The sequence below is a fragment of the Rhinopithecus roxellana genome, chromosome 8 (genome assembly GCF_007565055.1).
Source record: "Rhinopithecus roxellana isolate Shanxi Qingling chromosome 8, ASM756505v1, whole genome shotgun sequence".
Lineage (NCBI taxonomy): Eukaryota > Metazoa > Chordata > Mammalia > Primates > Cercopithecidae > Rhinopithecus > Rhinopithecus roxellana.
This window is the reverse complement of record NC_044556.1, coordinates 7,587,925-7,657,322: the sequence shown is the minus strand read 5'-3', so window position 1 is coordinate 7,657,322 and position 69,398 is coordinate 7,587,925. Positions and strand designations below refer to the sequence as shown.

The window sequence follows — 69,398 nt, the reverse complement described above, 5'->3', positions numbered from 1 at the left end:
CCCTTTTTTTTTTTTTTTTAAATACAGGGTCTCACTCTGTTGCCCAGGCAAAAGTGCAGTGGCATGATATTGGCTCACTGCAACCTCCACTTCCTGGGTTCAAGCAATTCTCCAGCCTCAACTTCCTGAGTAGCTGGGATTTCAGGCACGTGCCACTACGCCCAGCTAATTTTTGTATTTTTAGTAAAGACGGGGTTTCACCATATTGGCCAGGCTGGTCTCGAACTCCTGACCTAGTGATCTGCCCACCTCAGGCTCCCAAAGTGGTAGGATTACAGATGTGAGCCACCGCGCCCGGCCCTGGCTAATTTTTTGTGTTTTTTGTAGAGACAGGGTTTCGCCATGTTGCCCAGGTTGATCTGGAACTCCTGGGCTCAAGCAATCCTCCCGTTTCAGCTTCCCAGAGTCCTGGGATTACAGGTGTGAGCCACTACGCCTGGCATCATTTTCTTTTTCTCTCTCATTTATTTATTTATTTATTTTTATTTTTTGAGATGGTGTTTTTCTCTTGTTGCCTAGGTTGGAGTGCAATGGCGCAATCTCGGCTCACTGCAACCTCTGCTTCCCGGGTTCAAGTGATTCTCCTGCCTCAGCCTCCCAAGTTGCTGGGATTACTGGCACCCACCACCACGCCTGGCTAATTTTTTTGATTTTTAGTAAAAACGGGGTTTCACCATGTTGGCCAGGTTGGTCTCGAACTCCTGACCTCATGTGATCCACCTGCCTCGGCCTCCCAAAGTGCTGGGATTACAGGCGTGAGACACCGCGGCCGGCTATTTTTTATTTTTTTATTTTTTTATTTTTATTTATTTATTTGAGACAGAGTCTCACTCTATCGCTGGGGCTGGAGTGCAGTGGCCGGATCTCAGCTCACTGCAAGCTCCGCCTCCTGGGTTCCCGCCATTCTCCTGCCTCAGCCTCCCGAGTAGCTGGGACTACAGGTGCCCGCCACCTCGCCCGGCTAGATTTTTGTATTTTTTTGGTAGAGACGGGGTTTCACTGTGTTAGCCAGGATGGTCTCGATCTCCTGACCTCGTGATCCACCCGTCTCGGCCTCCCAAAGTGCTGGGATTACAGGCTTGAGCCACCGCGCCCGGCCCATTTTTTATTTTTTATCAGAGTGTCACTCTGTCTCCCAAGCTGGAGTGCAGTGGTGTGATCATAGCTCACTGCAGGCTCAAACTGCTGGGCTCAAGCAATCCTCTCTCCTCAGTCTCCTGAGTAGCAGGGACTACAGGCACGTACAACCACTCATTTTCATTTAAAACATTTTAAAATTTTAAATACTTCTTGTTTTTATTATTTAATTTTTTGTGGAGACAGGGTCTTGCTATGTTGCCCAGGCTGCTCTCAGACTCCTGGGCTCAGGTGATTCTCCTGCCTCAGCCTCCCAGAGTGCTGGAATTACAGGTGTGAGACACCACACCCGGCCTTAAGTGCTTCTGAAAAGACTTCCAGCACTGGCCAACACGGCAAAACCCCGTCTCTACTAAAAATACAAAAATTACCTGGGCACGGTGGCGTGTACCTGTCATCTCAGCTACCTGGGAGACTGAGGCAGGAGAATTGCTTGAACCCGGGTGGTGGAGGTTGCAGTGAGCTGAGATAGTGCCATTGCACTCTGTCACACCTGGGAGACAGAGAATGAGACTCCATCTCAAAACAAAACAAAACAAAACAAAACAAAACAAAACAAAACAAAAGACTTCCTGTGGTTTCAGGGGGGTGCTGATGGGAATTATATCTATCCGTTTTTCCCAAAATGTATTTGTTAGAATGTAGATGAGAAACTCTGCCCTGCCCCTGCCTCTTACTAGTGTGTGGACGAACACACACACACACATCCATGCACACATACACACGGAGACACACACATGCATGCACACACAAACGCATGCCGATGAACACGTGTGCACCATGCACACCCTCATGCACACACACACTCACAGGAGGAACCCAAATTATGTTGCACTTGGTGCCCATGGCCACTAGAGGGCCTCAGTCAAACGTGTCTGGCTCTGGGAGTTTGAGGAGTTCCACAAATATTAAAAAAAAAAAAAAAAAAAAAAAATTAGGAGGATTCTCAAAGGATCGCCAACTTACTATTTTGCCACACAAGAGCATTTCTCCACAAATTACTGTTTATTATAATCATTTAAATGTTAAAACTAACTTTTTTTTTTTAAGCTAGAGTTGCTCTGCCACCCAGGCTGGAATGCAAGGGCACGATCTTGGCTCACTGCAACCTCTACCTTCTGGGTTCAAGCAATTCTCCTGCCTCAGCCTCCCAAGTAGCTGGGATTACAGGCATGTACCACCACGCCCAGCTATTTATTTTCCTCCCCCACCCCCGTCCCCTCTCTCTCTCTCTTTCTCTTTTTTTTTTTTTTTTTTTGTATTTTTAGCAGAGATGCAGTTTCACCATGTTGGTCAGGCTGGTCTCGAACTCCTGACCTCATGATCTGCTCATCTCGGCCTCCCAAAATGTTGAGATTACAGGTCTGAGCCACTGTGCCTGGCCTTATTTTTTATTATTATTTTTTGAGATAGGGTCTCACTCTGTCACCCAGGCTGGAGTGCAGTGGTGCGATCTCAGCTCACTGCAACCACTGCTTCCTGGGTTCAAGTGATTCTCCTGCCTCAGCCTCCTGAGCAGCTGGGACTACAGGCGCCACCATGCCTGGGTAATTTTTTGTATTTTCTGTAGAGGCAGGGCTTTATCATGTTGCCCAGACTGGTCTCAAACTCCTGGGCTCCGATGGTCCTTCCACCTCAGCCTCCCAAAGTGCTGGGATTACAGGCGGGAGCCACCACACCCAACCCAATTGCTTGGTTTTATAAAAATCCTTTTGGGTATTTTGCTGATTTGCCAAAATTTAAAACAAGATCACTTCCCTGTCTGTGTTTCTGTGTCATCCCAGCTGTGAAAACTTCCTTTGAGACCTTCTTTAGTTGGGAAAACTGACGCACGCAGGAACTCACCCACTCCACTCCGCGCCCACCCGCCTGACCTAGGGCAGCCTTCATTTCCACACCTAGACACTGCCTTTTAATTCTAAGATGGTCATGGAGACACCATCAAGTCACTTCCTTTGCACACATCCTCTTGTTTTGTGAACCCAGCCAATCCCATAGTCACTTACCCAAAAGGACTCCCAGGGTGAGGATGACAAGGCTGGTGGCCACCACACCAATGGTGGCCGCTCGACAGCACGCAGCGTCTGGAGTGGGGATTTCCTTGGTTGTCCTGGGCACGAGGTGTACGTCAGCCACGGTAGACTCCATGGCTCAGAGACACGCAGACAGCGAGCTGGATGCCACACAGCAAGACAGAAACATGGGGTCAAAGGCTGAAGGTACTTCTCTTCCCATAAGCAAGGGTTGCAACTATGCCCTTAAAAATGGCCGGGTGCGGTGGCTTACGCCTGTAATCCCAGCACTTTGGGAGGCTGAGGTGGGCGGATCATTTGAGGTCAGGAGTTCCAGACCAGCCCGGCCAACATGGTGAAACCCATCTCTACTAAAAATACAAAATTAGCCAGGCATGTTGGTGCACTCCAGTAATCTCAGTTACTTGGGAGGCTGAGGCAGGAGAATCACTTGAACCCGGGAGGAAGAGGCTGCAGTGAACCGAGATCGTGCTACTGCACTCCAGCCTGGGTGACAGAGCAAGACTCCGCTTCCAAAAAAAAAAAAAGAAGACCAGATGCGGCACTTTGGGAGGCCGAAGTGGGTGAATCACTTGAGGTCAAGAGTTTGAGACCAGCCTGGCCGACATAGTGAAACCCTGTCTCTACTAAAAATACAAAAAATTGGTCAGGCATTATGGTGCGTGCCTGTAATCCCAGTTACTCAGGAGGCTGAGGCAGGAGAATCGCTTGAACCCAGGAGGCAAAGGTTGCAGTGAGCTGAGATTGTGCCACTGCACTCCAGCCTGGTGACAGAGCGAGACTGTCTCAAAAAATGAAAAAAACAACAAGGTGGAAGTGACTGCTGGCTGGGCCGCTGTGTGAGGGTGAGGGGTTCCCGTGGGTCGCTGGGGTCCACTGCCATAAAGAATAAGTCTGAGGTTCCCATAGCTGCTGGAAAAAAGGACCCCACACTTGGGGGCTTAGAGGAACACTGAGTTATTGGCCAGGCATGGTGGCTCACACCTGTAATCCTAGCATTTTGGGAGGCTGAGACAGGAGGATTGCTTGAGCCCAGGAGTTTCAGACCAGCCTGGGCAATATAGTGAGACCCCATCTCCACAGAAAACAAACAAAAATTCGCCAGATGTGGTGGCTCACGCCTGTAATCCTAGCAACTCGGGAGGCTGAGATGGGAGGACAGCTTGAGCCCAAGAGGTGGAGGCTGCAGTGAGCTGTGATCGCACCACTGTACTCCAGCCTGGGTGACAGAGCCAGACCCTGTCTCGAAAAATTTAAAAATGGAATACTGATTTATTATCTCACAGTTCTGAAAGTCAGAAGCCTGAGATCCATCTTACAGGGCTCATCATCAAGCTGTGGGCAGGCCTGGGCCCTCCTGGGGGCTTGGGAGAATCCGTTTCCCACCTTTCCCAGCGTCTAGAGGCTCAGGCCCCCTTCCTCCCCCTTCATAGCCACAGTGCAGCCTCTTCCAGTCTCTCTCTCTCACCCTCCTGCCTTTTTTTTTTTTTTTTTTTTTTTTTGAGACAGGGTGTTTCTCTGTTGCCCAGGCTGGAGTGCAGTGGTGTGATCACAGCTCACTGCAGCCTCCACCTCCGGGGCTCAAGCGATCCTCCCACCTCAGCTTCCTAGTAGCTGGGACCACATGTGTGTGCCACTACGCCCGGCTAATCTATTATTTTGTAGAGAAGGAGTCTTCCTATGTTGCCCAAGCTGGTCTCAAACTCCTGACCTCATGCGATCCTCCCATCTCAGCCTCCCAAAGCGCTGGGATTACAGGCGTGAGCCACCGCGCCCAGCCTGAGTGCCATCTTTCGAAGGGAGGAGAATCAAAGAATTTGTAACCACAGACTCTTTTTCTGTCACACTCGTCAACAACTCCTGTTGGCTCAGTGTTCAAAACAGATTCCTAATCCAGTCATTCCTCACCATCTGTGCAGCTACGGCTCTGGACAGGCCACCAGCACAGGCCACCGGCATCCCCTCTGCAGGGACTGGCCTCTTTCCTCCCTCCCTTGCCCCTTTGTGAGCCGGTCACAGCAGTTAAGGTGCCTTTGAAATGTTCATCAGATTACATCACCCCTGGCCACACACACATCAAATCCCTCCAGCAGCCTAAAACCCAGAGTTCTCCTCCTGACCTTCACGCATCATCCCTGATTTTTTTTTTTTAGAGAGTCTCTGTTGCCCAGACTGGAGTGTTGTGGTGCGATCTTGGCTCACTGCAACTTCAAATGCCCAGGCTTAAGTGATCCTCCTACCTCAGCCTCCCATAGCTGGGACCACAGGTGTGCACCACCACACCAGCCTCATTTTTCTATCTTTCTATCTGTCTACCTACCTACCTACCTGCCTGCCTATCTATCTACCTACCTACCTACTTATCTATCTGTCTGTCTGTCTGTCTGTCTGTGTCTATCTACCTACCTACGTACCTGCCTGCCTGCCTATCTATCGATCGATCGATCGATCGAGATGGAGTTTCGCTCTTGTCGCCCAGGCTGCCGTGCAGTGGCACAATCTCGGCTCGCTGCAACCTTTGCCTCCCAGGTTCAAGCGATTCTCCTCCCTCAGCCTCCCCAATAACTGGGATTACAGGTGCCGAGTACCACGCTCGGCTACTTTTTATATTTTTAGTAGAGAGGGCGTTTCGCCATGTTGGCCAGGCTGGTCTTGAACTCCTGACCTCAGGTGATCCACCCATCTCAGCCTCCCAAAGTGCTGGGATTACAGGCGTGAGCCACCACGCCCGGTCCCACTTTTCTATTTTTTTGTGGAGAGGGGATCTTGCTATGTTGCCCGGGCTGGTTTTGAACTCCTGACCTCAGGCAACCTTCCTTCCTCGGCCTCCCAAAGTGCTGGGACCATAGCTGTGCTGTGCAGTGTCACAATCTCGGCTCACTACAACCTCCACCTCTCAAGTTCAAGTGATTCTCATGCCTCAGTCTCCCAAGTAGCTGGGACCACAGGTGCACGCCATTACACCTGGGTAATCTTTGTATTTTTAGTAGAGACAGGGTTTCACCATATTGGAAAGGCTGGTCTGAAACTCCTGGCCTCCTGCCTTGGCCTCCTCAAGTGCTGGGATGACAGGCGTGAGCCATGGCTCCCGGCCGGCAGTAAATATTTTCATACTCACAAGGCAGTCAGGACTATGTCCTTTAACTCTGCCATTATCACACTAAAGCAGCCAACCACATGTAAAGAATTAGACACAACTATGTTCCCATCACACTTTATGGACACTAAAATTCAAATCCTGGCTGGGCGCAGTGGCTCACGCCTATAATCCCATCTCTTTGGGAGGCTGCGGCAGGACAATCGCTTGAGTCCAGGAGTTTGAGACCAGCCTGGGCAACATAGCAAGACCCCATGTTGACAGAAAGTAAAAATTAAATTAGCCAGGTGTGGTGGGGTGCGTAGCTGGGATCCCAGCTACTCAGGAGGCTGAGGTGGGAGGACTGCTTGAGCCCAGGAGGTTGAGGCTGCAAGGACATGTGATCACACCACGGCACCCCAGGCTGGGTGACAGAGCGACACCCAGTCTCCAGTAATAATAATAAAATGCAAAAATAATTCTTAGATTGGTGGGCTGTATAAAAACAGGGGAAGGACTAGATCTGGCTCTGGCCCACAGGATGTCGCTTCCTGACCCCTGGAATAGATATGTAATCTTTTTTAATTTATTTATTTATTAATTTTTGAGACGGAGTCTCACTATGTCGCCCAGGCTAGAGTGCAGTGGCCGGATCTCAGCTCACTGCAAGCTCCGCCTCCCGGGTTTACGCCATTCTCCTGCCTCAGCCTCCCGAGTAGCTGGGACTACAGGCGCCCGTCACCTCGCCCGGCTAGTTTCTTTTTTATTTTTTAGACACAAGGTCTTGCTCTGTCACCCAGGCTGGAGTGCAGTGGTGCGATCATAGCTCACTGCAGCCTTGACCTCCCGGGCTCAAACGATCCTCCTGCCTTAGACTCCAGAGTAACTAGGCCCACAGGCGTGCCACCACATCCAGTTAATTTTTTTTATTCTTTGTCGAGATGGGGTCTCACTATGTTGTCCAGTCTGGCCTTGAACTCCTGGCCTCCAGTGATCCTCCTGCCTCAGCCTCTAGGTGTGAGCCGCTGATCCCGGCCACCTCTCTGGTCGTTTATAATCATTTGCCAATCCCCGTTCTGGGCGATCTCCCACTGACGGGTTATCACTAAGGCTGTGAAATGTAAGAGGATTTACAGACATGAGTCCCAGAACACGGCCAGGTGGCAGCCGTGTGCAACGGCGACACCATGACCTTCATCTGTGCTCCTGCCGCTTTCAGTCTCGTTGGAGCAGGGGATTCACCCAGGGTTTCCATGAGAAACTGCCTCTGTGTCGCATGGATCCCTAAGCAGAACTGGGCAGCTGTCGGCCCCTGAGGGATGTGTAACGGGACACCTGGGACAGGCAGATTCCACTGGGAACACCAGGATCCTACCTCCTGGGATTCACACCCTTTGTGACCCCTTCTCATCAAGGGATGGGCCAAGGTAGCCATGGTGGCCTCAGGTAATCCGCCCGCCTCGGCCTCCCAAAGTGCTGGGATTATAGGATTACAGGTGTGGGCCACCACACCTGGTCTTTTCTTTTCTTAGGCTGGAGTGCAAGTGACACGATCTCAGCTCACTACAACTTCTGCCTCCCGGGTTCAAGCAGTTCTCCTGCCTCAGCCTCCTGAGTAGCTGGGAATACAGGTGCACGCCACCACGCCCGGCTAATTTTTTTGTTTGTTTGTTTATGTTTTTGAGATGGAGTCTCCCTCTGTCACCCAGGCTGGAGTGCAGTGGTGTGATCTCAGCTCACTGCAAGCTCCGCCTCCCGGGTTCACACCATTCTCCTGCCTCAGCCTCCCGAGTAGCTGGGACTACAGGCGCCCACCACCGCGCCCAGATAATTTTTTGTATTTTTAGTAGAGACGAGGTTTCACCATGTTAGCCAGGATGGTCTCGATCTCCTGACCTCGTGATCCACCTGCCTCAGCCTCCCAAAGTGCTGGGATTACAGGCGTGAGTTATCGCGCCTGGCCACGCCCAGCTAATTTTTGTACTTTCAGTAGAGATGGGGTTTCGCCATGTTGGCCAGGGTGGTCTCGAGCTCCTGACCCCAGGTGATTTGCCCGCCTCGGCCTCCCAAAGTGCTGGGATTACAGGCGGGAGCCACCACACCTGGTTCCCTAGCTTCCATTCTTTTACACTCGTGAGACCCCAACAGACCTTAACCTCAAACTCTGCATGTTCTCAGCCTGCGGGGACGCATTTCTCTCCAGAGGGGTGAATCACCTCCACATTTTCTGCAAAGGTGGATCTCATTGCCTCCCCTCCGCCTCAGCTCCCCCAGGTGTCCGCTGTATGGGAGGAGAATGATCCTTGCCTGGCCTCCAACACACTTTTCCCCATGAGAAACCCACAGAAAAGGAAGCTGGGGGAACAATGCCATTCTGTTTCCCCAGGTGGGGTCCCCTGCACGTGCCCACGTGGTCAAGAGCTTCTCTGGAGGGAGTGGAGTTGCTCTGGACGCCTGTGGGGATGAAAACCAGGCCTGGGTGGGCAGATAAGATACAGAACACCCCATGCAGCTTGAGTTTCAGATAATCAAACATCCTTTTGTAGCCTAAGTGTGTCCCTGGGATGGTTAACTCTATGCGATACCTTGGCTGGGCTTTGGTTGTTTGGTCAAACATTATTCTAGCTATTGCTGCGAAGGTAAGTTTTAGATACAATTAACATCCATTTATTTATTTTTATTGTTTTGAGACGGGGGTCTTACTCTGTTACCCAGGCTGGAGTGCAGTGGTGTGACCATAGCTCACTGCAGCCTCCACCTCCTGGGCTCAAGAGATCCTCCCACCTCAGCCTCCGGAGTAGCTGGAATATGGATGTGTACCACTACAGCAGCTAAGTTAGAAAAGTTTCTTTGTAGAGTCAGGGTGCAGTGGCTCACGCCTGTAATCCCAGCACCTTGGGAGGCCGAGATGGGAGGATCACTGGAGCCCAGAGCTCAAGAACAGCCTGGGTCACGTAGGGAGACCCAGTCTCTAAGAAAATTTTTTAAATCATAATTTTTTTTTGTAGCGATGGGGTCTTGCTATGTTTCCCAGGCTGGTCTGGAACTACTGGCTTCAAGCCATCCTCCTGCCTCAGCCTCTCAAAGTGCCAGGATTATGGGTGTGAACCACTGCATCCAGCCCAATTAACTTTTTTTTTTTTTTTTTTTGAGACAGATTCTTGCTCTGTTGCCAGGCTGGAGTGCAGTGGCACAATCTCGGCTTACTGCAACCTCCACTTCCCAGGTTCAAGGGATTCTGCCTCAGCTTCCCAAGTAGCTGGAATTACAGGTGTGTGCCACCATGCCTGGCTAATTTTTGTATTTTTAGTAGAGATGAAGTTTCACCATGTTGGCCAGGCTGGTCTGGAATTCCTGACCTCAAGTGATCCACCTGCCTCGGCCTCCCAAAGTGCTGGGATTAGAGGCATGAGCCACTGTGCCCGGCCCAATTAACATTTAAATCAGTAGATATTGAATAAAGCAGTAATGTGGTGGGCCTGCAGTAATGTGGTGGGCCTCACCCAATCAGTTGAAGGCCTTAAAAGACTGAGGTTCCCCAGGAGGACGAAAATCTGCCTCCAGATGGTCTTTAGGCTTGAGACTGCAGCATCGGCTCTTCCCAATGTCTCCAGCCCGCCCTGCAGATTCCAGACCTGCAGCCCCTCAGTGGTGTGAGCCAAATCCTTAAAATAAATCTCAATCTGTGTGTGCATGTGTGTGTGTGTGTGCATGTGTGCGTCTGTGTGTGCATGTGTGTGCATGTGTGTGCATGTGTGTGCATGTGTGTGCATGTGTGGGTGCATGTGTGGGTATCTGTGTGCATGTGTGTCTGTGTGCATCTGTGTGTGTGCATGTGTGCGTTTGTGTGTGCATGTGTGGGTCTGTGTGTGCATGTGTGCATCTGCGTGTGCGTGTGTCTGTATGTGCATGTGTCTGTGTGCATGTGTCTGTGTGTGTGCACGTGTGTGTATGTGTGCATCTGTGTGTGCATGTGTGGGTCTGTGAGTGCGTCTGTGTGTGCACGTGTGCGTGTGTGCATGTGTGGGTCTGTGTGCATGCATGTGTACATCTGTGTGTGTGTGCATGTGTGGGTGTGTGTGCATGTGTGGGGTCTGTATCTGTATCTGTGTGTGTGTGCATCTGTGTGTGTTTGTGTGCATTTACGCATCTGTGTGTATGTGTCTGTGTATCCACTCATTTGGTCCTGTCTCTCTGGAGAATTCTGTCCCTAATCTGTATTTTAGTATGTCTCTCTCATGCGAAATTTGGGACCTTCTCCTACTAAAAAAATGTTTTGGCCAGGCGCGGTGGCTCACGCCTGTAATCCCAGCACTTTGGGAGGCCGAGGTGGGCGGATCCTCTGACATCGGGAGTTTTGAGACCAGCCTGGCCAACATGGTGAAACCCCCTCTCTACCAAAACTACAAAAAGTAGCTGGGCGTGTTGGCGCACGCCTGTAATTCCAGCTTCTTGGGAGGATAAGGCAGGAAAATCACTTGAACCCCCGAGGTAGAAGTTGCAGTGAACACTCCAACCTGGGTGACACAGAGTGAGACCCTGTTTAAAAAAAAAAGTTTTGGTTGTTAATCTGAAATTCTGGCTGGGTGCTGTGGCTCATGCCTGTTATCCCAACACTCTGGGAGGCTGAGGCAGGTGGATCACCTGAGGTCAGGAGTTCGAGACCAGCCTGACCAACAGTGAAACCCCGTCTCTAGTAACCCCATCTCTACTAAAAATACAAAATTAGCTGGGCGTGGTGGCAAATGCCTGTAATCCCAGCTACTCAGGAGGCTGAGGCAGGAGAATTGCTTGAACCCGGGAGTAGGAGGTTGCGGTGAGATGAGATCGTGCCATTGTACTCCAGCCTGAGCAAAGAGAGCAAAACTCCATCTAAAAAAATAATAATAATACAAAAATTAGCCAGGCATGATGTTGCATACCTGTAGTCCCAGCTACACGGGAGCCTGAGACAGGTCGGTCTCTTGAAGCTGGGAGGCAGAGGTTGCCGTGAGCCGAGATTGCGCCACTGCACTCAAGCCTGGGTGACGGAGCGAGACTCTGTCTCAAAATAATGAAAGAATGAATAAATACAGGTCTGAAATTCTAATGTCTCCGAGTGTGCCGAATGTTTCACTGTTGAGTCTGGCAACCCTATGCTGGGGCCCAGCCAGAATCTTCCCTCCTCAGGGGAACGTGTCCCTCTGGGAAGGGCCACTCCATGCCTGGCCGCCACCATCCAGAGCCAACGAGAAAGGAGAGATGTAGCGGGATTGATGGGGAGTGAGGTAGGGGCGGTGGGGATCGAGGCAGGGGCCACCGGTGGGGAGCGAGGCAGGGGCGGTGGGGAGCGAGGCAGGGGCGGTGGGGAGCGAGGCAGGGGCGGTGGGGAGCGAGGCAGGGGCGGTGGGGAGCGAGGCAGGGGCGGTGGGGAGCGAGGCAGGGGTGGTGGGGAGCGAGGCAGGGGCGGTGGAGAGAGAGGCAGGGGCAGTGGAGAGAGAGGCGGGGCGGCATGGAGTGATGCAGGGGCGGCGTGGAGCGAGGCAGGGGCAGCGGTGAGCGAGGCAGGGGCGGCGGTGAGCGAGGCAGGGGCGGTGGGGAGTGAGGCAGGGGCGGCGTGGAGCGAGGCAGGGGCAGCGGTGAGCGAGGCAGGGGCGGCGGTGAGCGAGGCAGGGGCGGCGGTGAGCGAGGCAGGGGCGGTGGGGAGTGAGGCAGGGGTGGCGGGGATTGAGGCGGGGCGGTGGGGAGCGAGGCAGGGGTAGCATGGAGCGAGGCAGGGGTAGTGGGGAGCAAGGCAGGGGCAGTGGGGAGCGAGGCAGGGGTAGCATGGAGCGAGGCAGGGGCAGTGGAGAGAGAGGCAGGGGTAGCATGGAGCGAGGCAGGGGTGGCGGGGAGTGAGGCCGCACCACACTTTCCCGTTTACTCTTACACTTGAGTTGAACGGCCTTGAGAGGAGCCAGAATCACTTGATGGATGGTTTAGAAACAAAAGACACCAAGATTCCCTTCTGTGATTCGAGCTGGAAAAGGCACATTTAGAGCATGAGCTCACTCCCCCCACACACACCCACACAGTGCGTTCATTCAACCCCCACTGCCTCTGCTGACCCTGCCCCGCGGGTTTTCTGAGGATTCCTGTGTTCTCTAAATGGTCTTGTCATCACCATCATTGGTTCACAGAAAGGACTCCATGGCTATTTAGCATCAAATATAGAAGGGCCATTCATTTCAGTCTCCATCCAGCCAACCTTTACGATGGGCCAGGTCTGGCTGCGTTGTACCCTGAATGAGACAGATACGATTCTCTGAGCTCAGAGAGCTTACATCTGAATGGAAGAGGCCCAGATCCATTAACACGATGCTACAAGGATGGCTCAAAACTAGAAGCACAACCAGGAACTTTGAATCTATGTACAGGGGTCTTTGATTTAGACAGGCAGTCAGGGGACAGTTTTCCGAGAGAGTGATGAGTTATCCAAGTTCGGAAGGATAAATAGGAATTGAGTAAGCATCCAGTGGAAAGAATGGATTCTACATGGCAGGGATAAAGTATCTAGAATCCCTGTGGCAGGAGCAAGGAAGTCAAGACTAATGTAGAGAAAGTGTATCAGTCAGCTACTGCTGTGTAACAAATCAGCACAAACTTAGCAGCTGCCAACAACATGCACTTGTTACTTCCTCATTTCCTGGGGTCAGGATTCTGACAGGGTTTAGCTGGGTCTTCTGCTCAGGGTCTCATGATGCTGCAACCCAAGTGTCAGCTGGGCTGCATTCTCATCTGAGGCTCGACTGGGGAAGAATCCACTGTTTTTTTTGTTTGTTTGTTTGTTTGGTTTTTTTTGGTGGAGTCTTGCTCCATCACCCAGGTTGGACTGCAGTGGCACAATCTTGGCTCACTGCAACCTCTGCCTCTCAGATTCAAGCAATTCTGCTGCCTCAGCCTCCCCAGTAGCTGGGATTACAGACACATGCCACCATGCCTGGCTAATTTTTTCTTTTTTTCTTTCTTTTTTTTTCAGTAGAGATGGGGTTTTGTCATGTTGACCAGACTGGTCTTGAACTCCAGACCTCAAATGATCCACCCACCTTGGCCTTCCAAAGTCCTGGGATTACAGGCATGAGCCACTTCACCTGGCTTTTTTTTTTTTTTTTTTTTTTTTTTTTTTTTTTTTGATAGGGTTTCACTCTGTGGCCCAGGCTAGAGTGCAGTGGCACAATTGTAGCTCATTGCAGCCTTGAATTCTTGGGCTTAAATGATCCTCTTGTGTCAGTCTCATTAGTCTCTGCATGATTCTCCCACTAAGTGGGAGCTGAGAGCATAAAGTCATACAACTATACCAGCAAGGTCCAAAATGGCAGCCACTGGCCCCATGTGGCTATTAAAACTAAAGTTAATTACAACCGGCCAGGTGCAGTGGCTCATGCCTGTAATCCCAGCACCACAGGAGGCTGAGGCACTATGGGAGGCTGAGCACTATGGGAGTTTGAGACCAGTCTGGGCAACATAGTAAGACCCCATCTCTATAAAACACAGAAAAATTAGCTGGGCGTGGTGGCGGTGGCACACACCTGTAGTCCCAGCTACTCAGGAGGCTGAGGATCTGTGAGCCAAGGAGGTTGAGACTGCAATGAGGCATGATTGTGCCACTGCACTTGAGATGGGGAAGAGAAAAGAAAGAGAGAGAGACGAGAGAGAGAGAGAGATGAGAGAGAGAGAGCAAGAGAGAGAGAGGCCGGGCGCAGTGGCTCATGCCTGTAATCCCAGCACTTTGGGAGGCCAAGGCGGGCGGATCACGAGGTCAGGAGATCGAGACCATCCTGGCTAACTCGGTGAAACCCTGTCTCTACTAAAAATACAAAAAATTAGCCGAGCGTGGTGGCGGGCGCCTGTAGTCCCAGCTACTCAGGAGGCTGAGACAGGAGAATGGCAGGAACCCAGGAGGCGGAGCTTGCAGTGATCAGAGATCGCACCACTTGCACTCCAGCCTGGTTGAGAGCGAGACGCCATCTCAAAAAAAAAAAAAAAAAAAAAGAGAAAAGAGAAAATGAGAAAGAGAGAGAGAGAAAGAGAGAGGAGGAGGGAGGGAGGGAAGAGTTTAGGGAACATCAGGGCCTAGTGTGGGGCAGGGTGTAGGAGAACTGTGAGAGGGGAGGCAGGAAGGCCCAACAGCCCCATCTGGAAGGCTGCTGTGCACCACACTCAGAAGCTCAGGTTTGGTCTGAGAATGTATGTTGCTGTAGAGCTGTTCCACATCGAGCACATTTAGAAAGCTTTGCCACCTACATTCTTGATTTCTCCCTCCAGGTATCTGATAGAGTTTGGCTGTGTCCCCACCCAAATCTCATCTTCAGTTGTAGTTCCCATAATCCCCATGTGTCATGGGAGGGACCAGGTAGAGATCATTAAATCACGGGGCTGCTTTCCCCCATCCTGTTTTCATAGTAGTGAGTTCTCACAAGATCTGATGGTTTTCTAAAAGGCTTTGCCTTTGCTGGGCTTTCATTCTTCTCTCTCCTGCCACCATGTGAAGAAGGATATGTTTGCTTCCCTTTCCACCATGATTGTCAGTTTCCTGAGGCCTCCCCAGCCACGCTGAACTGTGAGTCAATTAAACCCCTTTTTCATTTATAAATTACCCCAGTCTCAGGTAGGTTTTTTTTTTTTTTTTTTTTTTTTTTTTTTTTTTTTTTTAGATGGAGTCTTGCTCTGTCGCCCAGGCTGGAGTGCAGTGGCACAATCTCGGCTCACTGCAACATCTGCCTCCCGGGTTCAAGGAATTCTGCCTCAGCCTCCCGAGTAGCTGGGACTACAGGCGTGCACCACCACACCTGGGTAATTTTTTAGTTTTTAGTAGAGACAGGGTTTTACCATATTGGCCAGGCTGGTCTTGAACTCCTGACCTCGTGATCCACTTGCCTCAGCCTCCCAAAGTGCTGGGATTACAGGCGTGAGCCACCGTGCCCAGCCTTGGGTATGCTTTCATTAGCAGCATGAGAACAGACTGACACAGTATCCCACCAACATTTACAGGGACCAACGGTCCCAGTTTGCCCAGGACTGTCCCTATTCAGCACTGAAAGTCTCATGTCTCAGGAAACCACTCAATTCCAATCAAACCAGGACAGTTGTCACCCTGTAAGTAATGCCTAAACACAGTTATCTGAGTCCATTTTTGTCCTGCTGTAAAGAAATACCTGAGACTGGCTAATTTATAAGGAAAAGGGGGGTCAGGTGTGGCAGCTCACGCCTGTCATTCCAACACTTTGGGAAGCCAAGGCAAGAGAATTGCTTGAGGCCAGGAGTTTGAGGCCAGCCTGGGCAACATAGTGAGACCCCATCTCTACAAAATGTAAAATTTTTAAATTCACCTTTCATGGTGGTGCATGCCAGTAGTCTCAGCTACTCAGGAGGCTGAGGCGGGAGGGTCAATCACTTGAGCCCAGGAGATGGAGGCTGTAATGAGCTATGATTGTGCCAGCCTGGGTGGCAGAGTATGACCCTGTCTCTGCAAAAAAATGTTAAAAATTAGCCAGGCATAGTGGAACATATCTGTAGTCCCAGCTACTTGGGAGGCTGAGGCAGGAGGATCACTTGAGCCTGGGAGGTCGAGGCTGCAGTGAGCTATGATCACACCACTGCACTCCAGCTTGGGTGACAGAGCGAGACCTTGTCTCAGAAGGAAAAAAAAAAGAGAGAGAGAGAAGGAAAGATGGAGGGAAGGCAGGAAGGGAGGGAGGGAGGGAAGGAGGGGAGGGGAGGAAGAAGGGGGAAAGGAACGGGGAAGGGGAGGGAAAGGAAGAAGGAAAGAAAGGAAGTCCAGGTGTGGTGACTCATGCCTGTAATACCAGCACTTTGGGAGGCTGAGGCAGAAGGACTGCTTGAGCCCAGGAGGTTGAGACCAGCCTGGGCAACATAGTGAGACCCCATCTCAAATACATACATACATACATACACACAATAAAAAAGAAAGAAAGTACGAGGAACTGACATACGCAGGACTGAAATGTGAGCTGTGAGAGCCGGTGGCCAGTAACAATACAGCCAAGAGCCCCAGGGACATCCACTGTGGGACACACCTAAACTGTCTCCATCCAGAAATGACCACATGCAGATAGCCAGGAGTGGGGATCTGTGAACAGAAAGGGACTCAGGACAAGCCAGCCTGTGGCCACTCCAGCTTCTCGGGTTCTGGGCACACTGGGTCAGATGCGCGCTGACAAGCCTCTGCCCCGGTGTGACCCTGCCTGGCCCTCCTCGGAGGCCAGAGAAATTGCATCCTGGCAGCTGGCAGGCCTGGTGGAGAGCAGGCAGAAATCAGGCAGCAGAATCTTCCTTTGAACCACAGCTCAGAAAGAGCCTTGACTCCTCGGTCCAGAGAATCTGACAGTGTCTCTGGGTACATTCCTAGAAATGCATCTTGGACTCATGCCGTCATCTCAGCACTTTGGGAGGCCAAGGAGAGTGGATCATTTGAGGTCAGTTTGAGACCAGCCTGGCCAACATGACGAAACCCCATCTCTACTAAAAATACAAAAATTAGCCAGGCATGGTGGTGGGCGCCTGTAATCCCAGCGACCCAAGAAGCTGAGGCAGGAGAATCGCTTGAACCTGGGAGGCGGAGGTTTCAGTGAGCCAAGGTGGTGCCACTGCACTGCAGCCTGGGCCACAGAGCAAGACTCTGTCTCAAAAAGAAAAAAAGAAAAATGACATCTCAGTGGGTCCTGTGGCTGCAGAATAATGACTCTGACATCCAGTTCCTAATCCCAGAATCTGTAAATATGGTGCCTCCCATGGTCAAAATGACTCTGCAGGTGGGACTGAGTGAAGGACATGGAGACGAGAGATAATCCTGATGATCTGGGGGGCCTGATATCCCCATAGTGTCCTCACGAGAGGAGGTGGGAGGGAACAGTCAGAGGGAGACTGGAAGAGGTTGTGCTGTGGCTATGAAGGGAGAGGAAGGGGCCCCGAGCAAGGGATGTAGGTGCCTCTAGACGCTGGGAAAGGCAGAAACAGATTCTCGCCTGGAGCCCCCGGGAGGGACCAGCCCTGCCCACACCTTTACTTTGGCCCGGGGAGGCCCGTCTTATTCCAGCAGCACCAGGAAGCCAACACAGGCCCCTGGGGCAGTGCTCCTCGATGCCGACTTTGGAGAGAGCCGAATGGTTTACTGCGCATCTGGCATCTTTACAGGAGGAGCACCCTGCTCATGGGAGCTGTCCAACTCATAATACCCAGATCCTCACTTCACCCTGAGACTTCCAGGACTCCCAGCAAGGCAATGAACTTCTCCAGGCCTCAGTTTCCCCAGGTCGTTGATCAACTTTATCTCTTCAGTTGTAATTTTCTAGGGTATGTGTGGTGGCAATGTCATTTTTGTCTGCCCAGCATCCCTTTCGTCAATGAAGGTCCACCTCATCCCTGCTGTCCTGGTGGGGTGGCCAATCACGGTGCTAGCCACCAGGTCTGCCAATCACAATGTTTACTCCCTCTCTCTCCATCAGTGATTGGTCCACACTGAACACAAGCCTGCCAATCACAGCTTCCACCCCTCCATCTCCACCCAGTGATTGGTCCACACTAGACCCTGGCCTGCCAATCACAGTATCCACCCCTCCATCCCCATCAGTGATTGGTCCACACTGGACCCTGACCTGGCAATCACAGTGCCCAGCCCTCCAACCCCATCAGTGATGGACCCAAGAGGTTGCATAGGACCCAAGCAGGCCACTAAGTTCTTTTGGATCCTTGAGTTTCAACTTTATAAAACTTCCACTTTTTAAAACCAAAGTCTATAGAACAAGATCAGTTTCTTATGGCTCAACTAACAGAAGCAGAGACGGAGACGCCTTCTTCCCAGTGGGGCTCCTAAACTGCCACAGACATGGGGTCATTGGCCACCCTTTTGGTGGCCAACAGAAGGAAGAGGTCGGTGCCGTGGAGGAAGAGACCAGAAGGGGACAGAGTGGGGGGCAGGAGTCTCCAACAGGGAAGGCCTCAGCGGACACCAGAGTGCGTCTGGCACAGCCTCGCCCAGCGCCAGCTCCTCCACGGGACCTGTTTAGTCATGGAGCCGAGTTCTGCACCAGCTGGTGCCAGGATATGTAGGTTGTGAACAAACCAAAGCAGAGAGCAGGAACTGCTACAAGGATAGTCCCTAAAGGAAACGCTCTTCGCCTCCTTTGCTGCTGTCTAGAGAAGAACACAATACAATCATCACAACATCAGGCTTAGGCACTCAGCGTCCATCCCACCAAGGCCGCAGAGGCTCACGGGCAAGAGGCCAGAGCCAGCCTCTGGTCAGAGAAGAAACCTTCCTCCAAGAATTTCTTCCAAGCCTGGTTAGGGGCTCCCCAGAGATAACCAGAACAACACAGGGGCCTCAAACAGGGTCTTTGGGTTTTTCAGGGGTGTTTTTCTTTGTTGTTTTGTTTTGTTTTTTTGAGACAGAGTCTCACTCTGTCTCCAGGCTGGAGTGCAGTGGCACAATCTCAGCTCACTGCAACCTCCGCCTCCTGGGTTCAAGCCATCCTCTCGTCTCAGCCTCCCAAGTTACTGGGACTACAGGTGTCCACCACCACACCCAGCTAATTTTTGTATTTTTAGTAGAGACAGGGTTTCACCATATTGGTCGGCTGGTCTCGAACTCCTGACCTCATGTGATCCACTGGCCTTGGCCTCCCAAAGTGCTAGGATTACAGGTGCCAGCCACTGTGCCCTACCTCTCTTATTTTTTTTTTTTTAAAAAGATTGTTGAGAGAAATCAGCAAGAAATTAATGGACAGGCAGGATTTTGAGCCTCTCCTTGTCGCCGTGAATACGAGAAAAAGGAGTCTTTGGTGCTGATGCAGTAACTTGAGAAGCAGTGAAGCCGCGGAGGGGTCAGGGTTCCGTAGCTTGGGAAAATGTTATAAAGCACTGCCCAGATGCGCGCAATGTACACAACCTTCTAGACTCCTCTCAACTCCTCAAGGATAGACACGAGCCTTGTTTACCTCTCTGCCTTGCTCAAATCTCCCTGTACTTTGCAAATAGTTGGTGCAGACAAAAGCATTTGTTGCTTCAGTGAAAAGCTGACAAGTTTACCCAAGAATAAATCAGCACGGTGTGTATTAGCTTCGCAAAAAGTTGGCTGAAAACCTCCAAGCTGCAACCTCCCTAGGCCACGTGTACGGCAAAGAAAGCAAAAGCTGGCCGGGGACTGTGGCTCATGCCTGTAATCCCAGCACCTTAAGAGGCTGAGGCGGGTAGATCGTTTGAGGTCAGGAGTTCGAGACCACCCTGGCCAACACGGCGAAACCTCGTCTCTACTAAAAATACAAAAATTAGCTGGGCGTGGTGGCACACGCCTGTAATCCCAGCACTTTGGGAGGCCAAAGTGGGAGGATCACTTGAGGCCAGGCGTTTGAGACCAGCCTGGCCAACATAACAAAACCCCATCTCTACTAAAAATACAAAAAAAAATTAGCCAAGTGTGTACCTGTAATCCCAGCTACTTGAGAGGCTGAGGCACGAGAATCATTTGAACCTGGGAGGTGAAGGTTGAAGTGAGCCCAGACTGCTCCACTGCACTCCAGCCCTGGGCAACAGAGTGAGACTGTGTCTCAAAAATCAATAAACATATAAAAATAAAAAAAGAAAGCAAAAGCTGGAAGGCTGGATTCATCCTGGGTGAATTACCCATCTCATTATAATGCAGAGTCCATTTAAAACCCAAGTTTCTGGCTGGGCGCAGTGGCTCACACCTGTCATCCCAGCACCTTGGGAGGCCAAGGAGGGAGGATCACTTGAGGCCAGGAGTTTAGACCAGGGTGAGCAACATAGCGAGATCCCCATCTCCACAAAAAATAAAAATAATTAGCTAGGCGTGGTGGTGCACATCTTTGGTCCCAGCTACTTTGGAGGCTGAGGCAGGAAGATAACTTGTACCCAGGAGGTCGAGGCTGCAGTGAGCTGCGATTGTGCCACTGCACTCCAGCCTGGGTGATAGAGCAAGACCTTGTCTCAGGAAAAAACAAATTTTTTTTTAATTAAAAAAAAAAAGAGTTTAGAACACCCATATTTCTAAATTGAAATAAATTCTTACTGAGCTGCAAAGTCCGTTTAGGGTTTAAAAAAACAAACAAACAAAAAAGTCAGCCAAAACAAAATCATTTAGTGCTGGGCAGACCAAAAATAAAACCTGCCCGTTTCAATGAGTCTTTATCTTACCACTCAGATGCAATGGAGACAGCCAGTCTCAGACAAGCGGGCATTTTCAGAGAAAGGCGGAGAGAGAAGGTTCTGGAAGGTCCTTCACACTGCTAATCTCAGAGTACAAAATATCTTCTAGAGTCTTATTATCTTTTTTTCCAAAGACTGGGGGTGGGAGAGAATGAAATACACAGGTAGAAGGAGGGAAGATAGCCCATTTCGAGAAACAAGAGTGGGCACGGAGGTTCACCGGTGACCTTGAAGTGGGAGGAAGCCGTTGACAAGAGGAGGTATCCTTTATATTTTTTTAAAAGCAGCGTAGGAGGGTAAGTTACCGGCCGGGTTTGAGAGATACGTGAGAATGCCCCCAGGCAAACCAAAAAGAAAAATGTGTCGCTATAAAACCAAAGAGATCAGTAGGAGGAGACTCGCCCACCCGCGTTACAGGAAAAAGCTTAGAGAAGGATGGACGTGGGATCTCAGATCTGAACTGTGCACCAAGATACAGGGAAGAAAAAAGAATGGGCCAGGCATGGTGGCTCATGCCTGTAATCCCAGGACTTTGGGAGGTCAAGGTAGGTGGATCACTTGAGGTCAAGAGTCTGAGACCAGCCTGGCCCCCTTCTCTACTAAAAATACAAAAATTAGCTGGGCATGGCGGCGGGCGCCTATAATCCCAGCTTGAACCCAGGAGGCGGAGGTTGCAGTGAACTGAGATCGCACCAAAATAATGAACCATCGGCATTGATGTCTCCAAATTGAGCCTGTGGCTAGACCAGCCTCTAGCCCAACAGATGCCACTCTCCCAGTATCCTCTGGCCCAGTTGGGAGGCAGGAGGTCCTACTCTCATTTCAACATGGTGGTAATAGGGTGAGAGTCCCTGTCACCCAGTGACTTAGTTTGCTTTGGGGTGACCAGTTGTCCTGGTCCTGGTTTGCTCAAGGCTAGTTTTATTTGTTTTTTGGTTTTTTTTGGTTTTGTTGTTGTTGAGAGGGAGTCTTGCTCTGTCACCCAGGCTGGAGTGCAGTAGCATGATCTCGGATCACTGCAACCTCCACCTCCTGGGTTTGAGTGATTCTCCTGCCTCAGCCTCCCAGGTAGCTGAGATTATAGGTGCCCACCACCACATCCGACTAATTTTTTTTTTCTTTTGTATTTCAGTAGAGACAGGGTTTTGCCGTGTTGCTCAGGGTAGTCACAAACGCCTGAGCTCAGGCAATCTGCCTGCCTCAGCCTCCCAAAGTGCTGGGGTTACAGCATGAGCCACTGCGCCCAGCAGCTATTCCAGTTTTAACCTGGAACCTGGGACATCTGGTCAACCTACCCACTTCTGTCTTCATCTGTCAGGAACCATCTGGAGCCATATGGGGGCCCGCAAGGAGGGACAAGCAAGGACTTTGCAAGCAGAGCCATGAGTGACTGTGAACGAGGCGGGAGCAATGTCTGTTTCCAGCCTCCAGATGAGGCCAGCTGGGGAGAGTCTTGGTTCAGGGCCAGCGTGTCCTTAATGCCACTCTGAGACCTGCCAGTGTCTGTTTTCAAACAGGAGTGAGCTTCGGGCTCAGAGCCTTTGCAGAGGACATCCGGAGCCAGGGAGTAGGGTGACAGGAGGGAGGTATTGGCCTTAGGAGAAAAATTAAAGTGAGCTCCAAAAACCTCGCTCATCAAGATACATAATATTGTCACGCATTTTTTTCTTTTTGAGTTAGGGTCTGGCTCCGTCACCCAGGCTGAAGTGCAGTGGTGCAATCTCTGCTCACTGCAGCCTTGAACTCTTGGGCTCAAGTGATTCTCCTGCCTCAGCCTCCCAAGTAGATGGGACAAGTACATGCTACCACGCTGGGGTTTTTTTTGTTTTTAATTTTTGTAGAGACGAGGTCTTGCTGTGTTGTCCAGTCTGGGCAATATATATATATATATTTTGAAATGAAGTCTCTGTCACCGAGGCTAGAGTGCAGTGGCACAATATTGGCTCACTGCAATCTCTGCCTCTTAGGTTCTTGCAATTCTCCTTCCTCAGCCTCCCAAGTAGCTGGGATTACAGGTGCACACCACCACACCTTGCTAATTTTTATATTTTCAGTAGAGATGGGGTTTCGTTATTTTGCCCAGGCTGGTCTTGAACTCCTGACCTCAAGTGATCTGCCAGCCTTGGCCTCCCAAAGTGCTGGGATTACAGGCATGAGCCATTGCACTTGGCCATCCTCAGTTGAGTTTCTGATGAGATCACAGCCCAGCCAACACTCTGATTGCAGCCTTGTCAGACCCTGAGCAGAGGAGCCAGCCAAACCATCCCCAGACACGCAACCCACAGAAACCACAAAACCATGAGACAGTAAACAGGAGCTGTTTCAAGTTGCTACATTTGTGGTAATTTGCAGAAAACTAGGCCAGATGCAGTGGCTCAGGTCTGTAATCCCAGCACTTTGGGAGGCTGTGGTAGGAGGATCACTTGAGCCCAGGAGTTTGAGATTAGTGTGGGCAACATAATGAGACCCATCTCTACAAAAAAAAAAAAAAAAAAAAATTAAAAATTAGCCAGGGTGGTAGCACACACCTGTAGTCCCAGCTACCTGGGAGGCTGAGGCAGGAGGATCACTTGAGCCCAGGAGGTTGAGGCTGCAGTGAACTGTGATCAAGCCACTACACTGCAGCCTGGGTGGGGGTGACAGAGCAAGACCCTGTCTTAAAAAAACAGACAAACAAAAGCTAATACAATCATTAACAGGCTTCTTAAATCTGACACTGACCAAACTGAGCTCTCATATCCCTCCTCTCTTCTCATCTTCACAAAAATACCTGCTCCTCCCATAGTCTTCCCAGCTCAAACAGCAGCTTCACTTTTATAGTCACTCAGGTACAAAATTTTTTTTAAAAAAAACCTGGGTTTGGCCGGGCGCAGTGGCTCATGCCTGTAATCTCAGCACTTTGGGAGGCCAAGGTGGGTGGATCACCTGAAGTCAGGAGATCCAGACCAGCCTGGCCAACATGGTGAAACCCCGTCTGTACTAAAAATACAAAAATTAGCCGGGTGTGGTGGCGCACACCTGTAATCCCAGCTACTCAGAAGGCTGAGGCAGGAGAATCGCTTGAACCCGGCAGGCGGAGGTTGCAGTGAGCTGAAATTGTACCACTGTGCTCCAGCCTGGGTGACAGAGCGAGATTCTGTCTAAAAAAATAAATAAATAAAAAATAAACTGGGTTTATCCTTGATGCCCGGGCACATCCCAAACCCAGTCCATCCAAAAACATTGTCGGACCGTCTGCAGGGTAGATCTAGAATTGGGCCCCTACGCCATATTTAGCCCGGTCTAAGCAGAGCGTTGCCCAGGCTCCCAAAATGCCATTTCCATCTTCCCCTTCCTGGGTCTGTTCTCCATGGGGAGCCTCACAGAGACAGCTAAGACCCGTGTCAGATGGCGTCCTGCCTCTGCCCAAACCTCCCCACAGCGACCGTGTCTAACCGTCCTCATCTCCAACCCCTCCCTCCCTCAGCCCCAGCTGCACTGGCCCCTCGCTGATCCCCAAACACACACAGCACGGTCCAGCCTCAGGGCCTTTGCACAGGCTGCGTCTCCTGCCTGACATACTCAGCTACATCCTCCTGGCAGTCACCCTTCACATTCTCTGCTTTATTTTTATTTTTGTCTCTCGAATTTTGCAAACTGCAAAATACGAGTAGATGGTAGGATGGTTTCTGCCACATGCAGAGCCTGGAGCTGCTTCATTCCCATTCATCTTCCCTTAACCATTGGGAAAGGGGAGCCAGGAAAAATGCAACCACCACGTGCTATCTCTCCGTTCCGTAGCCTGATGCTTCCAGAAAGAGCAAGCTATTTCCCTCTGTACCTCCAGCCCCACAAATCCAGAGAGCTACACTTTGATAACTATAGCTGGTACATCATTCCTCAAGAGCTGTAACACTGAAAAATGTGCCTTTAATAAAAATAAGTGGACAAGGCCAGGCATGGTGGCTCACGCCTGTAATCCCAACATTTTAGGAGGCTGAGGCAGGTGGATCACTTGAGGTCAGGTGTTTGAGACCAGCCTGGCCAACATGGTGAAACCCCGTCTCTACTAAAAATACAAAAAATTAGCTGGGCATGGTGGCAGGCGCCTGTAGTCCCAGCTACTCGGGAGGATGAGGCAGGAGAATGGTGTAAACCCGGGGGGCAGAGTGTGCAGTGAGCCGAGATTGCGTCACTGCACTCCAGCCTGGGAGACAGAGCAAGACTCCCTCTGATAAATAAATAAGCCAGTCATGGTGGCGTGCACCTGTAATCCCAGCTACTTGGGAGGCTGAGGCAGGAGAATCACTTGAACCCAGGAGGCAGAGGTTGCAGGGAGCCGAGATTCCACCACTGCACTCCAGCCTGGGCAATGGAGCAAGACTCCGTCTCGGAAAAAAAAGGTAGATAAGCATTTTCTGTGTGACAGGTGTTATATTAAACAATATTTACAGTCATCATCTCATTTACTGCCACCGTTCTCCTATGAGACTGGTTCTATTCTGACCAAAGACGAACTGGAGGCACAGAAGAGTTAGGTAACTTGCCCAAGGTTATAGATGTGGTGGTTTCTAAATATCTCCAAAAACTGCTCTCCTCGCCTAGCAGAGCCTAATTTCCCTCTCTTTGAGTGTGTTGGACTTATTGACTCACTTGTAAAGAATAGAATGTGGGTCGGGCGCGGTGGCTCAAGCCTGTAATCCCAGCACTTTGGGAGGCCGAGGCGGGCGGATCACGAGGTCAGAAGATTGAGACCATCCTGGCTAACACAGTGAAACCCCGTCTCTACTAAAAAATAAAAAAAAAACTACCCGGGCGAGGTGGCAGGCGCCTGTAGTCCCAGCTACTCGGGAGGCTGAGGCAGGAGAATGGTGGGAACCCGGGAGATGGAGCTTGCAGTGAGCCGAGATTGCGCCACTGCACTCCAGCCTGGGTGACAGAGCGAGACTCCGTCTCAAAAAAAAAAAAAAAAAAAAAAAAAAAAAAAAAAAAAAGGAATAGAATGTACCAGAAGCAATGGAGCTAGACTTCTGAGGTTAGATCATAGAAGCACTATGGCTTTGTTCCTTCTCTGCCTTGAATCACTAGCCCTGGATAAAGCAAGCAGCCATGTTGTCAGGATGCTCAAGCAGCACTATGGTGATTCCACGTGGTGAGGAACTGAGGCCTCCCACCAACAGCTGCATGAGGGCACCAGCTTGGGAGTGTCTCCTCCTGCCCCAGACCAGCTTTCAGACGAGGCAGCCCTGGCCCATGTATTTTTTTTTTTTTTTTTAAAGAGTCTCACTTTGTCACCCAGGCTGGAGTGCAGGGGCACGATCTCGGCTGACTGCAAGCTCCACCTCCTGGGTTCACGCCATTCTCCTCCTCAGCCTCCTGAGCAGCTGGGACTACAGGCATCCACCACCATGCCCAGCTAATTTTTTGTATTTTTAGTAGCTGGGATTACAGGTGCATGCCACCATGACTGGCTTATTTATTTATTTTTTGAGAGGGATCCTCACTGTCTCCCAGGCTGGAGTGCAATGGCACAATCTTGGCTCACTGCAAGCGCCGCCCCCCGGGTTTACACCATTCTCCTGCCTCAGCCTCCCCAGTAGCTGGGACTACAGGCACCCGCCACCACACCTGGCTAATTTTTTGAATTTTTAGTAGAGACAGGGTTTCACTGTGTTAGCCCCAATCTCCTGACCTTGTGATCCACCCACCTTGGCATCCCAAAGGGCTGGGATTACAGGCGTGAGCCACCATGGCGGGCCCCTGGCCCATGTCTTAACTACAACGTCATGAGAGACCCTGGGCCAGAACCACCCAGATAAATCCCTCCCAAATCCTTGCCCCACAAAAACTGTGACATAATAAATGTCTGTTTTTTTTAATTGGCTAAATTTGGGAGACTTTTGTTATGCAGTAACCAATAACCAATACACAGGACTGCAGGTCCCAAGGATCTTCTGTCTGGTGTTCTTTATTTACTTTTTTGTTTTTTGAGATAGGGTTTCACTCTGTCACCCAGGCAGGAGGGCAGTGATGCAATCACAGCTCACTGAAGCCTCCACCTCCTGGGCTCAAGCAATCCTCCCATCTCAGCCTCCTGAGTAGCTGGGACTACAGGCGCTGCCACCACACCCAGCTAATTTTTTAAATTTTTGGTAGAGACAGGGTCTCCCTCTCTGCTTTTAATGTTTGCTAGTCACTCAAAACCAGGGTTCAACCTCTCCAAGGAGAAATTCGGGCCCTTGGGTTCCCCTTTTTTCCGAGCAGCTTCAATAAAACCCAAAGGTTCACCTCAGCTTCATTCTTGAGCTTCTAAATTTCTTTCTCCATCTCTTTTTTCAAAAATTATTTATTTTGAGACAGAGTCTGGAGTGCAGCAGTGTTATCACAGTTCACTGCAGCCTGCAGTTCCTGGGTTGAAGCGATCCTCCCACCTCAGCTTCCTAAGTAGCTGGGGCTATGGGTGCACACCACCATGCCTGGCTGATTTTTTAATTTTTGTACAGATGGGGTCTTGCTATCTTGCCCAGCTGGTCTCAACTTCCTGTGCTCAAGTGATCCTCCTGCCTCAGCCTCCCAAATAGCTGGGACTACAAGCCTGCACCGCCACACCCGCAGCCTCGGTCTCAGCTCTTTGGCTGTCGTGCCCACCTGTCTGTGTAGTTTGTTTTGTTCTTGTTGGTTTTTTCCATCACCTAATCCAAGATGATCACAGTTTTTGGACACCTCCATCTCCTTCGATTCCCATGTTTGGTCCCACGGCAGCCAAAGCCCATTTAGGGAACAGGCAGCTGTTGTCTGTACCACGGCCTCTCTTATCTCTTCCTGTCCCCTGTCCTCAGGCCTGAATCTAGCCGGGAAAACCTCCCTCCTCCATCGCCCCAACATCATGAAATAAATCACTCAGCAAGCCTACAGGAAATTTAATAAGCTTGGTCTTTTTTTTTTTTTCATTTTGTCTATGGTCTTTTTGTTAGCTTTCATGGGAAGAGGTGTTTGTGAGAAAACTATTTGCAGCAACGATATCTTGTGTTCTCTCAGCTTTATAATGTGGACAGAGGAGAAAGGAGTCAGTAACCGTGTGGGAGGGAAAACGCTGATAAACATGAGTGATACCAAGGGAAACAGAGAAAAACGCAGAGATTAAAAAATAACCTTCCAAGCGCTTAGGAGTTGTATCATTTAAAATGAACACAGCTCCTAAATGCAATGTGGGATCCTGGATTCCAACGTAGAACAGAAACATTGGGGAGAAGAGTGAGTGCGGCATCCACAGGGTGCCTTAGTTTTACTCTTTGTTCTATGGTCAAAGGTATCAACGCAAGGGGACACTGGGTGGAGGCTGTGTGTGCGGGGACTCTCTGCACCATCTTCGCAGCTAAAATTATCCCCCCCAAATTTTTTTAATTAATAAAGGTAACGCGTAAACAAAACAAAGGGTTGGGCACTGTGGCTCCCGCCTGTAATCTCAGCACTTTGGGAGGTCCAGGTGGGAGGATTCCTTGAGCCCAGGAATTCAAGACCAGCCTGGGCAACATAGTGAGACCCCATCTCTGCAAAGCAACAACAGCAAAGGAAGCCTTCTGCAGTTATGAGTGGATTACCCAGAATATGTTATCCTCTGCATCCATTTCAGAGCCACACATAGAAACATCAGTGGTTTAGAACAGCCTGCGGGGCTGCATCAACCATCAACTTCAATTAAACCCCAAGGTTCGCCTCAGCTTCATTCTTGGGCTCCTAAATTTCTTCTCTTTCTCCATCTTGCATTATTTATTTATTTATTTGAGACAGGGTCTCACTCCGTCACCCAGGGTGGAGTGCAGTGGTGCAGTCACAGCTCACTGCAGCCTCCAACTCCCGGGCTCAAGCAATCCTCCCATCTCAGCCTCCTGAGTAGCTGGGACTACAGGTGCTGGGTCTACAGGACTCCTGGGAGGCTGATATGTGCTTATGCCAACAGCGTCCTGTTGGTGTAGGGCTCACAGGCTTACGAAAGTTGATCCATCCCTCCCAATAATCCCAGGGTATGCAGGTCCAGCTAATATCAGTATGCCCATTTACAGAGGAAGAGACTGAGGCTCTCTCTGCCCCTCCTCCCTCTCTCTCTCTCTCTCACACACACACAGTTCTTGGAATTCCAGTGACTCTTCCACGTTGCTGGGCAGCTTCTCTGTTATGCTCCCTGAGAACCCTGCTCCCCAGCTAAGCCAGGTGAGCCTTGGGGACCAAGGGGTGCAGGGCCAGGAGCTCTAAACTCTGCCCCAGTGTCAGCACCCAGGGTCCAGTCCTGCCTCCGCAGGCACCAGCTCCACCACCCACAGTTGCACGCACAGATGCATGGGGAATCACGCGACTTCACTCCCTCCCACACACTCACCTGTCCTCCCACCCCTCCCCAACAGCTCCTACGTCAAATCTGCACCCATGTGTCCACTGTCGGAGAAGCAACGCCTTTGCCTTCATTCTGCCCTCACTTGTGATCCATCTACGATGGCTCCATGTCGCCGCAAAGCCCTTAACCAACCACAGTGACAACAGGGTTTGAACTCCGATGCTCCAGCGTTCCTGCAAACCCACGCACTAGCAGACAGAGTGCCCAGCCTGGGCAACCGACCACCAACACCTTTTGCCTAAGGAGTCTCCAAGCTCCATATTTTACACCCTAAATAGTCCAAATTCTGCAAAGGGAAATTTTGAGAGTCCATGAATGCTCTTTAGGGATGGGACCCAAAGTGCAGTGGGTCGCACGGTCCCCGGTTCACGTTCACACGCTGTGGGCAGCGGGGCACACACAGACTCCCATTCCGTGTGGCAGGACAAGCAGGCTCCGTGAGGCTCTGCAGGGCCCAATTACCCCATGGTCAGGCCAGCCTGAGCACTGGGACCCTCATCCCCATGCCCAGAAGACTAGGAAGGGGGGATTTCCACACACCACCACAACCTCACACAACACAACCACACAACACATAACCACACACCTCACACAACCACACACAACCACACATTACAACACAACTGCACAAATCTCACATACAATGACCATACAGCCAAACACAACTTCACACATTTGGTTATACACTGATACAGTCACAACTCAACCATACACAGTCACACACAGACACGATTACACATATTGCCACAATCATATGTAATCACACACAATTATGCAACCATACACAACCAAAGTCATCCGTAAAATCATACAAATCTCATCATGCAATCACACACACAACCGTACGCTATAACCACACAGCTGCAGAAACCTCCCATGCAAGACGCAATCATACACGGTCTCACACATGCAGTCACACACCCATACACACAATTACCCCTCTGCCACAATCACATGGCACAATGACACACATTGCCACACACAGCCACACCATCTCACACAACCACACACAATCCTATGCAATCACACAAACATCATAATTATATGCAACCACACAACCGTACAACGCAGTTATACCGCCATGAACACACAACCACACAATTACACAACCATACACAATCACGCATGACATGACACATGACCACACCATACACACAATTACACAACAATCACGCATGACCACGCACATATAATACACAATCACACACAAAACACACACGGCCATACGCAGCCACAGACACAATTATATATATTGCCACACACAACCACACATCACACACAATCTCACACAGCCCCGCCCGGCCGGGCCCTAGGAAAGGTCAGGAAGTCAGGACCACAGCTGTCCTGCAGGCATCCCTGACCTGCGAGGCGGCGGCCAGCACGCGGACCACAAGGTGTTTGGGGCCATGAAGTCCCGTGGGGCAGTGCCTGAACCCGTTGGCAAGTCCCCAAAACCTTTGGCAACCCCTGGAGCCCATGCCTGGGTCTGAAGCCTGGTTTGACCCCCTATAAAATGAGGGAGGGAAACCAAAGGTCCCTGGGCCACAGAAGACCCTCGAGCACAGACCCTGTCCTGGGACCCCTCCCCAATTCCCAGAATGTGGGTCACTCCTGGTCACGTGGGGATAACACCAGGGTCCCCAACCTGGGTTCCTGCCGGGCTAACTGAATCCAGGGGGACCCTCCCCCAGGCAAATGCCGATAACCAACCTCATCTCGGGCCCTTCACTCTCCAATTGTTACCCGAAACGTCGCTGTGTGTGTTTACTCAGAAGTGCTCCGAGGGTGAGAACTGGGGCGGGAGGAGAGGCTCCAGTCAGATGCCCGGCACCCCACCCCAGACTCGCTCCCACCCCAGCCCCACCTCCTACCCCACCCCACACCCTATCCCAGCCCCGCACCCCACCCAGCCCTACACCCCACCCCAGCCCAGCACCCTACGCCAGCCCTGCCTCCCACCCCAGCCTCGCCTCCCAGCCTCACCTCCCACCCCAGCCTCACCTTCCATCCCGGCCCCGCACCCCACACCACCCTCCCATTCCACCCCACCCCGCCCCACACCCCACCCCAGCCCCGCACCCTACCCCAGCCCTGCCTCCCACCCCAGCCCCGCACCCCACACCCTACCCCAGTAGCTGTCAGCCCCTTTCCTGTTGCTCCTGACCCCAGAGAGCTCCAGGCTGATGCTTGATTCTTGCTTTAGGTGAAGTTCACGAGTAGAAAAGAAAGGACTCTGGGTGGGGATGGGGAGGGCTTCGGTAGTCCCAGGCCCCTCCAGGAACCAGGCTGCATCTACACAATTCAGTTGCATCCACACAATCCCAGCTACCTCCACATACCCTGGCCGCATCTACCCAGGCTGACCTCGTCTGCAAACCTCAGCCACATCTACACACGCTAGATACATCCACATAACCCCGGCTGCATCTACACGCCGCACCTGCGCCCACACAACCCCGGGGGCATCTACACACCGCACCTGCGCCCACGCAACCCCGGCCCCATTTACACACCGCACCTGCGCCCACACAACCCCGGTCAGTCCATACAATCCCGGCTGCATCTACACACTGCACCTGCGCCCACGCAACCCCGGCCCCATTTACACACCGCACCTGAGTCCACGCAACTCCGGTCACATTTACACACCGCACCTGCGTCCACGCAAACCAGGTCAGTCCATACAACCCCAGCCGCATCTACACACCGCACCTGCGCCCACGCAACCCCGGCCCCATTTACACACCGCACCTGAGTCCACGCAACCCCGGCCCCATTTACACACCGCACCTGCGTCCACGCAAACCCGGTCAGTCCATACAACCCCGGCTGCATCTACACACTGCACCTGCGCCCACACAACCCCGGCCCCATTTACACACCACACCTGAGTCCACGCAACTCCGGTCACATTTACACACCGCACCTGCATCCACACAACCCCGGCTGCATCTACACAACCTGGCCATGTCTACACACCCCAGTGGCGTCCACACAGCCTGTTGGCCTCTACACAACCCCAGTGGTGTCTACACAGCCTGGCTGCATTTACACAACCCCGCCATGTCTACCCAGCCCCAGACGCGACCACACAAACCCCAGGGCTTGGCGAACGGGGTTGGAGGAAGTGAGGGCTGTTCCGAGGGGGCGTGGGCGACCGCGACTCACCGCACTCCGGAAGACGAGGCTGCACCGCTGCTGCCCAGATCCCGCCGGCCCCGAAGCGGAGCAGAAGCTGGAGCTGGGCCCTGGGCTGGAAGAAGGGAGAGGTGGGGCGGAGCCGGGTGGGGGAGCCGCCCTCCCCCCACGCCCCCCGCCAAGCCCCTTCCTCGGCGACGCCTGCTCCGGGCCAGAGGTGCCGCCCAGGCGTGGGGTCTCCGGAGGACAGGAGGGCTGTCCAGGGCTCTGCGACCTCCACCCTGGATTCCTACTCCTGGCAGGAGCCGGCCCAGAATGGAAGACGATAGGGACGGGTGGAGTTGGGGGTAGCCAGGGATGGGAGTGGGCCCCGGGGCCAGGAGCCATGGGGTGGGGGGTCCCGGCAGAGTGGGCGCTGTGGGCAGGTGGGCCCACCTGGGCAGGTGACCCGGGACAGGGCGCAGGGAGGGGTGCGCCCAGGACAGCCCTGAGGGCAGGTGCTAAGGGTATTTTTCTAGGGAGCTGGTGTAACCTGTGTGTGTGTGTGTGTGTGTGTGTGTGTGTGTGTGTGTGTGTGTGTGTGTGTGTGCTGTTTTTTGTTTTGAGACAGGGTCTCACTCTGTCGCTCAGGCTGGAGTGCAGTGGCGCGATGTTAGCTCACTGCAGCCTTGACCTCCCAGGCTCAGGTGATCCTCCCACCTCAGCGTCTGGAGTAGCTGGAACCATAGGCGCCTGCCACCATACCAGACTAATTTTTGTATTTTTAGTAGATGGGGTCTCATCATGTTGCCTGAGATGATGGAACTACAGTATTTTTTTAATAAAACATTTTAATTGTTTTATAAATAGAGATGGGGTCTTGCCATGTTGCCTAGGCTGGTCTCAACCTCCTGGGCTCAAGCCATCCTCCCACCTTGGCCTCCCAAAGTGCTGGGATTACAGGAGTGAGCCACCATGCCCAGCCTAAACGTTTTAGAAGAGTTTTAGATTCCCACAAAATGTGCAAAGATAGTGCAGAACTCCCGTGTGCCACATCCCAGGTCCCCTGCTACCGGCATCCAGGCCAGTGGGATACATTTGTCTCAACCAATGAACCAATACTGATGCATCACTGTTAAGTGGAGTCCACACTTGATTCCGGTTTACTCAGTTTCCCCCAGTGCCCTTTCCTGCTCAGGGCCCCACCCGGGATCCCACATGGCTTTGAGGTGTCCCATCTCCTTGGGTGTCTCTGGGCTGTTGCAGTTTCCCAGACGTTCCTGTTTCTGACCCCCTGCATGCTCCTGGGGAAGGAGGTCAGGTGTTTTGCAGGACACTTCTCAAGTAGGTTTGTCTGGTGTTTCTCTCCCTCATGGTCAGACTGGGTGGCCTCGGTTTTGACTGTGCCACCCGCTGCCTCGCTGGCTGCCTCTCCTGCTTAGTCACGAAGTTGTTCACATTCCTCCATGCCGTCGAAGGAGACGGTGCACTTCGTTAGAACCACTGTCTCATCTCTTATCTCAAGATATTTTGGGGACTTTTTTTTGGAACTGCCTTGAGCAACCAGCCCCATTTTATTACCATTGGCAGCAACGTCTTTGTGCCTTAAGTGGTGATTTGCTTTTGAGAAGTGCTGCAAGCCCTGGGGAGCCAAGGCTGGTTATGGAGGGAGAGCAATCCTGGAGGATCCACCTCCTGGGTCCCCATTTCCCCAGCCGCCTGCAGAACGATCCAGTCTATTGAGTATGTGCTGTGTGCCCGGCACTCAGCAGGGACTCCACTAGGTTCTCATGATGGCTTCACAAAAGTAGTTGTCACCTCCTTTTAGGCAGAAGAGGTGGCTACAGCCCTGAGAGCCAGTCATCCAGCTCCTGGGATGCAAGCTGGGGCTCCACATCCAGGACCTCCCATTGCTGCATTCTCCTGCCCACCCTCCTGTTGGGCGGCGGGCTGCAACTGGTTCCCAAGAGGCATTTCTAACCTGCTCTGAGCTGTGTGGAGAAGAGTCTGTGACCCCACGGGAAACCCCTCCTCTATTTCTCAGGGCCACTGGTGGACTCTTTCCAGAATTCCACCCTCTCACCTTCTGATGACTTCCCACCTGGCCCCAAACACTGAGTCCTGGTTCCTTGTGCAGCTATAGCAGCTCTCTGCCTGGGCCAGAGGGGGTGCTTAGTAGAGGACCTGGCACACGGCAGTGATGACTGGTGGGTGAATGTGTGTGTGTGAATGGGTGGTTCGGTGATGGAGGGATGGATGGATGAATGGATGGATGGATGGACAGACGGACGGACGGTAAATGAGTGGATGGATAGATTGGTGTGTGTGTGGATGGGTGGGTGAGTGGGTGGATGAATAGATGGGTGGATGGATGGATGAGTAGGTGAGTAGATGAGTGGATGGGTAAATGGATGAGTGGGTTGGTGGTTGGCTGGATGGGTGAATGGATGGGAAAATGGATGGATGGATGGGTGGGCAGATGGATGGTGGGGGGTAAATAATGGGTGGATGGATGGATAAATGGATGGATGAGTGGATGGGTAGGTATATGGATGAATGACTAGATGGGCATGTGGATGGATGGATTGGTGGGCAGATGAATAGGTGGATGAATGAATGGGTAGACGGGTGGATGGGTGGATAGATGGGTGAGTGGGTGGGTGAATGGATGGGCAAATGGATGGATGAGTAGATGAATGGGTGGATGGTTGGATGGGTGGATGGATGGATGGATGTGTGGATGGGTAAATGGATGGACAAAAGGATGGTGGATCAATGGATGGAGATGGATGGGTAGATGAGTAGGTAGATAGATGGATGGGTGTGTGGATGGGTGGATAGATGGATGAATGGGTGGGTGGGTGGATGGTTGGATAAATGGATAGGTGTGTGGATGGGTGAGTAGATGGATGGATGGATGGATGGATGGATGGATGGATGGATGTGTGTGTGGATGGATGTCGGATAGATGGGTGTGTGTGTGGATGGATATTGGATAAATGGATGGGTGGATGATGAGTGGATGGATGGGTAGATAAATGGATGAGTGGGTGGACAGGTGAATGGGTAGATGCATAGGTGGATAAATGGGTGGATGGGTGTGTGTATAGATGGTTGGATAAATGGGTGGATGGAGGGTATGCGGGTGGATGGATAACTGAACAGATAGGTGGGTAAATGGGTGGGTGTGTGGATGAACAGATGGATAAATAAGTGGACAGGTGTGTGGACAGACGGTTGGATAAATGGGTGGGTAGGTGGGTGGATGGATGGATGGGTGGTTAGATAAATGGGTGGGTTGGGTGGATGGCTGGTTGGATAAGTGGATGGATAGGTGGGTAGATAAAAAATTTGTAAGCTCGGCCGGGTGCGGTGGCTCAAGCCTGTAATCCCAGCACTTTGGGAGGCCAAGACGGGCGGATCACGAGGTCAGGAGATCGAGACCATCCTGGCTAACACGGCGAAACCCCGTCTCTACTAAAAATACAAAAAATTAGCCGGGCGAGGTGGTGGGCGCCTGTGGTCCCAGCTACTCAGGAGGCTGAGGCGGGAGAATGGTGTGAACCCGGGAGGCGGAGGTTGCAGTGAGCTGAGATCCGGCCACTGCACTCCAGCCTGGGCGACAGAGCAAGACTCCGTCTCAAAAAAAAAAAAAAAAAAAATTGTAAGCTCTGGTCAGCTTAGTGAAAGAAAATCACTATTGTTACCATATTACTCCACTTTGTAACTTCAACTGCAAGACAGAGGTGTGCTCTCCACAAAAAGAAACAAAATATCCTCCCCAGTGCCAAGGAGCAGGCTGTTTCTATTTCCCCAGCTCTACCCGACACCCCGGGGCTGTGTGGCCCGGACAGTCAGGGTGTGTATGCACCCCTAGGCTTGGACACCTGCTGAGCCTGGCAGGAGCTCTCTGTCTTCCTGAACCAAGTGTGTCACTAACACAAACGTCACGACTGCTTCTAAGCGTCCAACCAGACGGCTGATTTGGTGGCATCCCGGCCGCCGTGGCTTGCAGTGGGTACACTAACCCACTTTCCAGACGACAGGGAGTTGGAGGCGGAGGGACTTGCCCACGACCGCAGGTGGTCACAGGTGGAGGTGGTGTCAGCCCAGGGCTCCAGGCACTGAGTCCCGACTGTAACCTTCAGCCCTAGGGCTCAAGTCCACTGGAGCTAATGACAGCGAGTTTGTCTTTTTCTGGACAGGACAAATCACCAGTAGAGGCACGCAGGGGAGGAGTGTTCAGAGCCATTGCTAAGAGGTCTCTGAGCAGTGACTTCCCCTGTGGAAAGGCCATCCGGGGTGCTCCTTCTGGAGCGTATCGATGAACTGCTCAGGTTAAAAAACCGAAATATACTTGTGACTTCAAGTATTCTGGAATTCGCTTTCCGTGATTAAGCCGTCCCTTCCCCAGTGGGTTTGAATTCAGCTTTGCTGTGAGTGGTAAGGCCTGAGCCTCCATCTCCCGCTGCGTCCTTACCCTGTTTCACATTAAGGCCAAGGGCGTCACACTGCCAGGCAGTCGTGGTTTGGCCCAGGGCCTGCAGGAATCCACGTCTCTGATCCCTTACAGTCAGTCACGCAGCCTCACAAGCTTGCTGGTTTTTTTTTTTTTTTTTTTTTTGGGACAGGGTCTCGCTGTCGCCCAGGCTGGAGTGCGGTGGTGTGATCGCAGCTCACTGCAGCCTTGACCTCCTGGGCTCAAGTAATTCTCCCACCCCAGCCTCCAGAACAGCTGGGACCACCGGTGTGTGCCACCATACCCAGGTAATTTTTGTACAGACGGGGTCTTGCTACGTTGCCCAGGCTGGTCTTAAACTCCTAGGCTCAAGCAATCCTCCCGCCTCAGCCTCCCGAAGTGCTGGGGTGATAGGTGTGAGCCACCATGCCCGGCCTGGGACTCACTTTCTCTAACATAGTGGAGAACTTGGTGAGACTAGAACACCACACACACAGTCCCTGATGCCTGGCAGAGGTTCAGGGCTCACTAGCTCCTCAGCCCACACACAAACCGCATCCATGGCCCACATTTCCACAGGCCCGGGGCCAGCGAGCAGCAGCGGGAAACCAAACCCTGTCCGGAATCGGCTAAGACAGGTCTTTGCATTTTTAAAGAGAAAAAAATAATAAGAAACTATTTTGAGATGTGAAAATGCTATACAATTCCAGTTTCAGGGTCTGGGAAGAAAACTATCTGGGGGCCGGGCGCATGGCTCACGCCTGTCATTGCAGCGCTTTGGGAGGCCGAGGTGGGAGGATCCCCCGAGCCCAGCAGTTCGAGACCAGCCTCAGCAACACTGCAAGACCCCATCTCTATTTTAATTTTGAAAAAGCATTTTGGCCCATTTTACCCATGGTCTGTGATGCTTTCCAGCACCAGTGGCAGAGCTGAGAAGCGTGACGGGGACCACGCGGCCCGCAGAGCCCACGGGAATGACGCTGGGCACCTCACAGCACTGGCCGGCCCTGCGGTGGCGATTCCCATCCGTCCTCTGCAGGAAGCCAGGTGGCCTGCCAGCTCGCAGTTCTCTTCACCAGGACCTGCACGGAGCAGATGCCCCAAGCCATGCACTGCAGAGGCAGAGGCCGGGCCACGTGTATCAAAAGCTGTGTTTAATGATCAGACTGAACGGCAGCAAGTCCACACGGACAGACGGAGTCAAGGACAGGACCGCCGCCTCTGAATCCCTCCCCACTGGTCCAACGTCCAACACCAAAAAAGAGAGGTCCCCACCCTGTCCCCATGTACAAAATGGCTTCAGTGAAGGTGCCATTACTCCCTGGGAAGCTGGTATTTTTTGGAAGGGATCGGGGCTCACCCCTGCCACTCTCTGACCGGAACAGACCCGTGAGAGCGCAGCGCTCAGCAGTCCCCGTGTGCAGCTGGGGGTGACTGGCTTGACAGAAACAGATTCTAGACTCGAGTCTGGAGGCTGCGTGGACAGGGCGGGTGGCAGGCGAGAGCTGGGGCCCTGGCGCCACAGACAGCCAAGGTGCAGGCTCTGTCGCTGCGGCCACGGGGAGCACTGCTTCGGAAGTGACCACGTGCAGCGAGGGGAGGATGCCGGGGCCTGGGGCCATGCCTGTCAGTTCCTGCATGGATGTCTCTGCCCCGGAGTCAGGAGAACCTCATCAGTGAGTAGACCACGCCAGCGGCAGATGTCCTCGTGGGTTCCAGAAGCTCCTAGATGTTGGGTCCAGGGGGTTAAAAACCACGCACCAATGCCGCTGCCACAGGGAGAACCGAGGCCCAAGCCCCTCTCGGCGGAAAAGCAACACAGGGCCCACACGGGGAGCGAGGTTGGGTGCCGGGAGCAGCCGGGACCTCCCACGGCCCAGTCCCTCCCTCCCAGGGCTCCAGGGCCCCCGAGGGCCTGACCCAGCCTGCCTGGCGCCCACCCCTGCTTGTCAAAAGGGCAGTCTGAGAGGTCCACCCCACCAGGTGGCGACAGCAGGACTTCTAGAAGTTGCGACTGTTTATTAAAACGGGGAGGAGTGTGCAGGCACGGCCAGGTGCCTCCGGCTGAGGGCAGGTCGGGGTCGGAGCCAGGGGAACGGCTTGCCCACTCACTGCCAGCCTCATTCACGCCCCGAAACCCTGCCCCACAGGCCTGTCTCAGCCAGCGTCAGGGTCCGATGCTGCCCCGGCCACCAGGCCGTGTCCTAGGCTTGGAGGTGGCTTCCAAACCTCCCAGGGGCTCCGATCTGCTCGAGGGGGAAAAGCGATGCCATCTGGGACCAGAAAGCTGCTCCTCTGCCCGAGAACAGGATGCCGCGGGGAGGAAGGTCACCTGAAGGACGAAGCGGCCGGTGAGCACCAAGTGTGTCTGTGGCCAGAGTCCACCCACGCCTGCTCACTCATGCAGACGGCGCTTCAGGGTCTGCAGAGAGGCCGGGCAGGGCCTGCGAGGACGGACTCCAGTGGGGAGAAGGATGGACCCGCAGAGGGCTTGTGGCAGCCGGGCGAGCTTGGAGCAGCAGACGTGCAGCTGGGGCAGCTGGGCTGGGCGCGAGCACGGACCACGGGGGTCTTGGCAAGGATGAGCACCATGTTGGGGCTGGTGGGGACAGCACAGGCCTCAGTCCTGGGGACAGGCATCTGTCTATCTGTCTCCAGTGGGTGCCAGGCAGCCCCAACATCTTGGTATGGCGGGCACGGCAGCGAGCGTCTCACCCCTCCCCTAGGCCAAGGCGCCAGGCTGGGCTACCGGGCACGGCTGGGCCTGGTCCTGGCCCTCGGGTTCAGCTGGGCTCCCAGGCTCCTGCATGGGGGCTCCAGCCCCCATCTCCTCAGGCATACATGGTTCTGGGGACTGCTCAGCAGGCTGGGGAGACGTGGCTGGTTCTTTGCTGGGTGGTTGCGGGGAGAGTGGTGTGGCCGAGTCTTTGGGAGGCTGCAGGCTGTCGGCTGGCGCTGGGGCCCACGGAGATGGAGGTAGGACTTTCTACAGGAGAAGGGAGGCAGAGGTGAGGAGAAGACAGGGACCCAGAGGAGGGCCCTCGTAGGGGCCACGACACCCAGCACCCGCAGGCCACGGGGGCAGGGTTAAAATGAGGCGCCATCCCCAGGGGCTCTGGACCCAGGCTTGGGACAAGCAGAGGTGTCCCAAGGAGGGGGCCGGTTCCATGGCCCACAGGCACCCAGGACCCCGTCCATCTGCACAGGGGCCGCGGGAGGGGAACCCGAGGCCAGCAGAGGCTGGGAGCTGTGCAAAGCCCCTGCAAAGAGAAGCCCGGACTCTCTGTCTCTCGCCCCGGGGCCCAGTCCCCGGCTTCTCCTGAACTTTCTGAAATACCCATCAGAATGGGGAAACCTGGCCGGGCGCAGTGGCTCAAGCCTGTAATCCCAGCACTTTGGGAGGCCGAGACGGGCGGATCACGAGGTCAGGAGATCAAGACCATTCTGGCTAACACGGTGAAACCCCGTCTCTACTAAAAATACAAAAACTAGCTGGGCGAGGTGGCGGGCGCCTGTAGTCCCAGCTACTCGGGAGGCTGAGGCTGGAGAATGGCGTAAACCCGGGAGGCGGAGCTCGCAGTGAGCTGAAATCCGGCCACTGCACTCCAGTCCGGGCGACAGAGCGAGACTCCGCCTCAAAAAAAAAAAAAAAAAAAAAAAAAAAAAAAAAAAAAGAATGGGGAAACCTTTGGGGTGGGGGTGCTGGCCCCAGGAGACCTCTCCCTCGGACCTGGTCTCAGGCCATGGTCCCATCTGGGGGACCCATGAGCCCGGCTTGGCCCTGGAACCACAACTCGACCCAATGCAACACACCAGTGCGGCAGGATGGGTGTGGTTTAACTTCCACAAAACCACGATGCGGGACCGCCACGCGCGGCGGCCACCACTGAGAAGCACAGCATTTCCCCCAGAGGGAGGCCGGCTACAGGAGGGGCTGGACCAATGCCCAACAGCCTGAGGATCGCCCTGCGGCGCAGGGCTGCTCCCTGGGCGGTCATGGCCTCCGAGAGGCACTGCCCGGAGGCGTGGGGGCAGCTCTCGGGCGCAATGTGCCTGAGTCTCAGGAACCCAGGAAGTCACCCCTCTTGGTTAAGCACCCCACAGCCCATTGGAAGGGGGCCGCACCCACTTCTCGTTTACAAAAATCACAAAAGCAGAACTGACATGGCGTTAAGCCCTCCCTGCATCGCGCACGGTTAACCCTTGCCAGCCGCCCCTGCCTCGCTGAGGGGGACAGGGGACAGGGCTTCCACAGCCAGGGCCAGCCTGCTCCCCTCGCACAGGGTTCTGCGGCCCCACTCCCAGTCGGGTGCCTCGCGCTCAGCAGGAGAAGCGACGGATGCCCAACACCCACACAAGTGGGGCGCCAGTGACCGTTTTGGGGGAAGCAACTTTGGAAAGGACAGGGCATCCCCGGGTCCCACCTAGCACGTCCGTCCACGGGCGCCACACGCGCACGACACCCAAAGCAGAAGCTGCTGGGACCCCGAGCCCCGTCGCGGCCGCGGGGCTGCTGGGGCTGGAGGCCTCACTCAACTTTAAGTCTAGTTATGGCTCACTAGGCGACTGTTTCTCACAGTCAGAGCAAACTGGTATTCACCGCAAAGCCGCTGCCCGTCCAGAACACGCCCAGCTCCCGGCGCCAGAGTGCCACGGCGCAGCTTGTCACCAGCGTGCAGGGCACCAGGTAGAGGAGAGCGGGCTGGCCACGCTGCATCAGGGCCAACGCCACGAACGTCACCAGGAGGCCAACGCCATAGGCTGTGGAGACAGAGGCGGCATCACCTCAGCCAGGCAGGCCGGGGCCACCACCCACTTCCCTGGGAAGAATGCAAGCGGGCTGGGGGCGGTGGAGGGCAGGGGTGTGCAAGGACGGGAGAGGTAGAGCGGGGGTTCAGCCAGCAGGGCCACAGGCTCCTTGAAGTACATGGATCCTTCTGGCACCTCCTGGGCCGCACTCCCACCCTGACCCCACCGGGGCCAGTGAGAGGGGCGCCAGGGTCACCGAGGACATGGAAGGGGCAGGACGAGGAGAGGGACAGGGAGAGGCAGGCTTCGTGCAGCTGCAGGACAGCGGGAGGCAGATGGGATAGCAGACGGGGGCTGCAGGACATGTCCAGGATGCAGTTTCTATGAACCTCTAATGAGAAAATCAGCCGAAGGTGAACACATGTGCCTGACCAGAACACCCTTGGACACCGAGCTGGGGGTGTATAAAGTATGTTCTCAGGAGACACCCAGTGAAAGGTTTGGGGTCAAGGGGCACGGTGCCCCAGTCCTCTGAGAACACAGCCTGTGATTTACATATGTGTGCGTGGAAGTACACAAACGTGCACACGGCCACCCCGGGCACCCACAGGGGAGGGCTGCCAGGACCCCCCTGCTCACGTCCCTGACGTAAACTTGTGCAGTGTCTGCCTAGAACCCACGCACGTCCTGCCAAACCATAAATCCCTGCAGGTTCCTACAAATACAAACACGACGTCACTGCGGGTGGTGGCTGTCCCACGGCACTGCTTAGGGAATACTGGCCCAAACAGTCCGGTATGTTCAGTACAGATGCAATTTCTTTTCCCCAAATATTTTCCAGCCACAGCTGGTGGAATCCACAGCTGCGAAACCCATGGCTAGGGAGGGCCAACTGGAGTACATGGGAGAGCGCATGAGTGTGGAGAGAGAGAGAGAACGGAATCAAGCGAACGTGAGTAAACGACCAGTCCCTCTGAGAACGGGGCACATAGGAGTTCTCTGTACCGACCCTGCAACTGTCATTTAAAATTTCAAAATAAAGCTCTGAGAAAATTAACTTTTTATTAGAACATTCTTAAAAAAGAGCCACTGTGTCCAGCAAGCACACTGCTCCTGGCACTTTTTCTAACACTCATCTCTGTATTTCTGACACCATGCCACAGGGAGCGTCCCTATTGGTCCATTTCAGACCATCCACGTGTCCATCAGCTATCATCGACAGAAACAGAGACAAACGGAGAGGTCTGGCACCTGTAAAATCTCAGTGGCTTCAATCTCAGGAATCACAGGGACAACCTGACAAATTATGCTTCAGGAGGGAGAAATCTCTGCAGCTGCGTTTTTATTTTTTCTTTCATTTTATTATTTTTTCGAGACAGGGTCTCACTCTGTTGCCCAGGCTGGAGTGCAGTGGCCCGATCACGGCTCACTGCAGCCTTGAACTCCCAGGCTCAAGTGATCCTCCCACCTCAGCCTCCTGAGTAGCTGGGGCTACAGGCACATGTCACCATGCCTGGCTAATTTTTGTATTCTTCTGCAGACACAGGGTCTTACTATGTTGCCCAGGCTGGTCTTGAACTCCTGGGCTCAAGCAATCCCCCCACCTCAGCCTCCCAGAGTGCTGGGATCACAGACATGAGCCCCTGGGCCCAGCCTCAGCCGTGATTTTAAAGGGTAATCGTGAAGCCGGTAAAATGGCTGAGGGGAAAGCCAGGGTCACCTGCAGCCGCAGGAAGCAGGTGTGGGGGGACCACCACCAACCAAAGGGCACCGCAGGCCGGCCTGAGCTCTCCTGGCCCTGGGAGTGAACGTTAGGGAGCCACGCGGAGGGCTGGGCGAGGGCGTGGCTCGGCAGAGGCGGCTTACCCTCAGCCCATGAAGCAGAAAGCACCACAGCTTCTTAGGGCCGGCTGTGGTGGGGGGACATTTCTTAAAACAATGTCGGTTAACAGAAAACGGCACTTTGTGTAAACACTTTCATAACAACAGAAACAGAAGACAAAGCAAAGAAGAAAAAGACAAAAAAAGGAAAACAGGAAAGAAAAGGAAAAGAACAGAACAATGGAAGCCAGGGAGAATGAGAAAGAGGGGGATGCAGGCACAGGCCCAGGCACAGGCCCAGCCACCCGAGCCCAGCTCCCAGAGAGGCCAGGGGGTTAGGGTTAGGGTGTTACGGTGTTAGGATTAGGGTGTCATGGTTATGCTGTTAGAGCTGGAGTCACGGTTGGGGTTGGGGTCACGGTCAGGACAGAGGCTGAGTCAGGGCGGGGCTGGAGCCGGAGTGGCCAGCATGGGCTCGACCGAGGCACTTACCGATGGTGCAGGCCACGAAGTATGCTCTGGAGGACTGTACCTGGATGTCGAACCTGTGGCAGTAGGCCACCAGCAGCCCTGGGGAGGCACACAGAGGAGGCTCACCCGGGCCCACAAAGCCTCGGAGCGGGGGCTCCCTGGGAGCAGGCGGGCGCCTGAGCACTTGTGGGCGCCGTGGGCCTCTCGCTGCCCAGTGGCTGCTGTCATTTCACAGACAGGTCACATGCTTGCTCAGGACAGGGCTGCCATGACTCTGTGGGTAAACTGAGTCCACAGTGAGAGCAAAGCCCAGGCAGACACACCTGGCCAGGACCCTGGGGACATGGAGGCTGTGAGGGTACAGTCTCTGCCTTCAGAGCAACGTGAGCTCATGGGGACCCAGGGCCCAGCAAGGACCCCTGCGCAGCCCTGAGCAGGATGGGGTGAGGCTGTCTGCAATTGGGAGGCCTTCCCTGCTCCCTAGCACCCAAAGGCAGTGCCCTCGCTGCCCAAGCAAATGGGCCTCGATGGCCCCAACCTGCCCGACCCTGACCCTCAGGGCTTTATCTGCAGCCAACGGTGCACAGGCCGCTCCCTGCCAAAAGCAAACCTCAGTCGTCACTCCTAAGGGCAAACCTCAGTCGTCACTCCCAAAGGCAAACCTCAATCACCCAGGGCCTTGACCCACAACGCGAACTGTGTGCCCCACTCGCCTCAGTACCTGGCACCAAAATGTCCCCAAAACCCAGGAGGGAGAAGGGCCGGTCACACAGAGCCAGAGGCGAGGAGTTCAGCCTGGGCACCTTCAGGACCATGGGCAACTGCAAAGACGGGAAGAGGACAATGTCCTCCAGGACCCGCATCCAGCCGCGGGACGCCTCGAGCCCTATCCCTCTCCGCGCAACACCTTGGCCCATGGCAACCTAAGGCCCTGTGGTCAGAGGACGCACCTTCTCCCGGGTGGCTGAGTCTGAGGGCCCCGTGGCCACCTCCACCATGATGCTGCTCCCACTCTGTACAGAAGGGGGTTGAGTGAGGGAGTGGGGTGATGGGATGGGGGTGGGGGAGTGCGGTGATGGGGTGGGGGGCGGGGGAGCAGGGTGATGGGGGTGATGGTGTGGGGGGCGGGGGAGCAGGGTGATGGGGGTGATGGGGTGGGGGGCGGGGGAGCAGGGTGATGGGGGTGATGGGGTGGGGGAGCAGGGGACGAGGGAGTGGGGTGATGGGGTGGAGCGGGGCGCAGGCAGTCGCCTACCTTGGTCAGGAAGGGCGTGATGAACACGAAGAAGATGTCGTAGAGGAACAGCACCAGCAGCAGCAGCGTGCAGGCCTGCGAAGCCCATGGCTAAGGGCGGCCCCCACCCTGGCCTGCGCCTCCCCACACCCCACTTCCACTCCCATCTCACGAGGCCCAGCGCCTCCTCCTGGGAGGAAGCCTTTAAAGGAACCCAGCAGAGCGCCAGTGATGGGCCGCACCACGCAGGAGCAGCTCTGGAAGCAACATCAGGTTGAGATTTAAGGGCAAAAGTTAGGCTTTCAGAGTCTCTGCATAACAGGAAGGAGGAACAGGAGGGTGGAGGCCCATGCCACACAGGGCTGGCTGTGGGGATACAGGCAGCCATCCCAAGCATTCAAATGCCGCTCGCTTGGGGTCCTGTGGGGCCCTCAAGGGAATGCAGCCGCCTGGGGCTTGACGACATCCCCGTGCTCCCGGTACCACGGAGGCCAGTTCCTTCAGCCCTATTCCACCGCTCTCCCCACCACCTCATGCAGATATGAGTTGCCCCTGCCAGGACCACCACCCCGCAGCCACCCACCCAGGCCGCCTCGGCGGGGACTTTGGGACCCAATCTTCAAGCCCCACCCTTCACAACAGGCCGAGGTGGCCGTAGCCAGGGCAGTGAGCAGGAGCACAGCCCTGCAAGGACCACAGCCCCACATGGGCCAGGCTTGGGGGGAAGGCTCCCGCCACCCACGCTGCCCCGTAGCTGCACCCTCCCCGCGCTCACCTTGAAGGTGGGCAGACGGATGGTCTTCAGCATGTAGAGGCAGAAGGCGATGCCCAGGGCGTCCTGGAGGACCCAGGCCCACCTGCAAGACAAAGCAGCATCCCTGCCGGGGTGGAGGCTGGCTGACCACCCGGGATGCTGTCTCCTGTGAGCCACACACAGGGCCTTCGCTCTCAGCCAAGAGGCCGCCCTGCTGCACTTCCCCCTGCCCAGGGGATGACCCTGAGGACCCCAGACCCGTGGGAGGGCCCCTGCTGTTACAACTCCAGCAGGGCTGGCGGCACAGGCCCCACCGCAGGGCGTCCCCTGTGGAAACAGGGAGAGGAGCCCACCACTCTGCAGCCAGGACGGTGGACACAGGCCTGGCCGGCTGCGTCCCCTCAGTCACTGTCCCCGGATGGTGGGTGCCAGGCTGGAGGCCGGGGCCAGGCAGAGGGTGCATGTGCAGGAGGGCTTGGGCACTGAACCCCTCCAAACTGCTTTTGTTTTTGAGATGGAGTCTCACTCTGTCGCCCAGGCTGGAGTTTGGTGGCACGATCTTGACTTGCTGCAGCCTCCGCCTCCCAGGTTCAACAATTCTGCTTCAGCCTCCTGAGGAGCTGGGATCACAGGCGCCCACCACAATGCCAGGCAGATTTTTTTTGCATTTTTGGTAGACATGGGGTTGTCATGTTGGCCGGGCTGGTCTCAAACTCCTGACCTCAAGTGATCTGCCCGCCTCAGCCTCCCAAAGTGCTGGGATGACAGGCACGAGGCACCGCGCCCAAACTGTTTATTAAAGTAAAACTTGTGCCACACCAGGTTTCCTTGCAGAACCTCTGGGTCCACAGTGGGTGGGGCTGCCATGCAGTGGGTGCCCTGGAGCAAAGCACAGAACTGCCTCCTGAACAAGGCCACAGCCCCTGCACCCAGCTGCAACCTTGACTCTCTCCCGGCCCCATGAAGCCCCCGCTGGCCCCTGCCCTCCACGGAGGCTCCGCCTGCCACTTGCTGGACGAGCTCCCCAGCGTTCCTCAGCGTCTCAAACATCAAAGGCTTCATTGGAAAATGGGATGAAAACATCCCCTGGGCAGGGCGGCTGCTGAGAACGGAGGCCTCCATGGAGACGCCGGAACAGTCCATTCCAGGCGCCACACGCCACAAGCACCCACAGAACTGTGGCCAGTTATTTTTTCGATTTTATGTTATTTCTTAAATAGAGAGGGGCTCTCGCTTGTTGCCCAGGCTGGTCTTGAACTCCTGGGTAAAGTGATGGTCCTGCCTTGGCCTCCCAAATGTTGGGATCCCAGGCGTGAGCCCCTGAGCCCAGTTGACTGCAGCCTGCTCTAACTTCACGTGACGCAACGAGTTTCCTGGCTTGGAAATAACTGAAAGGATTCATTTTCCCTTTGTGTACAAAGGATTCAAAATATTTTCACGTCTTCCTTCTGCCAGTTAAACGTGCCACGGCTCCAATACACACCAAAGCCAAGAGCACTTGGCTGCCTCAGGAAAAAACCCGAGAGGAAGCGCCAGACAGTATCAGGGACGGTGCTGGGGGCCAGGCGGGGACAGGCCAGCTCCATCCTTCCAACACAGCGCCAGGCACTCGGCCTCGTCAGGGAGGGGGCCAGGCGGGGCCAGGCCAGCTCCATCCTCCCAACACAGCGCCAGGCGCTCGGCCTCGTCAGGGAGGGGGCCAGGCGGGGACAGGCCAGCTCCATCCTCCCAACACAGCGCCAGGCGCTCGGCCTCGTCAGGGAGGGGGCCAGGCGGGGACAGGCCAGCTCTGTCCTCCCAACACAGTGCCAGGCGCTCGGCCTCGTCGAGGAGGCCCGGACGGCAGGAGGCAGCCACAAGTCCAGGCCGCGTAGGAGCTGAGCAAGGAGGGAGCAGTGCCTGCCCCACCTCCATCACTGCTCAGAGGCCGTGGCAGGCATGACCAAGAGGATCGGCTGCCCTGGAGCCCACACCCTGGGCCTCGGGCCTGCGGTGCGCACGTTGGTGCCAGAGATGGGGACAGCGGGGGACAGACTGTGGCTCTGGGCAGCGATGCCCTGCACAGGAGTCCCATCCAGGCCTGCTGGAGGACATGGCTCCCAGCCACAGAGGCTCTGGCCTCTCCTCCCAGATTCCAGTCAGGGTTCCCACGGCACCTGGACAAACCCAGATGAAACGACCCCACGGCCCCATGAGGGCAGCCCGGGGCCAGGGCTTTTCCTAACATGGTCCTGAAACGGCTCCAGGCTGGGCCGGCCTCCAGGGAGGGCAGGGAGTCAGGGCCCCAGGAGCCCTGTGGAGGGAGCATCTGAGGACGGCACCGCCCGCCGGGGCCCGGGGGAGGCAGCACTTACTGGTCCTCATTGCGGAAGACACCCCACACGACGCTGACAGCCACACAGAAGAGCGCCAGGAGCAGCATACGGGCCTGCGGGCGCTTGTGGAAGTAGGGCAGGCTGTTGTTGGGGATCCTGGGGGGCATGGGGCAGTCAGAGCCAAGCCCACCAGCCTCCGGCCTCATCCCACTACCCACCACCCCCGGGCCCTGCCCAGGCACCCCCTCCAGAGTGGCAGCCCGCACTCTGTCCTCCTTATGAAACTCCATACCCCCGCACGATGACAACAGTAGGCACCCCAAGGGTGGGGCAGAGCCTGGCCCAGACAGGTGCTGGGGGGCCCACTGGCTGCACCCACAGAGCCCCTCGCCTGTGCTGCACCCCCTCACCCAAGGCCCTGCCTGCTCCAGGCTTCCCACATCCTCACCCAGGGACAGCAACCCAAAAAGGTCTCCCCTGGGCGAGCCCTGCTTCATAGACCCAGGTCTGATCTTGCTGGAGACGCCCCCGGCAGCTCCCTTCACCCCTAAGAGCCAGGCCAAGCTCTGCGCTGTGGGAAACCTTCTGGGTTCCCTGGAGAACCCTGGTGCCTTTCCACGCCCCGGCCAGTCTGCCACCTGGGGCAGGGCTCCTGGGGACAAGAGCACCCTCCCCCCGCCACCCTGGTGCCTGGCTGCTGGCGGCCTCCGTTGATAGCTCGCCCGGACTCTGCCCTGCTCCTGAGCCTTAGAACCACAGGCAAGCGCTGAGGAAGTGCCTGCTGTAGACTCTGAGCTACACTGCACCATGGGGGGCTCTGGGGCGGCAAAGGGGCCGTGGTCATCACTGCACAGAGTCAGGCACGTCGGGGCCAGCGAGGCAGCCTCACCTGCACTTGCCGAAGGGTAGCCGCCGCACACAGGGCGCCAGGCAGCTGTACAGGCCGGTGGCGGACGCCAGGCAGAAGATCCCGATGACCACGTACACTGCAGGGGCAGGGCCGTGAGGCCAGGGGCCAGGCCCACAAGCCACCCCCCTCCCCCAGGGCCGGCTGCATCTCCACGCCGCGGCCCGCCCGCCCGGGGCCACGCACCAAGGAAGTCATAGAAGTAGTAGAGCAGCACCAGCATGGAGCAGCACATCACCACGAACACGCAGGTCATCACTGGCGTCACGTCCACCGCCTCGTCCTCCTGCTTCTCGGGCCCGTCCTCACGCTTGTGCTTCATGTACCTTCTTGGGAGATGCCGTGGGGTCACGGAGCGCTGGGGCCGGCTGGCCTACACGGGGCCCAGGAGTCCACAGCCACCCAGGGGAACGCGGCAGAAAGCCCGGAGCAGGAGGGGACCCGGGGGGGACTGAAGTGCAAGGAACCGCCCCAAACGTCCCCAGGGCAGAGGAGACCACACAGCAGAGGGTGGCAGGGCCCCCGTCCCTGGGTTGAGCTGGGGTGGCCACTAGGCCGGGCCAGAGGCTGGCGTGCAGGTTCTGCATAAAGAGCCCTGGACATGTGGGGCCTTCCCAGACCCGGGCGGCTGGGCAGGAGTGGGCAGCTAGCCCCAGCCACCTGCCCACCCTGCACCTGCCACGCCCGTACCTGCCACATCCATACCTGCCCAGCCCCGCACACCCACCGGGTCCCCGGAGCCCGCCCCAGCAGGAAAAGGGCCTGATTCTGTCCCAGGACCTCCTGAGGAAGAAAGGAAGGGCTCCACAGGGTGAGCCGTCCCTGCCCAGGCCAAAGCGCTCACTGCTGTTCCGGATGAGAAGACTGGCAGCCCCAGCCCGCGTCAGAGCCGCCCGCCCACTCGCTCGCCCGTCACAGCCCACGGACGGCATGAAACTCACTTCTTCACGTCCCGACTCCCGGCCCAGTAGCCACCGATGGCGACAGTGCCCACGGCCATGATGAAGATGATGACCATGTTGTAGTCCAGCACTGGCTCATGAGGCGCGTACAGCGCCACCCTCACCATGCGGCCGAAACGCTGCCTCGAGGAACACACCAGGGGCAGGCATCAGAGCCACCCGCCAGCCACGGGTCTGTGTGCAGCGGTGGGCTATAGGGCTGGGGCTGGAGACCCTGGCCTGCAGGGGCCACGCCTCACCCACCACCCCGGCACAAACGCCCCCGGCAGCCAGCCCGAAGCCCTCCCCATCTCCTCGGGAGCGCGGGTCTGAGCAGCGGCAGACCTACCCTGAAGATGTCCAACATGTCTTTGTAGCTGAGCAGGGCCACAGGAATGCCAATCTCATCAAATTGCGTCTTATTGCCCCCCGGGGGGACCTGGGGGCCCAGAGGAGGGAGCGGCAGGCATCACCCGCAGCAATGGGTGGGCCCCCAGCTCTGTGCCCATTTGCCTCCTCTCCTGGGACCCTCACTCGAGGCTCAGGCCAGGCAGGGGGCGCCTGTCTGCTCCTCCTCTGCACCTGACAGCCTCCGGCCTCCCAGGAGGACCCAAGCACAGGGAGGCCCAAGGGCATCAAGCCTTCTTCACTCGACAACAGGGCCCCGGGCCTAAGAGAGCCAATCCCTCCCCCAGCCGTGGGACTCTCTAACCGCACACACGCATCCTGAGTGACACTTGTCACAGCCCACGCCTGCCCACGAGGCCACCTTGAGCCCCACACCCACTGAGGGCCTCTCTCAATGGCGGCAGCACGTGCAGACGGGGATGACACCCTCGGCTCTGCCCGGCCTGCTCTGGCCTCAGCCCTGAGACCCTGCCCCAGGCCCCCCCGGGTGGCCAGGCTCAGGCTGCAACACTGGCGGGGGCAGCCCAGAGCCACGGGCAGGGCAGTGAGGGAATTCCTGCACTCCATTTTCTTCTTACCCCAAAACTACACTTCAGGGGCACTGCGCACCCTGCCCAGCCCAGCAGTCAGCGTGTCCCCTGCTGTGACCAGCCTTGCCAGGCCCCCAGCTCTCAACCACAGCCCATTTCACAGAAGATAGAAAAGGGGTTGGGCTTCAGGCCACCTGGCTAGGACCACACAGGTGAGCACAGCCCCACTGGCTCGAGAGCCAGGGCACCAGGGTCCCCAGAAGGGACCAGTTCAGGGCCAGGCCATCTGCTCCTCAGAAGACACCCCAATCCCATCCCTACGGAGAGTGTGGTTTCCGTCACCCCGGGTGCTGCTCTAGGACAAGCAACCAACAAGACCACGGCCAGAGTTCCACAGCCCCAGCCAGCAGCACAGAAAGAACAGACTCATCTCTGCCCTCTCCACAGCCACACTCAGCCCGGATCCTCCCCACAGACGGCCTGCCTTTAGCGATAAATCAGAAGACCAGCCCCTGCCGCTGCTGCCTCCTGCACCCCCCTCCTGCCCCTGAGAGCTGGCTCAGCGGTGGGGGCGCAGGGCCGTACCAGCCTCTCCCTGCTGACGATGAGCAGCCCGCGTGCTCCACTGCCCTGGGCCAGCCTCACTTTCTCATAGAAGGTGCAGTTCCCCCGGGCCACCAGCGGGATCTGGTTGCCAAAGCCGTAGGCAGGGAGGTCCGCTGCGGAGCAGAGCAGAGAGGCCGTCCAGTTGCGCAACTGCAGGAAAGACTGGAAAGGCCAGGAAACGGTTTTGTCTCACGTGATGCGAGTCACCAGGAGGGCCCAGCTGCCCCTTCTCCCACCCAAAGCCTGCGCTGAGTTAGATCTCAGCTCTCGCCTAAAGTCCCGCGTGGCCTCGGCCCCACCTAGGCAGAGCCATCCCTACGGTGGTTCCCACAGCAGGACGCTGGGTGACGGGTTGGGCTGCCTCATCTGAGCAGGGCCGGAGTCCTCACAGACATGGCTGTCCCCTGACACCTAAGCCACCCTGCAAGCCATCACAGCTCACTCAGCAAGACCGAGTGGGTCCCCACCACAGCCCCACCATGACCAGGCATCTGTGAGAAACGGGAGGGGTTCCAGTGTGCAGAGAACAAGGCCCCGACTCTCAGCGACCTCACAGCCCAGGAAGGAAGCCAAGACACATGTGCGCACACACATACGCGCACACAGCCAGGCCGGTGCACACACACACACACGCACACCCACAGCCAGGCTGGAGCACACACCCACAGCCAGGCCAGAGCACATGGCACACACACACACACACACCGCCAGGCCGGAGCACACACACACACGCACGTGCACACATACACAGCCAGGCCAAAGCACACGGTACACACATACACACGCAAGCATACACATGCGCACTCACGCTCAAGCACACACATACCTATTACATGCACACACACGTGCACACATACATAGCCCAGAGCACACGGCACACACGTGCACAGGCAAGCAAACACCTGTGCACTCCTGCTTGGGCGCACATACCTATTACACACACACGCATGCACACACACCACACGAATTCACACAAACGCACTCAGGCATGTGCACATACATGACACATGAGCTCACACGCACACACTCATGCACACACACGAACTCAAACACACAGGCACACACATCCACACACAAACCTATTATGCACACGTACACACACATACATACACCTATTACGCACGCACGCATGCACAGACACATGCACACATCCACAAACATACCTATTACGTGGTTACATGCTTACACAGACCTGCACACACACACATATGCACTCACACACCCATACAGAAACCTATTGCATGCACGCTTACACACACATGCACGAACACAGACATACACAGACCCATGCACATGCCCCCACACACCTATTAAACACATGCTCACATGCACACATGTGCTGACACACCTACACACGCACTAAGGCACATACATGTCCATGCACATGTCTATTACACACGTGCTCATACACACTCAGGCATATGCACACATACACTCATGCAAACTCACATAAACAGGCACTCAGACACGTACACATGTGCAGGCACGTACCAATTACACACATGCTCACGCACACACTATGAACCAAGCAGACAGGAAGATGCTAGCACCTCTTGGCCGACAGGCCTCGAGGGATCCAGGAGGGGGCGGGACACAGTGGGAAAGGATGTGGGGCCTGAGGGAAGCAGTGGGAAAGGAGGTGGGGCCTGAGGGAGGCAGGGTCTGAGGGACACAGTGGGAAAGGAGGCGGGGCCTGAAGGACTCAACAGGAGAGGTGGGGCCTGACCAATGCAGTGGGAAAGGAGGCGGGGCTTGAGGGGTGCAGTGGGAAACGAGGCGGGACCTGAGGGATTCAGTGGGAAAGGAGGTGGGGCCTGAGGGAAGCAGTGGGAAAGGAGGTGGGGCCTGAAGGACGCAGTGGGAAAGGAGGCAGGGCCTGAGGAACATGGTGGGAAAGGAGGCGGGGCCTGAGGGATGCAGTGGAAAAGAGGGTGGGGCCTGAAGGATGCAGTGAGAAAGGGGGCAGGGCCTGAGGGATGCAGTGGGAAAGGAGGTGGGGCCTCTGAGGGAGGGAGGGACCCACTCAGCAGCAGGTGTTAGTGCCCCAGTCGGGAAGATGGTGAAAGGAACAGGTCTCGTCCCCGAGACCCCCCTGTGCCCTCTCCTGTCACTCCTCCAAGGACCCCTCTGTCCAGGCCCACTAGATGGGGACCCCAGCATGGAGCAAGAGACCCTTGTCCACCACATGGGGCTCAGCCGGTGCCTCTAGGTTTGCATCCCAAGGCCTATGGATAGCTTCCATTGATGACCAGGGTTGGGGAGGCCCAGGGGAACTAGGGGCTACCAAGAGTCCCCCAGACCTGGCCAGGGCCTGCCTCTCGCCTCTGGATCTTTCCTGCACCCCTGGCTGGATGAGTCTCTAGAGCCCTGGGGCCCACGCACTCCCCTCCACGGCGCGCCCAGCTGGCGGGTACTCACCGCCTTGCTGAGGTCATGTGGCAGATGGGCCCACTGCGGGTTGTAGAGGATGCAGTAGTCTTTGCCTCTGGGGCCCCCAGCCTCGGAGACCACGTGCACCATGCCGTACTCACAGGCCACCTGCGGGACAAGGCCAGCGATCAGAGCCACAGCACGGGATGCGTGGGGCTACACCGCCCCACAAGAAACAGGCCCGAGGAGAGGAGGACGCCTCCAGGAGGGGCGCCCGTGTTCACGAGGTCGTCTGGGATGTCTCCCCGTCTCAACAGGACAGACAGGGATGTGACCATACATGGTTTATAGCAAAGATGCAGACCAGCTCACCTTCCTCAGGGGGCCCAGGCTGGTGACCATGAGTGTGTCAGGTCACCTCTCTGTGGCTCCCGAGTTTCTGCACCAAAAAACAGGGATCGCATCACCTCCTGGACCTCCCAGGACCAGTGGGCACGATGGGAGAAGGACAGCCGAAGGCAGAGCCCTCAGCAGGGAAGAAGGGCAGGGCCCCAGCAGACCTGGCCCTGGGCTTGGGCGGGAGGCCTGGACAAGCCTCCACACCCCCCAGGTCTGGGTGGCCTTTGACCCACAGCCCCATGAGCACTGCCTGTCGACTGGCGCTCCAGGGGCACGGGGGGACCAGGCACATAACGGGTACCAGACCAGGGGGACGGATCCCAGGTCGGCCGGCACCCCTCAGCTCCTGCTGGAAGAATAGCAGGAAGCAGCTGAGCCAAGGGGCCTACGGGCACTGGGGTCCTGAGTGGGACAGGCTGAGGTTTGCAACAGGTCACGCTGCCACCAGCAGGACAGACAGCGTCGTGCTCCCCACGAAGCCCCAAACCAGCAGAGTTCAGCACAGCAGCTCCCACTTCCCAGGGGGGAGAAGGAACAGCCAGCCAGGGCTTCAAGTTCGTGCTCTCCAGCCTGCAGCAGCAGTGGCTCAGAGAGGGCTACAGGGGAAGGTCCGGATCCTCTGGCAGGAGCCCCGGACACTGAACGGGGACGAGTGGCCAAAGCCGGCCAAGAGGAGCAGGGGTAGTGGCCCACCGCCCCCGGGACAGAGCGGGCCCAGGCCCTTGCCATGCTCTCAAAACGAAGTAAGGGGCAGGACCGGGCCCCGAAGCCCTGGAAGCCTCCCAGGAGGGTCGCGGAGCAGACGGGCCTGGACCAGAAGGGCTGACCCCCGCCTCCTCAATCCAATGCTTAACAGAGCAGGATGGAGCTATGAGGAAAGACGCGATTCCACATGCAGGAAGCTGGTGCTGCTCACCACACTTCCCGCCGCGGGACCACTGCAGACACTAAGGGGCTCTGGCCTAAGCAGAGCCACGGTTCTCCCAGCAGAGCCCAGTCCAGTCCCGCCGCCCACACCTACCATCCCCACCTTCCTCCTGCTCCCCTGCCCAGGGCCCCCAACTAGCAGCTGACAAGGACATCTCCGTCTCGTGAGGACACCTGTCACCAGAGGGTCTCACAGGGACGGGGCCCAGGTCCCAGCTGCTGCATCACGCTGCAGACCCTCAGTGTGGGCCCCCAGGGGAGCCTGGCCTGCACAGGGAGGGGTCCCAGGAGAAAAGCCATGTGCCAGGGACCAAGGAGACCCACCCCCACGCCCTAGGCCCGCCTGTTCTCAGGCGCGCCCAGCCCTCAGCCTTCCAGGGCTGCAGGGCTCATCTGCACACTGCGGGCTCCTGGGCCAGGCCTTCCGGAGCTGCAGGGCTCCTGCCAGGTTGTAAACCTCCCAGACAGACAGCCACACCCCCTGGTCCCCAGGGGACCTGCCATGGAAACAAACAGGCCACAGCCACTCACCTCATCAGGAACAGGATGGCAACAAATCTGGAGGGGACTGAGCCGTGCACCGAAAGGGCCAATGCCACAGCGCCACACGGGCCCACAATGCAGACGCAGCTCTGCCAAGCTGGGGCTGGGAAGGGGAGCTCTGGCTTGGCTAAAGGTCCCGACGGTCCCTGATGCCAGACACCAACCCCAGCACACGGGCACAGACTGGCTCTCCAACAGCCGGGCCCTCACTGAAATCACGCAAGGGCTCCGGCCTGGTCTGGGAGCATCTTGATCAAGGCCCTGACGACCTCGGGGTGGCAGCATGGTGAAAGCCCACGGAGCCCCAGTCCCCGCAATTGCCTGGGGGTCTCATAGCACTTGGCTAACGCTGCTTCCTTCCCACACCTGCCCCAGCCCAACTCCAAGCACCTCCCGTGTGACCTCCCCCGGAGCCGAGGCAGAGTCAGGAGCCCTTTCTTTCCAGTTCTGCCCATCAGACTGCCTTCGCTGAGAGCAACCCTTAGTCTGGCCCCGGTGCCGAACCCGGAGGGTGCCCCTTCCAACACAGCCCCGCAGTGTTCAGAACCCCTCGCACCTACTCCAGGAGGGATGGTATCGGTCACGGCAGAAGCCAATAATCCATAGTCCGGCCCACCTTCCGTGTTTGTAAATAAAGTTTTATTGGAACACAGCCAAGCCCATTCCTAAGGAAGAGTCTCTGACTCTGGAGGTACAACAGGAGAAACCGAGCATCCGCACTACGGGCCACGTGGGCCACAGAGCCCAGCAAAACTACTGTCTAGCCCTTCCCAGAAAACACTTGCCAAGCTCTGTTCTATGGGATCAGGGACTTTGGTGAAAAGTGTCTTTTGTGTAAAATGGGAACCGATAGAACTGCTTCTCTGCTTCTCTCTAAAAGGGTCATTTAAAAGCACAAAAGCACATTCATGCATTTTCCTCTCCACAATTTGCAAAACTGGTTTTCTGTTAAAAAAAAAAAAAAAAAAAAAAGCCTGTGCTTCTATCAAAGGCCAGAGAACGCGGCGGCGTCTCACCAGGAAGTTTCCTCGTCTGCTGAGTTAAAGAAATTGGGAACAATTCGTCCAACGGCCACAGCTCTGAGGGCCAAGTTCTAGTCAGGCCCGCCGAAATTTGGAGGAGCAGAAAAAGCTCGGGCTACAAGGACAGGCTCAAAGCCCAGGCCTCGACCTCCAAATCCTTCACAAATGGCAGCGCAGATGCTTCACCACTGCACACAGGTTTAGAAACTTCCAGGCTTAGAAACCCTGCTTCGAAGTGACTGTGAAAGCATCCATGTCAAGGGCCTTTGAAACAGGCCAGTGAGTCCAGGCCGGGAGAGCCTCCCTTCTGGGAACACAGGAGTTCCAGGAGCCAACCCGGGTCCAGCCAGGGTCACCAGCTCCAGCTCAGATCTGCTGAGGAATGGGCTCCATGGGGTGGGGGAGGGGAGGTGTCTCACTGGGGAGGTCACAGAATGGTAGCAAGCGAGTCGAGGACTGTCACCAAGCAGGCTTCTGCCCAGAGAGCTAGTCTCATTCTGGGCAATCGGACTCAAATTTCCACTGCCACGAAGCACCGCCCCCCCAAGAGGGACGGCGTCTCAGGGTGTATTTACAACCAGGGTTCTGGGAAGAGCAGGAGCACCTGCTCTCTCACGTCCCTCTGACACCTCCTTTGACTCCCCACCCTCCAGATAAAGCTCACACTCCTCAGCCCGCCCAGGTTAAAGTCCATGCACCCCAGCACAGAGAGCCTTCCACAACCTGGTTTCCACCAGACGGCCTGTCATCCAGCCTAAGAGGCCAAATGCTCTGCCTTCACTCTCTGCCTGGGGCCACTCGCACCACTCCCCCCTCCTCTGTGCCCCTGGTGGCAGGGGCATTCCCTCGTCCAAGGTCACGGAGTAAAAGATGGAGCATCCCTCCACAGCCCACCCCCCAGGAGCTCCTTGGTGGTGACATCTTTCAGGGTGTAAATTCTCCCTTCCAGCATTATTCCACCCTGCACTCCAGCCACAGCCCACCCCTTGCCAACCCCAAATCACCTGCCAGCTCTCACACCTCCCAGCCCCCGCTCATGCTGCTCCTGGTGCTTCCAACACCCCTTCCCTCCTGCCGACCCGGCAAACTCCTACTCATCGCTCAGAACACCTGCTTCAGGATTGGGCATGGTGGCTCACGCCTGTCATCCCTATACTTTGGGAGGCCGAGGTAGGTGGATCACCTGAGGTCAGAAGTTTGAGACCAGCCTGACCAACGTGGTTAAATCTCGTCTCTAAAAAAAAAAAAAATAGCCAGGTGTGGTGGCGTGCACCTGTAATCCCAGCTATTCGAGAGGCTGAGGTGGGAGAATTGCTTGAACCAGGAGGTACAGGTTGCAGTGAGCTGAGATCGCGCCACTGCACTCCAGCCTAGGCGACAGAGCGAGACTCTGTCTCAAAAAAAAAAAAAAAAAAAAAAAAAAAAACACACATCTGCTTCGGAAAAGCCTTCCCAGGCAAACTGACTCCCTCCCTCCACAGCTTTCTGTGATCTTTCTTCCACCTTTGGCTTTCCTCCTTCTTCCAAATGTCTGGGGTCTCTAGGTCCCTGGCCACAGAATGGGGGGAGTCCAGGGGGCTGCCAGGGCAGCTGGGGGTGGAGGTGGGGTTCGCAGAAAGCTTCTGCGGGGGCCCTCCAGCCTTGCAGAGACCACAGGCGTTTCAGGGTAAGAGAAAAGACTAGACAGCGAAGCTCCTGCAATGAGCTGCAGGCTTCCCTGGCCCCAGGTCACAACTGGACAGCATGTTCATCCAGATGCGACACGATCTGACATACTGTGAAAGGGTCACTCCTGCTGTGTCGAGGATGGACTGGGGATGTGGGGGACAAAGGCAGCCACCGCAGGGGGATGGCAGTGGGGCTGGAGGAGTGGAGACTAAGAAGGAATCTGGTGGCAGCGACGCCTTAAGAGAACTCTGAGAGAGGAGCGAAGGCTAAGGGCTGCATTTGTGGGGCTGCTTCGGGTTCCATTCCCTGAGCCACCAAACTCAGGAGAGAGGGAAGATTCGGAATTAAGAAAATCAAAGATGCAGTTAGGACACTGCGATCTCGTAGACTGTCCCCACTAGAACCTGACACTCGACATCAAATGATACACAACGAACATAAGGAAGGCGTGTTGGCCCTAGGCGCTGGTCACCCTGGGTAGCATCTCCAGAATCCACACCATAGCCGGGTGACCCCCCTTCTCCAGACGAGCAACTGACGCTCAAAGCAGGGAATTCCCTCGTCCAAGGTCACGGAGTAAAAGATGGAGCGGGGATACGACCCCAGTGCAGGGCTGGGCTCTTGACCGCTCCAGGATGCTGGCCAGTCACTGCGGGACACGCGGGACGCCTCTGGGTTCCCCCACCGCACCCCCTACGGTGAGGTTAACTTAGCACCCGGCCGTTCCGCCTAAGGGGAAACTGAGGCTCGGAGCGGGGTGGGCGGCCGCCTGCCCAAGGCCACAGAGCGGGAGAGGCGCGTCCCCCGCGGCGGCTGGAGACCCCGAAACGGACAAGCAGAACCGGAGGATGGACGGGGCACAAACTTCAGGCCCGGTGGGAAGTGAGGGGCGCTGCAGCGGCGGAGGGCCTCCGAGGCGGGGAAGGGAGAGGAGCCGGGGACAGCCCCGCAAGGTCACGGCCGGGCCCCGGCACCGCCGGCCGACAACGAGGGAACCGCGGATCCCCGAGGCTGGACCCCCAAGACGGGCCAAGAGGGGTCGTTCCTGCGCGTAGCCTCGGGGCCGAGAGGCCGAGGGGCCGCAGCCTGCGGTGCCGTCGGGACCGGTGCCGCGCTCACCTGGGCCGCGAGGAGCAGAAAGGCCGCCACAAGCCGCGCCAGCGCAGCCGCCGCCACCGCCGCCATGTCGGCCGGTGCCCGCCGCAACCGTCGGCAGATGTTTCCCAGCAACGCCCCGAGACCCCGGGCCGCGCATGCGCCGCGCATGCGCGTGGGGGGGTCAAAGGGCACGGGGCGGTGTCTGCGAAGAGCCGCACGGCGCGACAACATGGCGGTGAGCGCGCGGCGGAATCCGGAGCCGGGGGGCGTGGGGCTCGGGCAGCGCTCCAGGCCTCATGCGCTCTGCTTTCCCCGCAGGATAAGGAGAAGAAGAAAAAGGAGAGCATCTTGGACTTGTCCAAGTACATCGACAAGACGATCCGGGTGAAGTTCCAGGGAGGACGCGAAGGTGAGGAGGCTCCCGCCGTCGGCACCCCCGCTTTAAAATTTTAAAATAAACTCAGCAACAGAGGTGATGAGGATGCCTGCAGAGGCGCCTCTTTTATTTATTTTTATTTATTTATTTATTTTGAGACGCAGTCTCGCTCTGTCGCCCGGTCTGGGGTGCCAGTGGTGCGATCTCAGCTCACTGCAACCTCCGGGTTCAAGCGATTCTCCAGCCTAAGCCTCCTGAGTGGCTGGGGCTACAGGCGCCGCCACTCCCCGCTAATTTTTGTATTTCTAGTAGAGACGGGGTTTCACCATGTTGGCCAGGCTGGTCTCAAACTTCTGACCTCAAGTGATTCGCCCGCCTCCGCCTCCCAAAGTGCTGGGATGACAGGAGTGAGCCGCCGCAGAGGCGCCTCTTTACACGCTTGACGCCGACTACCTTGTGCAGGCTTCCGAATTACGCCGGGAGTTAGGAACTGGTATGGCCATTTTGCAGGCGGGGAAACTGAGGCAAGGAGCGGGAAACGTAACCGAAAGTCACAGTGGCGCAGCCGGTATTGGGATTTCCGGCTTGGCCTCCCGAGCAGTCCTGTGTGTCCACGGACTGCCCCAGATCCCCACAGATCTCCCGGCTTCTTTTCTTCCTCCCTCTAAGTCAAGGTCTCTCCCGCACAACAGTGTGGACACATTTGGGGTCGGATTTCTCTCGAGTGGGGCCGTCCTGGGGCACTGCAGGGTGCTGGGCAGCATCCCTGGCCTCCGCCAAGTTGTGACAACCTAAATAGCCTCAGACGTTGCTTAGTGTTCTCTGGGGACAGGACCGACCCCCGACCCCCCGGGTTGGGAATCACAGCTACTAAGGTCAGTCTCCACTCAGCGGCCAGAGGCACCTAATGAAAAAGAAATGGAGGCTTCTTGCTCCCTGCTGAAAACCTCTGGGGCTCCCCGTTGTTCTGGAGTAAAATCTGAATCCATACTTCTGATTAAGGCATCGAGGCTCATGACTCAAAGGGCGGCAAAAGCACAAGGTCCGCAGGCGCTTGCTCTGGGAAGCCCTCCCTGACCCTGGGGTCAGGCCCCATCGTTCTGGGATCCTGGTAGCACCTGTCACCGTTTGCAGTGTTGTGTCGTGCATGTTAACCTGATGCTTGCCTCTGCATGCGACTCTTCCATGGAATCTAGTGAAGACAGGGTGAGCTCTCAGAGGGCAGGAAGTATTCGCATGGGCATGGGCTGGTGATGCATGCTGCAGCTCTTGGCTGGGCACGGGGACTCACGCCTGTAACCCCAGCACTTTGGGAGGCTGAGGCAGTCAGATCATATGGTCAGGAGATCGAGACCAGCCTGACCAACATAGTGAAACCCCGTCTCTACGAAAAATACAAAAAAATTAGCTGGGCGTGGTGGCACACGCTGAGGCGGGCGGATCGTGAAGTCAGGAATTCGAGACCTGCCTGACCGATATGGTGAAACCCCATCTCTACTAAAAATACAAAAAAAATTAGCGGGGTGTGGAGGCGCACACCTGTAATCCCAGCTACTCAGGAGGCTGAGGCAGGAGAATCGCTTGAACCCAGGAGGCAGAGGTTGCAGTGAGCCGAGATCATGCCACTGCACTCCAGCCTGGGTGACAGAGAGTGAAACTTTGTCTCAAAATAAAAAAAAAAAAAAAACCCCAGCTCTCTTCTACTTTTTTGGGGTTTGTTTTTTTTTTTGAGATGGAGTCTCAATCTATTGCCCAGGTTGCAGTGAGGAGGCGTGATCTTGGTTCACTGCAGCCTCCAACTCCCTGGTTCAAGTGACTCTTGTCCCTCAGCCTCCCAAGTTGCTGGAATTACAGGTGTGCCACCATGCCCAGCTAATATTTGTATTTTTAGTAGAGACGCCATGTTGGCCAGGCTGGTCTCAATCTCCTGGCCTCAAGCGATCTGCCTGCCTCAGCCCCCCCAAATTGCTGGGATTTTAGGCCTGAGCCACCGTGTCCAGCCTGGCATTTTTGACTGGGCAAGTGAGCTGCTTTCTCCGAGCCTCAGTTTCCTCATTTGTCAAATGGGGCTGGTAACTCCGCCCACTTCAACAGGGGGTGGTGAGAATGAATGGTTACAGGCATGTAATGTAGTTGAGGCAACTCTCAGCAGGAAGTAAGCAGTCAGTCAACACGTCATTTATTCAACAGCCTCTTGGATCTTTGGTTTCTTTTTGTAAGCCGGGGACCCAAACCTCTTCCTCCCTGGATTGTAGGCAACTGGGTGGCAAGAAAGTCATTAAAAATCACAGTGCCCCGGCCGGGCGGGGCGGCTCACGTGTAATCCCAGCACTTTGGGCGTCTGAAGCGGGAGGGTGGCTTTGCCCTAGGGTTCGAGGCTGCAGTGAGCTATGACTGCACCACTGCATTCCAGCCCGGGCCACAGAGCAAGGCCCAGTCTCAGAAAAGAAAAAGGAGGCTAGGCGCGTGACTCACACCTGTAATCCTGGCACTTTGGGAGGCCAAGCGGGCAGATCAGAAGGTCAGAAGATCAAGACCATCCTGGGCAACATGGTGAAACCCCATCTCTACTAAAATACAAAAAATTAGCTAGGCTTGGTGGTGCATGCCTGTAGTCCCAGCTAGTTGGGAGGCTGAGGCAGGAGCATCGCTTGAACCCGGGAGGCGAGAGCATGCCACTGCACTCCAGCCTGGAGACAGAGCAAGACTCCGTCTCAAAAAAAAAGAAAAAGGAATCTGAATGAAATGTTTGCTGAGTCTACACCATGCTGATTCCGGACACGGAAGGACATGAGTGAGCAGCCGCTCTTGCCGGTCACACTGCTTCCCTTTGTTTTCTGCCCTTCATAGCAAATCACCACCCAGTTAGCAGCTTAAACGGCACCATTTTATTATCTCACAGGATCTGTGGGTCGGGTGCCGGGATACCTCAGCCTCAGGGGCTCTCAGGAGTTGTAATTGAGGGTTGTTTTTTGGGGTCCATCATCTCGGGGTCTTCTTCTGAGCCCACTGGTTATCAGCAGAGCTCAGTGCTTTACCTTTGCAGAGCCGGGGTCCTCATTCTGGCCAGTGTTGGCTACGGACACTTGCAGCTCCCAGACCCTGCCGGCTCAGGACTCTGTTCCCACCATGGTGGTCTGCCTCCATGGTGGTGCAGGCTGAGCCGACATTTGTTCAGATTCAGTTATTCGGGTCAGTGGGAGAATCATCTCTCAGAAAGGGTTTGGGGCCGGGTGCAGGGGCTCATGCCTTAATCCCAGCACTCTGGGAGGCTAAGGCAGGTGGATCACCTGAGGTCAGGAGTTCGAGACCAGCCTGGCCAACATGGCGAAACCCCACCTCTACTAAAAATACAAAAATTAACTGGGCGTGGTGGCTCACGCCTGTAATCCCAACACTTTGGGAGGCCGAGGCGGGCGGATCACTCGAGTTCAGGAGTTTGAGACCGGCCTGGCCAACATGGCAAGGCCCCATCTCTACTAAAAATACAAAAATTATTTGGGCACGGTGGCGCGTGCCTGTAGTCCCAGCTACTTGGGAGGCTGAGGCAGGAGAATCGCCCTGGAGGCAGAGTTTTCAGTGAGCCGAGATCACGCCACTGCATTCCAGTCTGGGAGACAGAGCGAGACTCTAAAAATAAATAAATAAATAAAGCACACGCACGCACACACACGCACGCACATGTGTGCACGCACACACAGCAGAGAAAGGGTTTGGTCCCTGAAGGACTCACCTGATGCGGTCAGTCTCACCCAGGGTGTTTCCCTCTAGATTGGCTCAAAGTCAGCTGGTTCAGAGGCTTAAACAGCTGCAGAGTTCCTTGTCTTCGCCACATAACCTAAGTGCAGGAGTGACGTCCTGTCCCCTCGGAGTCACAGGCCTGAGCCCACACCCCAGGGGAGGGGAACGTTGGTTAGAGACCTTCCTACCTCAGTGTTCACATCTGTCCCGGTGAGGAGGGCTGGCTCACTGGTCAGGCTGGTGCCAAGGACCTGAACAGCTGTGTCTGACCCCATCTCATAGGTGACGAGTTTCATTTTGCAGGGGAGGGACTTGAGCGCAGAGAGAGGGAGCTGTGGAGGTAGGGGCTGAAGCCTGTATGCAGGCGGGCAGACCTTCTCTGTAGAAGGCCAGACAGCAAATATCTTCAGCTTTGCAGCCCAGATGGTCTCTGTCACAACCAGTGAGCTATGCCCACAGAGCAGGAGAGCCGCCCTGGTCAGCGCCTGAGCGGGCGAGTGTGGTGGTGGGCCAGTGAAACTTTCACGTACAGAGATGAGCAGCGGGCCACGTTCATCTGAGGGTCGTAGTTTGCAGCGCGTAACGGTCATGGACAGGCTCACGGCCCTGCCTTGGGAGGAGACAGGCGGGCAGGATAATGCCTGGGGTGCCTGCTCCCTGAGATTGGTGGGGGGCATGCAGAGGGCAGCACCCTAAGGGGTGTGGGTTGGTGTCTGGAGGAAGCACCCGAAAGATGACGGGGTAAGAAGGAGGGTAGGGAGGGGGTGGCTGTGGGACGCCCCTCAGTGAGTGCAGAGGCGGAACCGCTCCTGGGCGTGGGCTAGAGGAGCCTGTGGGGGAGAAGAGGGGAGTCCCATGCAGGGAGGGTGGGCTGGCCTCTGCTGAGGACACGCAGCTCCCCCTTCACCCTTCTCAGTGTCACCAGACACTGCGGAACAGGATCAGATGGCAAAGGTCACCACCGGGTCAGAGAGTCCTAACCCAAGGTGGCAAGTTGGGACCTAAGGTGGCGAGGCTTGGGGGGTGGGGCAGGCAGCGTGGAGAGAGAAGCCACAGCGACTGCCTCAGCCCCCAAAGCCTTTGCACCAGGGTCTCAGAGCATCTCTCTTGCCCACTCCCCACAAGCCCTGAGCTGCAGGGCTGGGATTTGTTCTGTATTCCGTGAACTCACTGAGGGACCCAGCACGGGTCAGGCAGCGCAGTCATCACCGCTGTCACAGCAGAGCACTCTATGTCTTCCCTAGAGGAAGCCCTGTCCCCTTCAGCTGTCACTGCCTGTCACCTCCCCGGCACCCACACATGCCCTCCCTGTCTCTGTGGATTGGCCTGTCCTGGACATTTCATAGAAACGGGATCACACGCTGCGCGGCCTTCTGTGTCTGGCGTCTCTCACTGAGCGTGACGTCCTCAGGCGCATCCGCACCGTGGCCTGCGCCAGCCTCGCTCTTCTTCCTGGCTGGTGGTTCCACCGCATGCATGGGCCGCTGCCTGTTTTGCTACTGCTTTTGAGCTGAGAATTGTTTCTATGACTTTTAAATAGCTGGAAAGGGATCAAAAGAAGACTGTCTCACGATGTGGAAATGATACGAAATTCCCATTTCAGTGCCTGTGTGTAGAGCTGACTGGCCACAGTTCAGCCACACATGGGCTCATCACCGAAGCTGCTTCCACCCGGGCAGCCCGAGCCAGCAGCTGTGGCCGGCACCCTGTGGCCCACACGGCCAGAAGTGTTTGCCCTCTGGCCCCCTGCAGACACAGTCGGCTGCCCATGGTGGGGGTCCCTCTGGAGGCCGCTGTCACCGGCCCCTCCCGGGAGCCCTCCCCCACCCTCAGTCCTCCATCCCTGGAGCAGTGAGCCCCATGCCTGAGCCACGCTGGGGCAGGCCGTGTACGCAGGATGGATCTCATGCCTTCTCATTTCTTTCCCCCGGTGATTTCTCCAAGCCAGTGGAATCCTGAAGGGCTTCGACCCACTCCTCAACCTTGTGCTGGACGGCACCATTGAGTACATGCGAGGTGAGTGGGGCGGCAGCCGAGGTGGGCAGCGGGATGAGGAGGGCAGTGGGGTGAGGGGGCAGCAGGGCAAGGGAGGCGGCCATGGGGCTGCCTGCTGGCTCTTCCTCTCTGAAACCCACAAAACCTCACTCTGAGTCACCAACATGAAGCCTGGTGGTGGCCGATGGACGGGCTGAGCGCTCACCGGTCCTGGACATCCTCACAAAGCTGGAAACTCCATTGTTCTAGGGCCTGGAGAGACGGGGGAGCTTCCCGCCTGGTCTCTACAAACTGACAGGGCACTTAAAATGCTCGCAGCACAGTTAGAGGACAGCCTTTTTAAATGTCTTGTTATTTTAGTTTTTGTTAAAACTGGTGTCACGAGGGGCCGGGCACGGCGGCTCACACCTGCAATCCCAGCTGCTCGGGAGGCTGAGGCGAGGGGCCGGGCACGGCGGCGCACACCTGCAATCCCAGCTGCTCGGGAGGCTGAGGCGAGGGGCCGGGCACGGCGGCGCACACCTGCAATCCCAGCTGCTCGGGAGGCTGAGGCGAGGGGCCGGGCACGGCGGCTCACACCTGCAATCCCAGCTGCTCGGGAGGCTGAGGCGAGGGGCCGGGCACGGCGGCTCACACCTGCAATCCCAGCTGCTCGGGAGGCTGAGGCGAGGGGCCGGGCACGGTGGCTCACACCTGTAATCCCAGCTGCTCGGGAGGCTGAGGCAGGAGAATCGCTTGAACCCGGGAGGCGGAAGCTGAAGTGAGCCGAGATGGTGCAACTGCACTCCAGCCTGAGTAACAGAGTGAGACTCCGTCTCAAAAAAAAAAAGAGAGAAGCTGAGGTCTCACTGTGTTGCCCAGGCTGGTCTCGAACTCCTGGGCTCAAGCCATCCCCCTGCTTCAGCCTCCCAAAGTGTTGGGGTTCCAGGTGTGAGCTGTGGCGCCCAGCTGAGAGCATCCTTGCTGTGGGAGAGCGAGCGTGCTGTGGGACCCCTCTCGGGCCCCTCCTCTTCTCCCTTGTTAATCCCCACTATGAATGCAGGGCCCCATCCCTTCCCCAGAGAACCCTCCCTCATTTCCCTGCCCCTGCTCGCTCTCCTCCCCAATGAGGCCACTAGGTCCTCAGACTCTCCCCCAGAAGCTCCTGCTGCAAGCCCCCAGCCCGGCCCAGGCATCGGGGGGATGCCAGGACTTAGAAAGGGAGGGTCTTGCCCCTCGGACCCATTGATACTGACACAAGATTTATTCTTGGAGCTGGCCACGGTGGCTCATGCCTGTAATCCCAGCACTCTGGGAGGCTGAGACAGGAGGATCACTTGAGCCCAGGAATTTGAGACCAGCCTGGGCAACATAGTGGGACCCTGTCTCTACAAAAAACACAAAAAAATTAATTAGCCAGGCATGACGGTACATGTGCCTGTGGTCCCAGCTACTCGGGAGGCTAAGGCAGGAGGATTGCTTGAGCCCGGGAGGTTGGGGCTGTGAGCTGGGATGACACTACTGCACTCCAGCCTGAGCGACAGAGCAAGACCTGGTCTCTAAAACAAAAATGTTAAAAACCTGGGCCCCGTGGTTCCCCCATGCCCCCACCACCGCATGACCACAGTAGTGAGGAGTTTGCATCGCCTTCAGAGCTTGTCTTGGGCTTGCTGGCACTTCCCTGGGGTGCCACCCACATGAACAGCCTCTTCTTTTTTTTTTTTTTTTGAGACAGTAGCTCACTGTCACCAGGCTGGAGTGCAGTGGCGCCATCTCAGCTCACTGCAACCTCCGCCTCCCGGGTTCAAGTGATTCTCCTGCCTCAGCTCCCCGAGTAGCTGGGACTACAGGCACCCGCCACCACACTCAGCTAATTTGTTGTATTTTTTTTTTTTTTTTTTTTGAGACGGAGTCTCGCTCTGTCGCCCGGGCTGGAGTGCAGTGGCCGGATCTCAGCTCACTGCAAGCTCCGCCTCCCGGGTTTACGCCATTCTCCTGCCTCAGCCTCCCAAGTAGCTGGGACTACAGGCGCCCGCCACCTCGCCCGGCTAGTTTTTTGTATTTTTTTAGTAGAGACGGGGTTTCACCATGTTAGCCAGGATGGTCTCGATCTCCTGACCTCGTGATCCGCCCGTCTCGGCCTCCCAAAGTGCTGGGATTACAGGCTTGAGCCACCGCGCCCGGCCATTTGTTGTATTTTTAGTAGAGGCCAAGTTTCACCATGTTGGCCAGGATAGTCTCAATCTCTTGACCTCGTGATCGGCCCACCTTGGCCTCCCAAAGTGCTGGGATTACAGGCGTGAGCCACCGTGCCCAGCCCCCAGCCTCTTATAGGGTGAATATTGGCCCCCTAGGGTTCCAGGAACCCTGCAGAGACCAGGAGGCCCGGGGTGCCTGTATTCTGGCTGGCCGTCTGATAACCTAGTCCCCGGCCCTGGTGCCTGGGCCCCAGTGAGCTCTGAGACCCAGGGTAGCCGGCCATCGCCCAGGCCTCCCTGTTGCTGTGGTTTGTGGAGGGAGGGCAGGCTGTGGCTGCTGTCTGTGGAGCTGCTGCTGGTCTCTAGGAGCTATGGGTCTGAGCCATGGGAGCCAGGGACCTGCCCCGCAGAGTGCACCCCCTCTGAGGTCCCCGCATGCTCATGGCACCCGCAGGGTGCAGGTGGGGAGGGCGGAGCGAGGGTCTTGTGTCGGTGGGAACTCTCAGAGGCCTCCTGGAGCTCCCTCAGCCCTCTCTGTCTCCTCCTTCCCAGACCCTGACGACCAGTACAAGCTCACGGAGGACACCCGGCAGCTGGGCCTCGTGGTGTGCCGGGGCACGTCCGTGGTGCTGATCTGCCCGCAGGACGGCATGGAGGCCATCCCCAACCCCTTCATCCAGCAGCAGGACGCCTAGCTGGGCCGGGGGTGCAGGGGGTGCAGGACAGGCCGGAGCAGCTCGGCTTCCCACAGACTTGGCCGCCGCCCACCACAGGGCCGCCCGCAGGAGCGGAAGTGCTTTCCTGTTTGTATAGGTTGAATTTTTGTTTTCTTAATAAAACTGCAAACCTCAATGTGTCTGAGCCCCGGAATCTTGCTTTTCCCTTAACCTTCTGAGGAAACCTGGATTCCTGGAGATTGGACTCAGACCCTGGAGCTCATCAGATACCCGCCATGGTCCCTCCTGGGGATGAGGGTTCAGGGGTGACCAAGGCAGGCACAGGCAAGGCCGGGACAGGCGAGTCAGGAGCCTCAGTCTGATGAGGGGCTTGTGGAACCCCAGGCCTACCCCTGAGACAGCAGGAGCCGGGTGCATCAGGAAGCCGGGGCGCATCAGGAGGCCCGGGTGCATCAGGAGGCCCGGGTGTATCAGGAGGGTGGGTGCATCAGGAGGTGGGTGCATCAGGAGGTGGGTGCATTGGGAGGGTGGATGCATCGGGAGGGTGGGGTGCATCAGGAGGGTGGGTGCATCGGGAGGTGGGCGCATCGGGAGGTGGGTGCATCAGGCCAGGGTGCATCAGGAGGCCCGGGTGCATCAGGAGGCCCGGGTGTATCAGGAGGGTGGGTGCATCAGGAGGTGGGTGCATCAGGAGGTGGGTGCATCGGGAGGGTGGGGTGCATCAGGAGGGTGGTTGCATCGGGAGGGTGGGGTACATCGAGAGGGTGGGTGCATCGGGAGGTGGGCGCATCGGGAGGTGGGTGCATCAGGCCAGGGTGCATCAGGAGGCCGGGGTGTATCAGGAAGCCGGGGTGCATCGGGAGGGTGGGGTACATCAGGTGCCGGGTGCATCAGGAGGCTGGACCCCACAGCCCATGCTGCTAACACCTGCCCCCACTGCTGCCCCCCCTTGTGAGGTGGACTGGTCACCTACAGCCAGCCCCCTCTGGGTTCCTTCCCTGCTCACAGAGTGTCCTGAGGTTGGGTACAATGACTCCCGCCTGGAATCCCAGCACTTTGGGAGGATGAGGCAGGAGGACCTCTTTGAGCCCTGAAGTTCAAGACCAGTCTGGGCAAAATAGGGAGATCCCATCTCTACAAAAAATGTATATATTTTTTCTTTTGAGAAATATATATATTTATATATATATATTTTTTTTTTTCTTTTTTTCTTTCTTTGTTGCTCAGATTGGAGTGCAATGTCACGATCTCAGCTCACTGCAGCCTCCGCCTCC

At 55.9% G+C, this 69,398-nt stretch overlaps 3 protein-coding genes across 10 annotated transcripts in view; 1 reads left to right on the top strand and 2 right to left on the bottom strand.

Annotated features, from left to right (window-relative positions):
* The window catches only part of TMPRSS9 (transmembrane serine protease 9), a 35,219-nt gene extending 31,919 nt beyond the window's left edge, over positions 1-3,300 (bottom strand). Inside the window, exon 1 of the mRNA XM_030935762.1 lies at positions 3,144-3,300. Coding sequence (XP_030791622.1) covers positions 3,144-3,285 — 142 coding nt within the window. The 5' untranslated portion in view covers positions 3,286-3,300. The remainder of the gene's footprint in view (positions 1-3,143) is intronic.
* Positions 3,301-37,531: 34,231 nt separating this feature from the next.
* Positions 37,532-59,383, bottom strand: SPPL2B (signal peptide peptidase like 2B). Of its 8 annotated transcripts, none has more exons than XR_004058738.1 (15): positions 59,180-59,315; positions 53,550-53,669; positions 49,937-51,293; positions 49,588-49,731; positions 48,833-48,975; positions 48,629-48,725; positions 47,779-47,895; positions 45,446-45,527; positions 44,692-44,766; positions 44,387-44,449; positions 44,158-44,257; positions 43,458-43,535; positions 40,996-41,156; positions 38,728-39,381; positions 37,532-38,120 (listed from the first exon to the last, which is right to left on the bottom strand). XR_004058738.1 is itself a non-coding variant. In XM_010374853.2 (15 exons), the coding sequence occupies exons 1-14, from the start codon at positions 59,324-59,326 to the stop codon at positions 40,975-40,977; spliced, it is 1,617 nt and encodes a 538-aa protein (XP_010373155.2). In that variant the 5' UTR covers positions 59,327-59,383; the 3' UTR covers positions 37,533-39,381; positions 40,933-40,974. The 8 variants fall into 8 exon arrangements, 7 of the variants coding, with proteins under 7 accessions (XP_010373155.2, XP_010373152.2, XP_010373154.2 ...); XM_010374853.2 differs by having other exon boundaries at positions 37,533-39,381; positions 40,933-41,156; positions 49,588-49,727; ... (1 more) ...; positions 51,111-51,293; positions 59,180-59,383; XM_010374850.2 differs by having other exon boundaries at positions 37,533-39,381; positions 49,588-49,727; positions 49,937-50,026; positions 51,111-51,293; positions 59,180-59,383.
* Positions 59,343-68,299, top strand: LSM7 (LSM7 homolog, U6 small nuclear RNA and mRNA degradation associated). The gene is made up of 4 exons (XM_010374854.1): positions 59,343-59,393; positions 59,477-59,567; positions 65,220-65,291; positions 68,000-68,299. The coding sequence occupies exons 1-4, from the start codon at positions 59,388-59,390 to the stop codon at positions 68,140-68,142; spliced, it is 312 nt and encodes a 103-aa protein (XP_010373156.1). The 5' UTR covers positions 59,343-59,387; the 3' UTR covers positions 68,143-68,299.
* The last annotated feature ends 1,099 nt before the right edge of the window (positions 68,300-69,398 follow it).

Coding starts and splice junctions, on each gene's coding strand:
- SPPL2B (XM_030935671.1), bottom strand. CDS start 50,562: ATGGAGTGCAGGAATTCCCTCACTGCCCTGCCCGTGGCTCTGGGCTGC. Junction 49,732..49,936: donor ACATGTTGGACATCTTCAGG/GTAGGTCTGCCG, acceptor GTGTTCCTCGAG/GCAGCGTTTCGGCCGCATGG. Junction 41,157..43,457: donor CTTCGTGGCCTGCACCATCG/GTAAGTGCCTCG, acceptor CTGTCTCCACAG/CCTATGGCGTTGGCCTCCTG.
- LSM7 (XM_010374854.1), top strand. Junction 59,568..65,219: donor GTTCCAGGGAGGACGCGAAG/GTGAGGAGGCTC, acceptor GATTTCTCCAAG/CCAGTGGAATCCTGAAGGGC. Junction 65,292..67,999: donor CACCATTGAGTACATGCGAG/GTGAGTGGGGCG, acceptor CCTCCTTCCCAG/ACCCTGACGACCAGTACAAG.